The sequence below is a fragment of the Prionailurus viverrinus genome, chromosome A1, assembly GCF_022837055.1.
Source record: "Prionailurus viverrinus isolate Anna chromosome A1, UM_Priviv_1.0, whole genome shotgun sequence".
Taxonomy (NCBI): domain Eukaryota; kingdom Metazoa; phylum Chordata; class Mammalia; order Carnivora; family Felidae; genus Prionailurus; species Prionailurus viverrinus.
The window spans coordinates 358562-430650 of record NC_062561.1 but is presented as its reverse complement, the minus strand read 5'-3'; the positions used below and the strand labels follow the sequence as shown (position 1 = coordinate 430650).

The following is a 72089-nucleotide window of genomic DNA, read 5'->3' as shown; positions in this document are numbered from 1 at the left end:
TGTGAGTTCGAGCCCCGCGTTGTACTCTGTGCTGACAGCTCAGAGCCTGGAGCCTGCTTCGGATTCTGTGTCTCCCTCTCTCTCTGCCCCTCCCCCACTAATGCCCTGTCTCTCTCTGTCAAACATAAATATTAAAAATAAATTTTTTAAAATTTAAATTTGGGAGGAAGGAAAATGGTGGCGTGGGAGAACTCTGGGCTCACCACGTCCTGCTGATCACTTAGATTCCACCACATCTGCCTAAATAACCCAGAAAATGCCAGAAGACTAACAGAACAGACTCTCCGGAGCCAAACATAGACGAGAGGCCCAATGGAAGAGGGTACGAAGGGTGGAGAAGTGGTGCGTGCTACATGGACTGGTGGGAGGGAGCTGGTGCGGTGTAGGGGCAGCCCGCCAGGCAAGGCAGAGCCCCCGAAATCTGGCTTGCAAAAGCGGAGGGGCTGGACTCCATGAGTTCTGACAGCCAGCGGGACTTCACATCTGGAATGGTAAAAGTGAACAGCTCTGCTCTTGGAGAGTGGGGAGGGTGAGAGGACACCAGAAGAGAGAGTTGTTGAGCCCTGGAAGACAGAGCTCAGCTCGGGGTAGGGGGAACAAAGGTGCTGGCAATCGCCATCTCCCTCTCCAATCCCCCAACAGAAATTCCTAGGGAACCAGTTCCCATCACCGAACTTGCTTGCACCTTGGAAATGCCCAATGCTATGCTTCTATGGATCCATCCCTCCTACGGGTCTGCCTCCCTTCAGGTGCTGCAGGGCCCCTCCCTCAGGGGACCACTGTCAGCAAAGCGAGCTAAGCCTGCCCCTCCCGCCCCTGTGCACCTTGTGGTTCCACCCCCACTAATATGCCTGATCCCATCAAAGCAGGACCACAAGCCTGGCAGTGTGCAAGTAGCCCAGACAGGGGCCACACCATTCCACAGTGAGTCCTGCCCCTGGGACAGGGGAAGATAAGGTACACACCAGTCTGACTGTGGCCCCAGTGGTGGGCTGGGGGCAGACATCGGGTCTGACTGCGGCCCCACCCACCAACACAAGTTACTCTGGACAGCACAGGGGAAGTGCCCTGCAGTTTGGAGCTACCTCAGGGACCATGCAAAATGATGAAACGGAAGAATTCTCCTCAAAAGAAACTCCAGGAAGTAGCAACCGCTAACAAATTGATCAAAACCGACTCAAGCAGTATAACGGAACAAGAATTTAGAATAATAGTTGTAAAATTAATTGCTGGACTTGAAAAAAGCATAGAGGACAGCAGAGAATCTATTGCTACAGAGATCAAGGGACTGAAATAGTCGTGAGGAGCTAAAAAACGCTATAAATGAGGTGCAAAATAAAATGGAGGCAGCCATAGCACGGATTGAGGAGGCAGAGGAGGGAATAGGTGAATTAGAAGATAAAATTATGGGAAAGCAGAAAGCTGAGAAAGAGAAAAAAAATCCAGGAGTATGAGGGGATATTTAGAGAACTAAGTGATGCAATCAAACAGAACAATATCCACATCATAGGAATTCCAGAAGAGGAAGAAGAAGAGAGAGAAAGGGGCTAAAGGCTTACTTGAACAAATCATAGCTGAAAACTTCCCTGATCTGGGAAAGGAAAAAGGCATTGAAATCCAAGAGGCACAGAGAACCCCCTTCAGACGTACACTTGAATCGGTCTTCTCTACAAGACATCATAGTGAAACTGGTCAAATACAAGGATAAAGGGAAAATTCAGAAAGCAGCTAGGGATAAACAGGCTCTAAGTTACAAAGGTAGACTCGTAAGAATAGTAGCAGCCCTATCTACTGAAACTTGGCAGGCCAGAAAGGAATGGCAGGAAATCTTCAATGTGATGAACAGAGAAAATATGCAGCCGAGAATCCTTTCTCCAGCAAGTCTGTCATTCAGAATAGAAGGAGAGATAAAGGTCTTCCCAAACAAACAAAAGCTGAAGGAATTCATCACCACTAAACCAGTCCTACAAGAGATCCTAAGGGGGATTCTGTGAGTGAAATGTTGCAAGGACCACAAAGTGCCAGAGACATCACTACAAGCATAAAACCGACAGACATCACAACGACTCTGAACCCACATCTTTGACTAATAACACTGAATGTAAATGGACTAAATGCTCCAACCAAAAGACATAGGGTATCAGAATGGATTAAAAAACAAGACCCATCTATTTGCCGTCTACACGAGACTCATTTTAGACCTGAGGACACTTTCAGATTGAAAGTGAGGGGATGGAGAACCATCTGTCATCCTACTGGAGGTCAAAAGAGTAGTATGGCTGGAGTAGCCATACTTGTATCGGACAAACTAGACTTTAAATTAAAGGCTGTAACAAGAGATGAAATAGGGCACTATAAAATAATTACAGGGAGTATCCATCAGGAAGAGCTAACAATTATAAATGTCTATGTGCCAAATAGGGAAGCCCCCAAATATATAAAACAACTACTCACAAACATAAGCAACCTTATGGATAAGAATGTGGTAATTGCAGGGGACTTTAACACTCCACTTACAACAATGGATAGATCATCTAGACACAGGATCAATAAAGAAACAAGGGCCCTGAATGATACATTGGATCAGATGGACTTGACAGATAGATTTAGAACTCTGCATCCCAAAGCAACAGAATATACTTTCTTCTCGAGTGCACATGGAACAGTCTCCAAGATAGATCACATACTGGGTCACAAAACAGCCCTTCATAAGTATAAAAGAATTGAGATCACACCAGGAACACTTTCAGACCACAATGCTATGAAACTTGAAATCAATTACAGGAAAAAGTCTGGAAAACCTCCAAAAGCATGGAGGTTAAAGAACACCCTACTAAAGAATGAATGGGTCAACCAGGCAATCAGAGAAGAAATTTAAAAATATATGGAAATGAATGAAAATGAAAATACAACAATCCATACGCTTTGGGATGCAGCAAAGGCAGTCCTGAGAGGAAAATACATTGCAATCCAGGCCTATCTCAAGAAACAAGCAAAATCCCAAGTACAAAATCTAACAGCACACCTAAAGGAACTAGAAGCAGAACAGCAAAGACACCCCAAATCCAGCGGAATAAGAGCAATAATAAAGATCAGAGCAGAAATAAACAAAACTATAGAGCAGATCAATGAAACCAAGAGTTGGTTTTTTGAAACAATAAACAAAATTGATAGACCTCTAGCCAGGCTTCTCAAAAAGAAAAGGGAGATGACCCAAATAGATAAAATCATGAACGAAAAGGGAATTATTACAACCAATCCCTCAGAGATACAAGCAATTATCAGGGAACACTATGAAAAATTACATGCCAACAAACTGGACAACCTGGAAGAAGTGGACAAATTCCTAAGCACCCACCCACTTCCAAAACTCAAACAGGAAGAAACAGAAAACTTTAACAGACCCATAACCAGTGAAGAAATTGAATCAGTTATCAAAAACCTGCCAACAAATAAGAGTCCAGGACCAGATGGCTTCCCTGGGGAATTCTACCAGACATTTAAAGCAGAAATAATACCTATCCTTCTCAAACTGTTCCAAAAAATAGACAGGGAAGGAAAACTTCCAGACTCCTTCTATGAATCCAGCATTACTTTGATTCCTAAACCAGACAGAGAGAGACCCAGCAAAAAAAGAGAACTACAGGCCAATATCCCTGATGAATATGGATGCAAAAATTCTCAACAAGATACTAGCAACTCGAATTCAACGGCATATAAAAAGAATTATTCACCATGATCAAGTGGGACTCATTCGTGGGCTACAGGGCTGGTTCACCATTTGCAAATCAATCAATGTGATACATCACATTAATAAAAGAAAAGAAAAGAATGATATGATCCTGCCAATCGATGCAGAAAAAGCATCTGACAAAATTCAGATTCCTTTCTTAATAAAACCCCTTGAGAAAGTCGGGATAGAAGGAACATACGTCAACATCATAAAAGCCATTTATGAAAAGCCCACAGCTAATATCATCCTCAATGGGGAAAAACTGAGAGGTTTCCTCCTGAGATCAGGAACACGACAGGGATGTCCACTCTCACCACTGTTGTTTAACATAGTGTTGGAAGTCCTAGCATCAGCAATCAGAACACAAAAGGAAATGAAAGGCATCAAAATTGGCAAAGATGAAGTCGAACTTTCACTTTTTGCAGATGACATGATGTTAAACATGGAAAACCCGATAGACTCCACCCAAAGTCTGCTAGAACGGATACATGAATTCAGCAAAGTTGCAGGATACAAAATCAATGTACATAAATCAGTTGCATTCTTATACACTAGTAATGAAGCAACAGAAAGACAAATAAAGAAGCTGATCCCATTCACAACTGCACCAAGAAGCATAAACTACCTAGGAATAAACCTAACCAAAGATGTGAAAGATCTGTATGCTGAAAACTATAGAAAGTTTATGAAGGAAATTGAAGAAGGTATAAAGAAATGGAAAAACATTCCGTGCTCACAGATTGGAAGAATAAATATTGTTAAAATGTCAATACTACCCAAAGCTATCTACACAGTCAATGAAATCCCAGTCAAAATTGCAGCAGCATTCTTCTCGAAGCTAGAACAAGCAATCCTGACATTTGTATGGAACCACAAAAGACCCCGAATAGCCAAAGTAATTTTGAAGAAGACCAAAGCAGGAGGCATCACAATCCCAGACTGTAGTCTCTACTACAAAGTTGTAATCATCAAGACAGCATCATATTGGCACAAAAACAGACACATAGACCAATGGGATAGAATAGAGACTCCAGAATTGGCTCTACAAAAGTATGGCCAAGTTATCTTTGACAAAGCAGGAAAGAATATCCGATGGAAAAAAGAGTGTCTTTTTAACAAATGGTGCTGGGAGAACTGGACTGCAACATGCAGAAGAATGAAACTAGGCCACTTTCTTACACCATTCAGAAAAATAAACTCAAAGTGCATAAAGGGACCTGAATGTGAGACAGGAAACCATCAAAACCCTAGAGGAGAAAGCAGGAACAAACCTCTCTGACTGTAGCCACAGCAATTTCTTACTTGACACATGTCCAAAGGCAAGGGAATTAAAAGCAAAAATGAACTATTGGGACCTCACAAAGATAAAAAGCTTCTGCACTGCAAAGGAAACAATCAACAAAACTAAAAGGCAACCAACGGAATGGGAAAATACATTTTCAAATGACATATCGGACAAAGGGCTAGTATCCAAAATCTATGAAGAGCTCACCAAACTCCACACCCGAAAAACAAATAATCCAGTGAATAAATGGGCAGAAAACATGAATAGACACTTCTCTAAAGAAGACATCCAGATGGCCAACAGGCACATGAAAAGATGCTCAGCGTCACTCCTCATCAGGGAAATACAAATCAAAACCACACTGAGATACCACCTCACACCAGTCAGGGTGGCTAAAATGAACAAATCAGGAGACTACAGATGCTGGCGAGGATGTGGAGAAAAGGGAACCCTCTTGCACTGTGGGTGGGAATGCAAACTGGTGCAGCCGCTCTGGAAAACAGTGTGGAGGTTCCTCAAAAAATTAAAAATAGATTTACCATATGACCCAGCAATAGCACTGCTAGGAATTTTCCCTAGGGATACAGGAGTGCTGATGCATAGGGGCACTTGTACCCCAATGTTTATAGTAGCACTTTCAACAATAGCCAAATTCTTAAAAGAGCCTGAATGTCCATCAACTTTTGAATGGATAAAGAAATTGTGGTTTGTATATACAAAGGAATACTACTGGCAATGAGAAAGAATGAAATATGGCCTTTTGTAGCAACATGTATGGAACTGGAGAATGTTATGCTAAGTGAAAAAAGTCATACAGAGAAAGACAGATACCATATGTTTTCACTCTTACGTGGATCCTGAGAAACTTAACAGAAGACCATGGGGAAGGGGAAGGAAAAAAAAGTTAGAGATGGAGGGAGACAAACCATAAGAGACTCTTAAAAACTGAGAACAATCCGAGGGTTGATGGGGTGTAGGAGGGAGGGGAGGGTGGGAGATGGGTATTGAGGAGGGCACCTGTTGGGATGAGCACTGGGTGTTGTATGGAAACCAATTTGACAATAAATTTCATATTAAAAAAACAAAGATAAAAAAATAAAAAAATAAAATTTAAGTTAGTTCTAAATTTAAATTTAGTGAACTGAATTTAACATATAGTTCACTATATGTTAATATAGCATAGTATTGATTTCAGGAGTAGAAATTAGTGATTCATCACTTACATATAACACTCAGTGCTTATCCCAATAAGTGCCCTCCTTAATGCCCATCACCCATTTAGCCCATCCTCCCCACCCACCTCCCTTCCAGCAACCCTCAGTTAGTCTCTATATTTAAGAGTCTCCTATGGCTTGCCTCCCTCTCTGTTTTTGTTTTATTTTATTTTTCCTCCCCTTCTCCTATCTTCATCTGCTTTGTTTTTTAAATTCCACATAGGAGTGAAATCATATGATATTTGCCTTTCTCTGAATGACTTATTTTGCTTAGCACATATATTTGCTACTTTCTACATATTTGCAAAGTTAACTTTTACTCCATTCTTAGTGATTTGAAGTTAATGCTGTATTATTACTACCTTTTATTTCTTTATGGTTATATGAGCATGGAGAAAATGAGGAAGATTGCATACCAACTTGGTAACACAGATTCCCTGGAGTGGGTGGCAGGGAGAAGCAAGCAAAAAAGAAAAATCTTGCACACCATATATAAAAATAGACTCAAAATGGATTGAAGATCTAAATGTGAAACCTAAAGCCATAAAAGTCCTAAAAGAGAGCACAAGCAGTAATTTCTCTATGAGCTGTACCAACATTTTCCTAGACATGTCTCCTAAGGCAAGGGAAATAAAGCAAAAATAAACTTCAATGACATAAAAATAAAAGGCTCTTACACAATAAAGGATATGTTGTTTAGAGTTATCAACAAAACAAAAAGAAAATCTACTGAATGCAAGAATATATTTACAAATGATATATCTGATAAGGGGTTAATATCTAAAATATGTAAAGAACGGATACAACTCAACAAAAAAGCCAAACAAGCTGATTAAAAAATGGGCAGAGGACACAAGTAGATGTTTTTCCAAAGAAGACATACAGTTGGCCAATAGACACATGAAAGGGTGTTTAACATCATTAATTATCAGAGAAATGCAAATCAAAAATCACAATGAGATATCACCTCATGCTTGTTAGACTGGCTGAAATAAAAAACATGACACAAGTGTTGGCAAGGATGTAGAGAAAAACAAACCTTTATGCACTCTTGGTGGGACTAGGAATTGGCACAGACATTCTGGAAAACAGTGTGGAGGTACTGAAAACATTAAAATAATGATCCAATAATTCTACTACGGGGTATTCTACTACTGGGTAACAAGGGAAAATGAAAACACTAATTGAGAAAGATAAATGCACTCCTATGTTTATTGCAGCATTATTTACAATAGCCAAGACATAGAAGCAACATAAGTGCCTATCAATAGACAAATGGATAAGGAAAATGTAGTATATACAAAATGGAATATTATTACACAGGCTTAAAAAGTATGAGATCTTGCCATTTGCAACAACATGGATGGACCTAGAGGGTATTATGCTAAGTGAAATAAGTCAGACTGAGAAAGACAAATACCAAATGTATCCATTCATAAGTGGAATCTAAAAAAAAAATGAATAAACAAACCAAAAGCAGAATCAGGCCTATAAATACAGAGAACAGACTGATGATTGCTGGGATCAGGGGGGTGGTAGGGCAAAATGAGTGAAGGGAAGAGGAAGATACAGCCCTTCAGTTATGGATTAACTGGAATACTTATGGAATAAGTAAGTCACAGGAATAAAAAGCTGAGCATAAGGAATACAATCAATGATATTGTAATAATCATATAATGGGGCAGACGGTAGCTATACTTATGAACATAGCATAATGTGTGAACTTGTCAGATCACTAAGTCATATACCTGAAACTAATGCAACACCGTGTGACAGCTGTACTTAAAAAAAAAAAAAAAAAATGGTTAAGATAAAAAAAAGAAAAAAGATTGCATATAAAAAGTATAATATATGGGTGTATGGGTGGCTCAGTTGGTTGAGCATCTGACTCTTGATTTCAGCTCAGGTCACCATCTCATGGTTTGTGAGATTGAGCCCCAAGTCAGGCTTCGTGCTGACAGAGCAGAGTCTTCTTGGAATTCTCTCTCTCCCTCTCTCTCTGTCCCTCCCCCTGTGCATGCCCTCCCCTTCTCTCTGTCAAAATAAATGAACATTAAAAAAAAATTTTAAAGTAGGGGCGCCTGGGTGGCTCGGTCGGTTGAGCATCCAACTTTGACTCAGCTCATGATCTCTCTGTGAATTGAAAGCCCCGCGTCGGGCTCTGTGCTGACAGCTTGGAGCCTGGAGCCTGCTTCGGATTCTGTGTCTCCCTCTCTCTGCCCCTACCCTGCTCATGTCCTGTCTCTCTCTGACCCTCAAAGATGAATAAACGTTAGGGGCGCCTGGGTGGCACAGTCGGTTAAGCGTCCGACTTCAGCCAGGTCACGATCTCACGGTCCGTGAGTTCGAGCCCCGCGTCGGGCTCTGGGCTGATGGCTCGGAGCCTGGAGCCTCAGGCTCTCTGTGTCTCCCTCTCTCTCTGCCCCTCCCCCGTTCATGCTCTGTCTCTCTCTGTCCCAAAAATAAATAAAAACGTTGAAAAAAAATTTAAAAAAAAGATGAATAAACGTTAAAAAAAATTAAAGTATAATATGCATAGTATAATAGGACCCCATTAATTAAAATTACATATGTATGTCAGTGTTAATGAAAAAATAGATCTACGTCTGGTGACTATAAAGTGAAAAAAGAAGGAGCAGCAATTGAAAGACATGAGGGCCTCATAAGTTCATGCCCTCAGCTGCCCCGTGAGGCAGATATCATTATCCCTATTCTAGAGACGACAGATGAATACTGAGAGAATGCCATAGTAATGTAATAAATGGAAAGCAGTATTTAACCTAGCTCTATCTATCTGACTCCAAGGCCCAGATGCTTTTCCACTACGAATAATCCTTTTCTCCTTCACTTCTGAATCCCTCTCCTTTCCTTCTGTCTTCGGAATATAGGTCTTTTCATGCTTCTGTTTCTAGGTCTGTTTTCTTAACTCATTCCCTTGTTGACAGTCTGTTCCAAGCTCCTCCAATCATCCATTCATCATATAATTATTGAGCATGTACTATGTGCCAGGTACTTTTCTAGGCCTTATCAATGAACCAATGAGACCAAAGTTCTTGGCCTCTGGGAGCTTACATCTCAGGGCTTGTCCATGGGGAGACAGGCAACCAAACAGACCATCATGTAAAACACGGAGCATGTCAGGTACTGAGAATTGCTAAGGAGAAAAATGAAGCATGGAAAGGGGAAGGTAGTGTTGGGGTGTTGGTAGTCATCAGACAGATCTGGGAAGGGTGGGATGGAAAGAAGCCTGGGGGTATTTGGGAGAAAGCATTTCTAGTAGAGTGAGCAGCCAGCACAAAGGTCCCAAGCTGGGTGACCACTTGGTATCCTGAAGGAGCCAGGTCAAGGTCTGTGTGAACAGATCACAGAATAGAGGTCAAAGGCACATTGCACAGGGCCTTGCAGGCCAATAAGGACTTGTGAAGTTCTAATAAGGATAGCAAACACCTTTTGAGCTGCTACTAGGTGCTAGGAACTCTTCTAGGTGCTTTACACCTATGGGCTTGTTTGCCTGTTGAACAAAGTCCTGACTCCTGAGCCAGTCACTCAAGGGCTCCACTGTCTGCTATCCTGGCTTACCTCCCATTGTCCCCTAGGACCAGCCCATGGTTTCCCACCCTAGACATTAAAAGGAATGATCACAGACCTGTCAGGGGCAGTGGCCCTTTAGTCTTCTCCAGGGAATTTATGGCTTCAGAGGGTCAAATTATTCCACCATGACTGGTGTCATAGAGGCGCAAGTATGTCAACGAGATGCTGGTGTAATAAATTAACATTATGAAATAACTGCCATGGGCATGAGGTCTTTACGTTCCCCAGCCAGGCTTTCCTCCCCTGGTTGCATCAGAAGTCAGAAAGTCGATACATGAATTTGGAATTAGGGAAAGCAGATGTGGTTTGTGACCTGATGTGGGCCTGCCAATACCTGTCCTCACCTTAGGTCTAGACCTACCAGGGGAGCCATCACATGGGTCAGGGAGACCAGGCTCCTTCCTTTTGACAGGCATGAGTGGGTTTATCAACCAGGCCTCAGCGTTCCTTTTCTTTGTCTCTGTTGTGAACAGCTGCTTTCTGACTGACAGTCTTTAGCATGGGTCTTATTTAAGATAACTCTGCCATCTCTGCTTTGGCCCTGGATGAGTTCATTTGATTTGTACTCCCACAGGCAACTTTATTTCTGTCTCTTGGGGGTTTGGTCACGGATAGGGGCAACCAGGAAGAATACTGGACCCAGGCACACAGGGTTCAGAAGATGTGTCTGTCTGCCCTCCAGTTACTTCACCCGGGTATCTTGAAACCTACCTTGAAGGGGACTGGCCCTGGGACACACTGTGACCTACTGGAACACACCTCTGGCCCCTGCCTGCTCCTTTCCCTAGCTGTGATGCTCTGCCTCATCTCTGCCATTGAAATCCCACCTCCTAACGGCTGAGTAGACCTGCGGACGGTGGTCTGAATACCTACAACACTGCCTCTGCTGCCTGTGTCAAACCCTGACCTCGATCCACAGCCCATTTACAAACGTGCCTTTCCTGTTGTATCATTTGCTCCTACGAGGCTAGCACCACACTAATCAATCCTAGTTTCCTCACATCTTTTAGCCTGGTGCTGTATACCTAGCACGTGCTTGATTTTGTTGAAAAATGAAAGCAAGAGGGAGAAATTCCATGTTATGACTATAAAATGCAAAAAGAAAAAAAAAACTAATAAATTCTTGTACTTTCAGGCTTACAAAGTGCTTTTCTCCACAACATTTGTTTATCTTTACAATAACTCTGTAGAGGGGAGCTTCTGTCTCTTTAAAGTAAATCAGGTTTTTGTCTTAAATTTCCATTACATTTTATCTTAGAGCCTCTGGACCGAGAAGATAAAATCTGGTGAGTTGTGTTCTGGTATGTAAGAGGAGAGGGTCGAGAACAAAGAATGGGGTCTGGGGAGGAAGGAGCCTGGCCAGAGAGCTGGTCTGAGGTGGAAAAAACAGCATCAATGAAGCAAAAGTGGAAAATGGAAGGCAGGCCCTGGGGCTTGTTTGGGCAGCTGGCTGGGGAAGATTAGCCCCCCTGGAGTTGGTAGATATCCAACTGCACCAAAGCTAGGAGCCCCTGAAAGGAGTGAATGGCAGTTTTCTTCCTCTCTTTTCATTGTGAAAGGATATTTTTCAAAGAAAAGATAAAATCATGGCTCTAGAAGCAATGGAATGAACAAGTCTTAAAGATTTTATTGGCCTTTTATTTAGATGTAGGAACCAGTTGTTAGAACCGGTTGAAAGGACAGAAAGCATGTATTTCTTTGTAGTCAAGGAATGTCAGAAGATTGTGCAAATGGAATGAACCTGGCTTTTCCAGAGGAAGGAGGATTGTCCCTCAGGAGATGGGAGTCTTTTGCATATCTATAGACAAGGAATATTTTGAATTGCTGTCAGTTCTTGATAACTTTAAATAACACCTGAAGGGTGTGATCTAGACAAGCAGGTAGTTTTCCATGGAAGCACAAATTCTCCCTACATCATTTCACAGATTCTAAAATTGAGCCCTTAGTGGAGCAGAAGAAATCCACAGCACTGGGCAAGTTACTTCACCTGAGTCTCCGTTTCCTTATTTGTAATGCAAGGTTGACACTACTAACTGGTCCAGTTGTTGTAAGCATTAATGAGACAATGCTTTTAGGAAGGTGTCACAGTGCCCAGGATGTAATAGGGTATTTAATAAATATTAGCTATTTTTACTGTTGTTTGGGAGACATTAAACTCCACAGGTGGAATGATGATGGCAGAATGAATGAATGTGGAGACCTTATGCTCTTTATAAATGTAGAGTCAGGAGCAACTAGCATATGTACATTTAGATGTATATCTAGTTCTATCTATTTAAGAAGTCTCCTAGGAGGAAGATCCTTGCCTCAATATTTTTTCTTTCTCTCATCTTGATGATCATGGAGTCAGGGAAGTTGGTGACCTTTCTAGTGGCCTGATTTGGATCATCTACAGGTAACTTCCCTTACAAAATTCTTCCATGGAAGTGTTTATATAGTAAAGCTAAATCATAGCTTTACTTGCCTAACTCACCTCCTTACATCCATTCTTTCCTGGCCCCCCCCCCCCCCCGTCCTCTATGTAGAAGCCCATGTGATTGTAACATGTAAACTGGAGCAAATCACTGCCTTTATTAATAAACTTTAATAGTGTGACATTGCATTTGTAATGAAATCCAACCTCCTTCATAGGGACTATGAGACCCTATGTGAACAGATTCTTGCCTATTTCTCCAACTGCCTGATTAACCAGGCTGTTAATTCTGTTAATTCCTGTTGCTGTCCATATTCCTGCCACCTGCTGTTCATGTCCCTGCTGTCCACACCTCACTGTGTCCCCTCTTCTGGAATTCTCTTCTCTCTGTTCTTGACAGTGGCTGCTCCTTGTCACTTACCTCCTCAAAAAGGACTTTCCTGGGGCGCCTGGGTGGCTCAGTCGGTTGAGTGTCCGACTTCAGCTCAGGTCATAATCTCACGGTTTGTGGGTTTGAGCCCCGCGTCGGGCTCTGTGCTGACGGCTTGGAGCCTGGAGCCTGCTTCGGATTCTGTGTCCTCCTCTCTCTCTGCCCGTCCCCAGCTTGCACTCTGTCTCTCTCTCAAAAATAAATAAAACATTTAAAAAAATTAAAAGAAAAAGGACTTTCCTGACCACCCCATTTAAAGTAGGCTTACCACACCTCCCCATCCTATAGTTTACTCTCTAAGCCTCATTATGTCTTTTCTAACCCTTTTGCAATTATATTTTTTCTGCCACTCCATTGGAGTACCAGCTCCATGATTCTGTCTTGTTCCCTGCTGTATGCTCAGACTGCACAGTGGGCAATCTACATCTTTGGTGAATGAATAAAAATCTCTTAGAGTTGATAAATCTTTCATGTCTAATGACAGGCAAAATAAATATTCGCTTTATTATTGCTGACAGGAATGTAAATTGAGACAGCTTATCTGAAAAGAAACTTGGTAATGTGTATCAAGGGCCTTTAAAATGCTCCATTTTGTTTCCACTCCATTCCATAGAAATCAATTATAAAATAATCAGAGAGGGGTGGCTAGATGGCTCAGTCAGTTAAGTGTCTGACTTTGGTTCAGGTCATGATCTCATGGCTTGTGGGTTCAAGCCCTGCGTCGGGCTCTGTGCTGACAGCTCAGAGCCTGGAGCCTGCTTCAGATTCTGTGTCTCCCTCTCTCCTTGCCCCACCCCTGCTTGTGCTCTGTGTCTCTCTCTTTCAAAAATAAATAAGCATTAAAAAAAATTAAAAATATAATCAGAGATGTAGTACAAGATTTAATGACAAGATACAGCCTTTTTTTTGTTGTTGTTAAAGATGAATAGTTTGAAATAAATCAACCAACAATGGGGATGTGATTAAAGTACTCTCAGTATGGAATATTGCACATTATTAAAAAACATGTCTTCAGGGGCTCTTGGGTGACTCAGTTGGTTAAGTGTCCAACTTTAGCTCAGATCATGATCTTGTGGTTCATGAGTTCTTGCCCCACATCAGGCTGTCTGCTGTAAGTACAAAGCCCACTTCAGATCCTCTGTCCTCCCCCTCTCTCGGCCCCTCCTCTCTCTCTGTCTCTCTTTCCCTCAAAAGTAAACATAAAAAAAAAGACCAAAAAACCCCCACATCTTCAATGGTGAGTAAAAAGGCAGAATGGAAAACTTTTTATTTCAATTTTGCCTGAAAATATGTATGTATAGAAAAACCCCAAGGAAATAACTACTATGTTATATGTTACTAGGTAGTTAGATTCAGGATGATTTTAATTTTATTTTTACTCTTGGATATTAGAGTTTTCTAAAATGAGCTGCAATTTTATAATCTGAATAAAACATGGATTAAAAAAATAAAGACTCAATAAATCTGGCCTCATTTTTATCTGTCTGAGTTGCTGTGAATGTGCCACACCAATTAAAGTTAACTCTGCTATTATTTCTAAAATGTATCTAGGCCTACCTTAGTGGGTCAATGAAATAGTCCCTCCAACAAACAAACAAAAATAACCTCTGATATAGGATTTTATTGCCTTATTCTGTCTACCACTTAAGAAAGCTACTTGATCTATGACTCTCATTTCCGGAATTCCTTAGTTATGTGTTCATTTTACAAATATTTCAGTGTCAACTTTTTGCAAGAGTAGTGTATGTACAATATGAAAGTAATTCTAGATAGGACTCCTGCTGTGAAGAGACATCTACTTCATATGTTACTCCTTTCAAACTTATTTCAAAGTCAAGTGAAACCCCTTAGAGCGTTATGTTGTATTTATAGCTTCCCTGGCTGGCTCTGGCAGGACCAAGAGCTACCAACCTTCACATCCAGGAGCACTCAGACAGCCTGGCAGGAAACAGAGTGAGGACAAATTATTCTTAGTTGAAGTTTAGAAAGCATTAGCTGCCTTGTCAAGACTGGAATGAGAAGGTCATGATGTCGCTGCCTGGAAGGGTTTCCAGTTCACTGCTACTACTGATGTGAGATTAACCCAGTGATAATTGGGGCTAAAAATACAGATGAAAGACCTTGAGGACAGCAATACGATTTTCACTTACATATACACACATAATATACATTGTATATTATAAGCTATTTACATAAAGCTACAATGATGGCCCCTGACCTCTTTTATGCTTCTCAATGTGACCCCTGAGAAAATGACAGAGTACTATGGCTCTGTGTCCCCCTCTTCCTGTTCCAGAGACACCAGCCTAGAGCCATCAGCAGCAGAATATCCTTGTTTAAATGAGCAATGGAGGAGAGGTGATGGGGTAGGCTGGGAATGGGAAAGTTTAACCACATGCAATTTTCAGGTTCTGTCAAGTCAGTGCTACGAAAATTGCTTTCCCTAGGGCCAGTGATGAAAGGTGTATCCTCCCCCAGAAATCCTGACTTGGGATATAGAACGGGGATATTGGAGAGGGGAGTTCAGAAGGTAAACCCTATATTTTAGACCTGCCATAGAAAAGTAAAATGACTGAAAGAAGAAAAAAAAATTGAAATTACATCTCATTTTTTAAAATGTTTTTATTTATTTATGACAGAAAGAGAGAGACAGAGCATGAGCAGGGGAGGGGCAGAGAGAGAGGGAGACACAGAATCCGAAGCAGGCTCCAGGCTCCGAGCTGTCAGCACAGAGCCTGATGTGGGGCTCGAAGTCACAGACCACGAGATCATAACCTGAGCTGAAGTCGGACACTCAACCGACTGAGCCACCCAGATGCCCCTCACATCTCATTTTTTGGTGCCCTATGCTCTGCATTCTAGAAAAACCCAAATTAATTAAAATACCACAATGAGACCGGGTTTTATAAAACATCTTTTACTTAAAATGAAGCCTCTTAGGGGCTGTCAACGTGGATGTATGTGTTACACACGAATAAAGCGCAGTTAAATCATGACCTAAAATTAATGCCAGAGAGTGCTTTGCAACCATTTTATGAGAAATAAATATTACTGTTTTAAACCCCAGTTCTTCTCTACTGAGGTTGAATCCTGATAACTGAAAACTCCTTTGAGTCGAGAGAGCATTTGGACTGGGATATGCAAAACGGACACGGAGCTCAGTTTGGGAGGAGTTGGTGGGTCAGTCTCGGGAGTGGAAGGCAATGAGGGAGCGAGGGAGGAAGGGCACCGACAGGACTGGCCAGATGATGAGGGCTGCAGATGGGTGGTGGACTGTTAAGAAAGATGTCTCAGGGTCAAAACTGAGGTTGTCCATGTTACTGTGATGTAAACCTGCCATTACTTCCACCTTTTGCAACTCTTCAGCTGAATTAACTTTTGAGCAGGGTGACCATGAAATTACAAGCTCTCTGGGAATTCAGAGAAATCTAGGAAGGTCACTTGGCTTTTAATAGGGTATGGAATGGAGGTTTGACCAATCCTATCTAGCAGGGAAATATGAGCAGCTGGCTGCATCACCTAAGGCAATTTAACATGAGTGGACTTTATATACACTTACATGTCATTCTTCCCTACTCCATTCCCTTGAAATTCACATATTTCTAAACAAGGAGACGGAAATAGAGATGCAAATCACATATAAACAGTTGAATTTCTGCTTGAAAGTACAAAACCTCAGTGAGTATCTTTCATACTGCTTTCTGCCTTCTCTTCTGCATTTGGATAAGTCCTTATTGCAGTGGTCTCCCAGACAGCAGCCAGAAGATAAAGAACAGGCTCAATGTGCAACTGGGAATCTTGGGAAGTGAGGTGGTCTTAGTAATACATGTTCTTGTCCCACCAGCCTGTGGAGGTAGAAAAAGTTAATGAGAAATGGGGAGTCTGTTGAAGTGGATAAACAGAGTCTCAAAAATTATGTTACTACTTACTTCCAGGGTAGAGTCTGATGAAAAGTTTTCGGACCTCATCATACACCCAAATCAGAATGGCATATGGCACAGCCACAAACCAGTACTGAGGCCTGGAAGCAGGAGGGAGGAAAGTCAGTCTGAGTGCATACAAAGAAAAGGCCCAGCTTCCTGCCCATGGGCAGAGGGCTTCTTGTTCATTTTTTCTGCCTTACTGGGCAGAACAATATTGGGTCATATAGTGTAAAACTGGGAAGCTTCTTATTTTACCAGACTGTGACTGGTAGAAGCAACATCTGCCTATGAAGTGTCCTATTAGATGAGGGTAGAGCTGGGATGGTGAAACCCATTTCCTCTTCTGGGAAAACTAGCAGGTCTAAGTCTCTAATATAGCACAGATTCAGTCTTACCTCTTTTGAAAGCCTGGAGAGGAAAGAGTTCCCTGGAATCCTAATGTTCACTTAGGCTGTGACAGCTCAGAATACGGCTATCTCTGGAGCGCCTGGCTGGCTCAGTCAGTTAAGCGTTCGATTTTGGTTCAGGTCATGATCTCACGGTTCGTGAGTTCAAGCCCCACATTGGGCTTTCTGCCATCAGCAGGAGCCCGCTTCAGATCCCCTTCTCCCTCTTTCTCTGCCCCTCCACACTCACTCTTTCTCTCTTTCAAAAATACATAAACATTAAAAAAAATAATAACAGGGCTGGCTCTTTCCTGCCCACTGTTGAAGAGGAACTCACCGGAGCATCGTGAAATTCAGGGCTGTGACACTTCCAAGCCCATAGGAGAGGATTAAAGCAATGATAATCTGTGAGGCAATCCCCAGCCAGATGACTTTATTTCTACAAGAAACATAAAAGCAAACAGATTCTGAATTCACGTGGCCACAGGGCTACACACCGGTGGAGTCACAGGCATGACCCTCATCATTCCTGTGTCGAAGGCCCAGGGCTGAACTATGAGGCTGGATGTGGGCAGTACCTAAAGAGGCCCTGCTGGAAGATGGAGTTCCTTCTGGTTTTCCTGATGAGCACATCCGCTATCTGCTGGACCATGATGCCAACAAAGAAAGCTGTGTAGCCTGTCCATTCTAAGTATTTCCTCTGGTACCATGTCTGTCAATGGACAAAGAGGAGACCGTGAGACCCCAGATGGAAAACTTGAAGGAGATTTCCATGCAGTTCTATAAAGCTTTACTTTCTCCCCACCTCACCACGATTGACAAAGGATCATCTCCTTGTGCTTGGAAAGAAACTTTATTTTCTTTAACCAGTTGAGTAGGGAAAGATGCTAACTTAATTGATACGGCCCAACTGTGGGTGTTGTTGGACTGGTTACTCCTCCAAAACAATTGCAAAGCCAAAGTAAGAAAAGTGACCTCAAGGCATGTGATTCAAGAGAGAAGGCTGAGTCCTGGCAAAGGCCAAACCAATGTAACCAAGGGGCCCACAAGCCCTATTAACTGAGAAAACTTTTACTTTCTCTGTCTCATTAAGGCTGTCCAGGGAATTGAAAGTTCTGCATGAGTCTGGACAAGGCCGTGAGAGGAGGGGAGAAACAGGAGGACGTTGAAGGGACAGTCTCCTTCCCTTACCCATTGCTGTCCGTAGCTGTCTTCTAAGTCATTCACAATGCCGTTTTCCCATTCTACCCGGAGGTCAGCAAGAATGCTGGGTTTAAAGCCCTCCTGCGCATACACGGTGAAATACACAACAAAAGCTCCCACAGCTTGCATGAGGCCTAAAAGCACAAAAGGGGTAAGGGTAGAGGTTCTAGAATGACTTCAGAATTGAGTGTGCACTCATTCTCCTCTTGATTTCTCCTCTCATCCCAACCCCACCCCAGAAGGAAAAACAGTTTCTGCCTGTGACTGGAATGCATTCTCTGGGAGGTCCCTCGTATGACAGGTGAGAGGTGCTCTCATCGTACCAATGTGCAGGTAAGAGTATATGGCAAGTTGCTGGTTCACCAGTCTGTCCTTCTTCTTATGGCGAGGCTTCCTGTTCATAATGTCACTTTCAGCTTTCTCATAAGCCAAGGCAATAGAGGGAATCTAGATGGGGAGAGAGTCTGTGAGGCCTAGCCCTGAAACACTGTGCTGTACCAACAGAGTGATAGTGGCAGTGGCATAGCCAGGGGCCTCAGGGTAGGTGGTGGGGTGGTGGATGATAATGGTGGTGGGGTTACAGGGTTATGGAACTGGTCTATCCAGGGTGTAGACAATGGGGGTGGATTGTCTCTAGAGAATTTAAAAACAGTTGGCTTTAGGGGCACCTAAGTGGCTCAGTCGGTTAAGTGTCCAACTTTGGCTCAGGTCATGATCTCGTGGTTCATGAGTTCAAGCCCCGCGTCGGGCTCTGTGCTGACAGCTTGGAGCCTGGGGTCTGCTTTGGATTCTGTGTCTCCCTCTCTCTCTGCCCCTCCCCTGCTCGTGCTCTGTCCCTCTCTCTCAGAAATAAACATTAAAAAAAAAGAAGAAGAAATTGAAAAGAGTAAGGGGGGGGGGCGCCTGGGCGGCTCAGTCAGTTAAGCTTCTGACTTCAACTCAAGTCATGATCTCACTGTTTGTGGGTTTGAGCCCCATGTTGGGCTCTGTGCTGACAGCTCGGAGCCTGGAGCCTGCTTTGGATTCTGTGTCTCCCTCTTTCTCTGCCCCTCCTCAGCTCACACTTTGGCTCTCTCACTCTCTCTCAAAAATAAATAAACATTAAAAAAAATAGTTGGCTTTAAAAATCAATCTACTTTTTATTATCAACATGTGCTGGCAGTTCTTTTTTTTAAAAATTTTTTTTTTTTCAACGTTTATTTATTTTGGGGACAGAGAGAGACAGAGCATGAACGGGCGAGGGGCAGAGAGAGAGGGAGACACAGAATTGGAAACAGGCTCCAGGCTCTGAGCCATCAGCCCAGAGCCCGACGTGGGGCTCAAACTCACGGACTGCGAGATTGTGACCTGAGCTGAAGTCGGACGCTTAACCGACTGAGCCACCCAGGTGCCCCTCTAGTACTTTGCTTTAAGATGTGGCTGGTGGACCAGCAGAATCGGTATCACTTAAGAATTACTAGAAATGCAGAAATTCAGGCCCTGTTACATCGAAGTTCAAGGAGAACTGATTTCGTCCATCTCCTTGCCCTTGAAGGTAATGACCCTGAAGTTTACATTAGTTATCAGATCCTGTTCCCTTTGGTGCTACTTACTATGTCTGTGCCCAAGTCGATGAACAAGATCGTAATGGTGCCAATGGGCAGAGGGAGCCCAACAATGATGTAGATCAGAAAGGGGCACAGCTCAGCAATGTTCTTGGTCAGGGTATAGGCGATAGTCTTCTTTAGGTTGTCGAAGATCAGGCGACCTAGGCAAAGATGTTCTTCTAAAGGATTTGCTCTTGGACCCCCAGGTGACCCCTGTCTCAGTAAGATCACCTGAGACCTCACTCACCTTCCTCCACTCCTGTGACTATGGATGCAAAGTTGTCATCCAACAAGACCATGTCAGCTGCATTTTTGGCCGCATCGGAACCTGCTATCCCCATGGCAATCCCAATATCTGCCTTCTTTAGAGCCGGAGAGTCATTAACTCCATCCCCTGTCACAGCAACAACAGCATTCTGTGGGGACACATGAGAAAACAGGAGACAGCAGGCCTAAGGGGTCACGGGTAGGACAAGATCAACACAGTCTCCCCTTCCTCTGGAGGATGTAAGGATGACTGGAGCTGAAATGAAGGGCTTGTTTTTGGGAAAAGATAAAGCCGGGAAATCCTGGAGCAAGAACAACATGCTCGATAATTAAAACCATGTGTGTGGCAGGCTAAAGTGGATATTTCATATCTTGTGTCTTTACAGTTTTTGCTCTATATCTTACACTTTTATTTTTTTTATTTTAATTTTATTTTTTAAATTTACATCCAACTTAGTTAGCATATAGTGCAACAATGATTTCAGGAGTAGATTCCTTAATGCCCCTCACCCATTTAGCCCATCCCCCTCCCACAAACCCTCCAGTAACCTTCTGTTTGTTCTCCATATTTAAGAGTCTCTTATGTTTTGTCCCCCTCCCTGTTTTTATATTATTTTTGCTTCCCTTCCCTTGTGTTCATCTCTTCTGTGTCTTAAAGTGCTCACATGAGTGAAATCTGTGATATTTGTCTTTCTCTAATTTCACTTAGCATAATACCCTCTAGTTCCATCCACGTAGTTGCAAATGGCAAGATTCCATTCTTTTTGATTGCTGAGTAATACTCCATTGTATATAAATACCACATCTTCTTTATCCATTCATCCAGCGATGGACATTTGGGCTCTTCATACTTTGGCTGTTGTTGATAGTGCTGCTAGAAACATTGGGGTGCATGTGTATATCTTACACTTTAAAATCTCTCTATAATCACACCTACCACAGCACCAAATGCTTCACTGTCAGAAAGCTGTGCATGCAGGAGGGTCTCAAAGAAGGGTGGAGGGTCAGCCCCCTGAGAGGGTAGAAATGTAAGGTGATAAAAACGGGCAAAGAATTGTTTCTTGAGGGGTTTAAAAAGTGCCATAGCCCTGATCTGGGATCCAGATCTCAGCCCCAAATTTCCCCACAGGACAGTGACAGACCTGGAAGGTTCTTTGGGAACTGCTGTCCACCCACCTGCCTTTGACAGCCCTCTACAATGATCAGCTTCTGCTGGGGGGATGTTCGAGCAAAGACAATCTCTGAGTAGTTGGTTAAGAGCTCATCCAGCTGTTCTGGGCTCATGTCCTTCAGCTCTGTGCCAGTCACCACTGCAGCTTTAGCGTCCCTAGAAGGGCCAGAAGGAACTGAGTGAGGCCAAAGGTTGGATCTTATACTAAAATGCTGTTCTGGGCAGGAAATGGGCCGAAGGCTCTTTGAATTTTACCTGGAATCCAATGTCCTTGACCCTAATACTCTATCTAGTGGGATGATAGGGGTTATGAGTTCTGGGGACACGCTGGTCTCCATTTCAAGACAGTAAACTGAGGTTAAAAAAATAAGGCCTGGGGCACCTGGGTGGCGCAGTCGGTTAAGCGTCCGACTTCAGCCAGGTCACGGTCTCGCGGTCCGTGAGTTCGAGCCCCGCGTCAGGCTCTGGGCTGATGGCTTGGAGCCTGGAGCCTGTTTCTGATTCTGTGTCTCCCTCTCTCTCTGCCCCTCCCCCGTTCATGCTCTGTCTCTCTCTGTCCCAAAAATAAATAAACGTTGAAAAAAAAAAATTAAAAAAAAAAAAATAAGGCCATTTCCTGGTATCATACAACAATAGGAATAAATCTTTTGCTTTGTAGGAACGGGTGGGAACATTCCTGGGGCAATGTAACTTCCTGTTCATATGTTTTGGGTCCTAGAATTCAGTTTTTGCCAAAACACGCAGGTAACAATTCTTTGTTGTTTATTTCAGACTTATAGTGTCTACTGTGTAATGAGCTGTGTAGGGAGAACAATTTATTGAGGTCTTCTTTGAGGAAAACTATTATCTGCTGCCGATAAAAGTAAGGTTCTAGAAAGTGTAATTAATTACACAGATCTGATTGTATTGTTCCATGCTAAAACATTTCAGAGGCTTTCCACTGCACTTAGAGCAGACCCCTGAGTCCCTAACCTGGTCTGCAAGGCCGGGTGCAGCCTGTGCTGTTGAGCGTCACTTCCCCTTTGGCTGGCTCTCTCCTGCAGCCCACTGGACCTCCCAGCTCTGAGCCCTCCATACCTCCATACCCTCCACTGCCCTCAGGCCTTCACAGGTCTTTCTGCCTTTGCCAGGAATGGGCTTCTCTCACCTCCTCTTCCCTTGACTAACACTCCACATTTTAGCCTTCAAATCTCAGCTTCTACACTCTATGTACAAAACACTGCATGCCTTTTTCTTTACACTTGTTTGTTTTGAGCATTTTTAGGTCTGTGTTTTCCTGTTGGTGCTAAATTCTAGAATTCTAGCACTTGACTCAAAATACAAGTGTTTCTATGTTCTGGTAAAAAAAAAATATCCCCACAGCTGCAAAAGTACAAGTATTACATGTTCATGAAGCTACAGTTGACACAGTGAATAACTGAAAACATTCACCAAAGTATCCATCCCAACCCCTATTCAGTGTGGTGAGTTGCATGAAAATGCGTAATCCTATTATTTTTAAAAACAAAGCAAATAAACAAAAGCTCCAAAAAGCTTTTGTAGATGAATGTTGTTTATACAAAGGAGCATTGGAATACTTGGACTTCAGATATTGTTGCTGTGCCCAGAGGCTATAATTCTGTTGCGTTGTCTTAAGGGGTAATTTGTTGCTCAGGTAATAATTTATTACCTGACAGCTTGGTATTCTAAAAGGCATAAATGCTTGGGTTAACTAGAGGGGGTTCATTGATCTCTCCCTTTCCCCCCAACATGTGTGAAGTTATAATAAAGCCAATATTTATTTTTACACTAAGACTTTGGAGTCTTTGGTCATTTGAATTATCAACAGTCAAGGTGACTCTCCTCCCACTGCTAGAACCCTTGTCCCCTGTGTGTCTCCTTCACTGTACTTATGACATCACAAATAGTTTTTATTTTTCTGTCCCTCAACCTAGATGGAAAGCTTCCCAAGGGCAGGGATAGTGTCTGGTCTCTTTGCTGCTATAGTTCCAGTGTCTAGCACCGTGCCGGGTACCTTGTTGGCACTCAACAATTAACTGTTGAAAGTTAATACATGACTGAATGGATGGATGAGTGGACTAAAGGATAGACATGATTACAAGAATTAGGAGACACTATGGAAAACCGAATCTTTCCTCAGGAAGCAACTGAATAAATACTCAAAATGAGCCCTAGGGGAGTGCACCAAACACAGAGGGTTCTTAATATTCCTGATTATACAACTGGATCGACAGCAAGTAATTTCATATAAATTTTGTTTCAGTTTTTCTCACTCTAAATTTGGCACTGAAGTTTTCCGGTCTACTCCACTGGGTTTTTAAAGTTTCATACAAGAAGTACATAATGGGTAATGTTCATGGTACCAATACAGCCTAGCATTACCCTGAGATAATGTCTGGCAAAAAAAGGGATTTGCTCCAAATAGCACAGCTCTTTAGAGCCAACAAGGATACGAACTTGGATAAGAATGTTTCTGCTACATTGGTTCTGTGCTTACCGTTTGTTAACTTGCTCCACAGCAATGTGGAGGCGTTTTGCAATGTCTTCCACTGTCTCACTGTTGGCTGAAATAATACCCACACTTTTGGCAATAGCTTTGGCTGTGATTGGATGATCACCTGTAACCATAATAACCTAGAACACAATGAGAGAGGCATGTGAACAATGAGAATCTCAGATGGCCAGAGTAGGGATAGTTTAATATCAGCCCAGAATGTGATGAGTGATTATTGTGGTTTGTCCTTATGGCTAGGTTTTGATCTTTAGATCAAAGACAAAACTGTCTCTGAAGGACACACTGATCTCCTTGGATCTATCCTTGCTTCCAAGCTTCTTACATTTGCTCCTCTGACATTAGAGGAAGACCTTTCCCTTGCATGTTACTTTATTTGTGAAAGGGCTGGTGGATATCTACCTGAGAGAGCCTCATGTTGCTTCAACCATGTTATTAACATGGTAATGGAATTAATATTTTGGTTCTGATATCATGAAGGCAAATGGATTTTGAGGCTGAACCTCAAGATTAAGCAATAAAACCTTTTATTGTCTATCATAGTTTAGGGCAAGGAAGATAGAGTCAATTCATGGCATTCTCACTGCAGTTACTATTGTGGTTTGTTCCACACAGACACAATCATTTTGCCTTTATTGGACGGTTACTAGAATCTTAGTATAGTGAAAGTAGAGATAAAAAGGGGGTGGGGGATTATGATATTTGCCTGAGACTTGAACACTGACTACCTCCTATGACAACCATTCTTAGAGAAGTGTACAACATAAATGGAGGACTTCTTAAGTCAAGACAATAACTCCCACCTTGATCCCTGCACTCCGGCATTTGGTGACCGCATCAGGTACAGTGGACCGGGGGGGATCAATCATTGATAAGAGCCCCACAAAACACAGGTTAGACGTGGGAAAGTTCATGGTGTCTACATCAAACGAATAAGATTCTGGAAACTCGTCTGCTGGCAGGTAGAGATGACAGAAACCTGGATGTGCATGAATTTGGGAGTCAATGAAATTAGGATAAGAAATAACAAAAGAAAAGGAGGAACATTTTCATACACTTTTACTATTTTACTAATACTTGAGTGGATACCAGAATTGTTTCATTATTTCAATTCTATAATGCATGCTGTAATTAGGAAGGACGTATTTCATTCAAAAGTAATTTACTGGGTGCCCACTGGATTCTCTGTTATGTTCTAAGGATATAGAAACCAAGAGGGGTCAGCCTTTGCTTCTGGAGATATCTCAGTCTAGTGTGGAGACAGAGACATAAGAGATAAAGCATAAAAAAGTACAGTGAGTGTTACAGAGTAGAGTCACCCGGGGAATCAGGAAAGACTTCCCCAAGGAGGTCACAAGTGAGATGATTCTTGAAAGAGGAGTTAGACATTTTCCAGGGAGAGAAGGGAGATGTGGGATGAGAAGGCCATTTTAGGCAGAGAAAACGGAACGTGCCAGTGCACAAACTGGGGAAAGAATCTGAGGCGTCAGGAGAATGGTATGAAGCTCCATCTTTAATCAAGGTGAGTGTGAGAGAAAGGCCATTAGGAATGGAGAACCTTTCATTACTCAGAAGGCATCTGCCTCTCATGGGTTGAAGCAGAAAAGATTCCCGTGTCTGGTGGGACTTCCAAGGTCGTATGACTTTCTCATCAGCTTTCACATCAAATTTATTTTCAGCATGCCCCACTGCTTTACACGTTTTAGTAAAGCACAGAGTTTGAGAGGTCAAACACAAGGTTCCTAGAGTGATTCTGGTCAGATAGGTATCAAACCTGCACTGAAAACATAACCTGGTGCTGTGGGTTATTTAAGGCATGATTAAAGCATTATTATCTCATTTAATTATTTAATTTGCTTAACAAGCTCAAATATCTTTTAGAAACACACATTCCACAGATTCCATCTCGACTGGCAAGAACTTTTATGATGTTTAATGAGCCTTATCATCAACCGTGAACTTCTGTTACCTTAAATTCATATTCGGTAGTTTACAGGTTCCATTCTGTCAACCCAGGATTCTCATTAAGAACATACCCTTTGATATCACTTAAGTTACCACAGTTAGGCTTCTGCCACAGTGGCTGGATTTCCATGGTTCCTTCCACCTCTAATATCCCTGGTCTCTGCAACTGGCACTATTTTCTCCCTAATAAGCAAGTGAGCAACTTCAACATTATTTTAAACTTAATTTTCTCCTCTAACTAGTTGCTCAGACTTACCAGTTCTGCCTCCATGAAGTCTCTTGTGTCTGACCCCTCTTTCACATTCCTATTGCCTTGGATCAAATTCCCACCCTCTTTCACCTGAATGAGGGAGCAACCTCCTCCTGAGAGCCATGCCTCTCCTCTCTCTGCTGCTGCCAAGAACTATCCTTTAGAAAACACTGTCATTCTGATCAGTCCACTTGCTGCAAAGCGTTTAGTGGCTCTCCTGACTGTGGAATGAAAGCCCAGTTCCTCACCCACATAAGGCACTCCATATCATGCCCTGCAGTCTATCTTTCCAGCTCATTTCCTAGGACTATGTCGTCTCATTTGCCTGCAACGCTAAACATAGACTGGCTCACTCACAATGTGTGCACAGACCCCATCCATTTTTAACTCTGTGCTTTGGCTTATGTTGTTCCTTCTACTGTGAATACTTTTTTTCCATCTCCCTTCAAATATTGTCATGCAAGGCTGAGTTTAAAATGTAACTCCTTCCATAAAATCTTCCCAGATTTTCCTCATCTGGAAGCAACCCCACCCTCCTCAGTACTATCATACAGTATTCTCATACATGTTTGTTTTCCATGCTTTCAGTGATTCATGTGGGTGCCACAGCTACTCTGCTAGATAATAAGCCTGTCTCCTCTTGTGCCCTGACCTGGCATAGAGCCTCACACCCAACAGGTGATGGATAAGGGTACTGCTACAAAGAGCTCACCCAGTACACGCTCCCCCAGGCCTCCCAGCTCCATGTACGCGGTGTGGAAGGCCTCAGCTGTGCTCTTGTCCAGAGGCTGCTCCTGGCCATTGACCATGATGGTGCTGCACTTCTCTAAGATCCGCTCGGGGGCTCCTTTCATCACCAGGAGGAAGCGCTTGTCATTGGGGTCATCCGTCTTGTGTATGGAGAGCTGGGAGGGAAGGAACTCAGCACATTAGGTACAGCCTGCCATTGAATAATGACACTATCTTTACTAATAATGGCCTGAACTGGACAGATCTCTTAATTAGCAACATGACAAGAAGATTAAAGATATCCTCTCTCTCACTGGGCTACTCATCTTTTTTTTTTCAACGTTTTATTTTATTTTTGGGACAGAGAGAGACAGAGCATGAACGGGGGAGGGGCAGAGAGAGAGGGAGACACAGAATCGGAAACAGGCTCCAGGCTCTGAGCCATCAGCCCAGAGCCCGACGCGGGGCTCGAACTCCCGGACCGCGAGATCGTGACCTGGCTGAAGTCGGACGCCCAACCGACTGCGCCACCCAGGCGCCCCATGGGCTACTCATCTTTGACGTGAAAAAGGGTGTTCACTATAGGCATGTTCTATCCTTTTTTAATTTTGTGGTCAAATAATACACAGAGATCTAGACTTGGTCCCAACTCAGAGGGGTACCCTGAGTTTGAATCCACACTAAGTGGAGCTGGTCTTTCAAAAAGAAACTGGTTGCTTTAGGGACACCAGATGTGGCTGTTAGCCCATGAAGTCTCTGTCTTGAACCAGATCTCCTGGGAAGCCTGTGGGGGTCAGAGGACCTTGGCCACCTTATCTCACCTCCTGTTGCTACCTCCCTATTGTGAGCAGCAGCCTTTCAGACCAACGCTATTCTGAGCTCAGGCAGGGGTGAGAGCAGCAGGAATTCCTGTGCCTCTTCATCTCCAAATCAATCCAGTTTCACTGCCTGGACATGAAGGAAAATGGTAGGGGTGGAAGAAGTGGGCATTCTCACAGGCTTTCAGGAGAAGAGTTAAGTAGGTTCCACAATTTTAACATCAACATCCTCTCACCTACTAATTCTACTTCTAGATTCATCCTAATAAGATAATCAGAAAAAATCTGAAAAAACTTATAAATGATCATAAAATGGTGAAGTCTTATATAAGCTGTTATTGTAAAGCAGGTACTCTTCTAAGCCTCTGAAAGGAAATCCCGGAAGCTGGAGTGTTTACTAGAGAATGAGTAAGTTACTAAAAAAAAAAAAAAAAAAAAAAAAATCTGCCATTTTGGGTCTATCCATTAATTCTAAACCAGTAGTTCTTAGCCTTCTGCATATCAGAGAGGAGCACAATAAAAAAAAAAAAGTAGAGGGCAAATATGGTATTTTTTTAAATGGGCAAGTAAACATATTTAAAAAAGCAACTAACCAAAACCAAACACAAAGCCAAACTGAAACCTCACATCTATTACCACTATCATTTTCTCAAAGACATGGTATTTTAACACTTAAAAAGTAGGAATAATAGGGGTGCAAGAGTGGCTCATCCGGTTAAGCACTGACTCTTGATTTCAGCTCAGGTCATGATCTCATGGTTTATGAGATGAAGCCCTGAGTAGGCTCTGTGCTGACAGCGTGGAACCTGCTTGGGATTCTCATTCTCTCTCTCTCTCTCTCTCTCTCTCTCTCTCTCTCTCTCTCTCTCTCTTTCCCTCCCCCACCCCCACTCACACATGCTCTCTCTCTCAAAATCAATAAACTTTGAAAAAAAAAAGTAGGAATAATAAACAATTTTGTAGTGTGTACTGTTCTAAGTGCTTCACAGATTGACTCATTTAATTCTCAAAACCACCCTAAGGCTGTGGGTACTATAATTACCACCTTTTACAAGGGAGGAAACTGAGGTGCGGAGAGATTAACTGGCATGTGCAAGGTCATACCCTAATAGGTGGCTGAGCTGGGATTTGAATTCAGGCTACTAGAGTCCCTGCCTTGATCAGGCAGCATATAAAGGATAATCTTTTAAATTAAATACATTCATCTTTATATAAAACTTTACAAAATATTGTCCTCATTTTCACCAGTTTGCCACAAACCATTGGAAATATTTTTGTGGACCAGTCTCAGTTTGGGTAATTGCTTTTTTAAATCAATAAGACATAGACCTTCCACTTTATTTCCTTTGGTTGAATGATACCCCAGAGACCAAGGTCATGGCATCTAAGACTCTTTCATTAGGGTTGAGTGTTGCTCATGTGTAGATATAACATAGCACTAACAGCACCCAAAGAGGTTCTTTGATCTCTTCTGCAGGAGCCCACATAGGACCTCCTTTCTACTTCCAACTCTGGGTAGCCCACTTTCTCCCTCAACATTTAGTACATGAGGCCTCACAGAACCTACTTTTTCTCATTTCTCACATTATTAGGAAAGGCTTTACTGGAGTAGATGGAACCCCAGTCAGATTCTGAGTCTTGTTCCTGATTAGAAGGTATTCAATCTACTCCTTAAAAGCATGAACTCCCTGGGTCTGTTTGACTCCTGGCTCTGGCCCTTACTAGCTGTGTGATAATGCTCTGTACCTCAGTTTCCTCATTCCCTACCTTATAGAGTGTGTAATTCAATGTATGTAGAAATTAGCATATAATACCTATCATTACTATTGTTATTTTAGGATTGTTACTCATTCTATTTTCACTTATGTTTTGAATAAGAGATCTAACTTCCTGGCTTTAGTATTTTACTTCATACATTTTTTAGTTGTCTATTTGGCTAACTACAATTCTTCATTGGCTTGTTATTCACAAAGACATTTGCAACACAGTTATTTCCCAATCCTAAATGCCATCCAAACAAAATGTGTGGGTAAATACCAGAAACGTTTACACAGACATGGTTATCTTATTTATATACTTTCCTGTTATGCAAAGACCAAGTCATGACGCCCTGCTCTCAGCTTTGGATTCTATGGGAAGTCCCACTTGCAGCAGTAACTGGGTTACAAATTGCCATTTGTCCCCTCATGAGGATAGAGCTCATGGGTTCTTAGCCAGCCTGGAATGAGGGAAGACAGCTAGCAAAGGATGGCCATTTTCTTCCTGAGCAATGGGTAGAAAGGAGATCCCTGTCAACTGCATATGGGGCAAAACCAGAAAGCAACGTGGCTGGTAATAGTCATCTGAGAAGACTGTTCATTGGTTTTCACAAAAGGCAAGGCTTATTCGCGTGGCCTGAACTAAACTGTTTTGCCTTTGTGTTGTGGTAGAAAAAACATGGCCTTGGGAGTTGAAGAGATGTGTGAAAAGTGGTTGTGCCACTCAAATGCTTGGGTAACTCTGCTAGGATTGACATTTTTTTTTTCTTTTCTTTCCTTTTTCCATTTCTTCCTTCCTTCCTTCCTTCCTTCCTTCCTTCCTTCCTTCCTTTCTTTCATCAATATTTTCTAAGGGTCTGTTTCTTCACCTAGAAATTGAGATTAATTAGCCCTACCTCAGGTTTATTGTGAGGATTAACTGAGAGAATGTATGTAAAGTGTTGGACATAAATGAAGGGCACAGTAAATTTTACTTCTCCCCACTCCCTCACCTTTCATTTATCCTTTGGGATAAGGCTTTTGCCCCTCACTTGTGCAAATGTTACCCGGAGGGGGTGGGGGTAGGGGTGGGAGTGAAGTGGTTTTGTGTGTGTGTGTGTGTGTGTGTGTGTGTGTGTGTGTGTGTGTGTGTAACATAGATCATTCACAGGAACAGCCGGCACCTGACGAGATCTCTACTTTTCTTTCTTCTCTATCTACTTCCAGCAAAGGAAAGAGGCCAGCAAGGGAAACCTGTTCTGGGCTTATTAGATGCCCAGGCCCTGCATCCCTGAGGACTATTTCTGAAGTCAAATATCATTCAAAATGTACACTAACCAAAGGATACTTACAGCTAGAAATGCCGTCTAGTGATGGCAAAGATTCGGTTGTGAGGAAAAACTCACCTGAAATTTATTGGTTGAATTAAAAGGGATTTCAGCTACTTTGTGGTTTCTTTTTCTAATTTCCATCACATCACCCAAAATGACCTCTGAGAACTTCAAAAGAGCAGTTTCTGAGGCATCTCCAACGACAACTCTCTGAGAATCAAGAGATAACAAATATTTGCAGCACATAATCTGGTTCTTTTGTGATCATATTTAATGAGCCAGCATAGAGCCTAGTTAAGCTTACCATCTAACAAATGATTACACCACAATTAGCCACTGACTGAAGCATGGTAAAAGTGTTAAACTGAATGGTGCTGCCTACTGGCATTAGGCAAGTTCAAAACAGAGCTCTGAGAGAGCTGGAGGGTCTCATGAAAAAAGCAGATATGAACTAGTTTTGAAAGACAGATGGATTACCAAGAGATAAAGGTGCAAAAGAAAGCCTTCTGGAAACCAGAATGTCATGAAAGAAGGCATGAAATGGAAGAGTTCGGTATATATTCTGGACATACAGGTGGATATGGCAGTCAAGGTCTAAAACTTGAGAAGTCAAAAACAGAGATGCACAGAAAGTTTTTGAGCAAAGTTAGGTGAAGCAGTTCATCTAATGAAGTCTTTAAGGAAAATTAGTGGCACGGAAGAAAGACTTGGGCAAGGGACAAACTGGAATCATGGAAGGTAATTAAGAGGTTGGTATAATTAATTAGATATAAGGTACTAGTGATAATATAAATATAAAATTATAGATATTTTTGAAGCAAGAATAATAGGACTTGGTGATTCACTAGATATTAGGAATGAAGAAAATTAAAGACGACTTCCAAAAGGTTTGGCTTGAATGACAAGTAAAATGGTTATGTCATAGAAAAAGTAGGCAAATTTTGGACAAGAGAGTGATTTAGAGACAGGTTGGGCACATGTGGAAGGTGAGAAGTATAATTTGTTGAGAGTCTAACATGGCAAAACTTCTGAGTGGAAACACAAAACTAACTGAAGATCCATGGAGTTTGGGTGAGAAATCAGAATTGGAGATGAGGATTTGAAAGATATGGGCAGAGAAGTGATTGGCCCAGAAGAGAATTGATGAGCTAGCTGTCTGATAGAGAAAGAAAGTCAATCAAATAAAAAGTATAAGAAAGAGCAAGAGTCAATGAAGGAAACAGATGGCAAACAGAAAAGCCAGGAGAACTCACTGAGAGGGAGAAGCAGAAGGGGAGAAGAGAGAGGAGGAAGGGAAGGAAGGAGGGGGAGGGAGAAGTTTGTTTTTGTATATTCCAACATTCCAGGACCCCTTAGAACCCCATCTTCTGCCAAGAGGAATACGTTCTAAGGTCAATCCTTCTATTTTCATCCAATTATATTTTAAACTTCAGCGAATGGATTTAAGTAATAAAGTGAATGGCATTTATGTAATAAAGAAACTTTAATTATATCTACTTTAAGGAAAGTACCTTAAAGGCACATCCATTTTCAGGAATGAGACAGAATTTTCAAAAGACCAAATCAATGTTCTGAGGACTTTTAGACATCTCTGTGATTTCTGAAAGCTACTTAGAGTGAGGAAAATTTTCTGCGGGTCTTGTGAGTCAGACTTGTTCTTACTGGTACAAACTTTACATAGTTGGAGAGATTTAATTCAAGCACCAAATCAGAATGGAGAAAGTGACTTCAAACTGTCTGTGATTTAAGACTGAGTGATGCTGAAACTTTACCTTCATGATGGGGACACTTTCCTGTCCCGGTCTGAACTCAGCTCTGTTGCACAATGTTATTATCTTTGATAAGGAGGCCCAAGTTCCAGAGCTTTGATCAAAGACTTGGTCTGGAAAACAGAACAGTGGATCCTGGGGGTGGTAGGCCTAATACCCATACTATTCAAACAATTCTCTGAGACTGCAACCACATTCTGCTCAGCCTCCTCTACTCAAGTCCACAACTTCAGGCCCCACTGAATGTTCCAGAAGACTTACTTGAATGGTCTTCACTGGTGTCAGCTATGAAGATCTGATTGTCGAACCACAGATGGGCCACGGTCATCCTGTTCTGGGTCAGAGTCCCAGTCTTGTCTGAGCAAATGATGGAGGTGGAGCCAAGGGTCTCCACTGCCTCCAGGTTCTTCACCAGGCAGTTCTTCTTGGCCATCCGTTTAGCTGTCAGCGACAGAGTCACCTAGACCGGGGAGGGAGAGAGAGAGAGACAGAGGGAGAGAGACCAATAGAGAGAGACAGAGAGAAAGAGAGAGAGAAGCTTTGAGAAAAATTATCATTTTGAACTTGGGCTCCAGAACATAGAAGCAGCTGGAGCTGAACTGATTGCAGAACAGAGGTATAGTTACAGATGCAGCAAAGCTGACCCAGTGCCTCATAAACCACATAAAGACCTATATGCCACAATCCTTTTATTAAACTTAGGAGGTAAGTAATATGCCTAAGTTCCTCAGTTGTAGAAATTGCCAAGGATATTTTTTTTTCTTTTTAAGAAATATGAAAACGTAGAGAAGGCATCAGGCTTCCTGAAAATCTGTGGTGGTAGTTTGGGTTTGTCTTATCTAGATCTTAAGGAGGAAGATAATATGTGCAATTTGCAGATAGATCTCCTGAAAATGAAAACATAACGTTTTCTAGGACAGTGCGTTTGAATATTAACAATATCACAATTCCTTTTGTCTACGAAACAGTCTATTCAGAATGTCCCATGGTATCCCTGACAGGGAGGGAGTGTGGCTCTGAAGATGGAGGAGACTCACATCTTCACCCAGCACAGCAGAATGCTAAGGGTTACCAGGGTCAGGGTATAGGCCACCTAGCAGCATGGACTCACAGTGACAGTGGCCAGGAGACCCTCAGGCACATTGGCCACAATGATGCCAATGAGGAAGATGATGGAGTCCAGGACATGATACTTCAGGGACACTGCGATGATGAAGAAAAGGATGCCGATGGAGATGGCCACTCCTCCCACAATATGAACAAAGTGCTCAATCTCAATGGCAATGGGTGTCTTCTCATTTCCAACTCCTGAAGCCAGAGAGGCAATCTGACCAATGATGGTGCGGTCGCCTGTGTTGATGACCATGCCAGTCGCTGTGCCTACAGGTGAAGTAGACATTTTATTCCAGGAGTCCTCAGCTACAAGGGGACCGCAGCCCATTTACAGTCCTCTCTTTGCTGGCTTACACGATCAATTAGCACATGACATTACAAAGTTCTCTGGGCTTTTCAGTTCCATGTTTTCTCTTGGAAAGGCTTTATAGCAAGAGGTGGTAAAGAGATAAGAACATAAAACCTAAGGGGGAGAAGGGGGATGGGTGGGGCATGTGGTCCTGAGAGACAGCTGGACTTACCTTCCAGACAAGTTGTAGAATAGAAGCCGATGTTCTTTGTTTCCAGGGCATTGTCATGGGTAAACTCAGAGGAGCGGGCTTGGGGCTCTGATTCCCCAGTGAGAGATGAATTATCTACCTAGAAGAAATTTTGAAAAAAGTTGAAGACTAGGCATCTTGTTCCTGTCACAGTTACACTGAGACCTGGAAAGACAAAATAATGGCAACTAGTTACGAGCGTGATCTTTGGGGTTCCCTGTGATGCTTACCTTACAGCCCTGAACAGACAACAACCTGATGTCTGCAGGGATCCGGTCTCCTCCTTTAATCTCCACTATGTCTCCCACCACTAGTTGCTCTGCAGGGATGGTCTTCTTCTCGGAATCTCGAATGACAAGAGCTTGCTGCAAAGGAAAACAGTGGCAGACAACTCATCCTGGAATGATGCCAGTGCTCCTCCATCTGCACCTTCCCACATCTCGGGAATGCAGGCCATGGAAGCCACAGCTCTCGGAAGCCAAAGACTTGTACCTAGGAACTGAACATACTAAGATCTCTTGTTTCTTGAGAAGGAACTCTTAGAGAGTTCTTGGAACCAGAATATGCTGTTGTGGGCAGATATAACAAACTGACAGCCCTGGGCATGACAGTAAGAGGGACAATTAACGTTGAGTGATCTTGGATGGGATGTGCAGGGAGAGCCCTGAAGCCTGAGCCAAAGGGTTTAGTAATCTTGCTCAGATCAGGAAAACTTTAATGGAGTGGGAGGCAGATCTCCCACTTCTTAGCACAGATGATCCCATCCAGAACCCTCTCCAGCTGGCAGCTCCATGGGCCAGGGGCAGCATGGTTTTCCTACTGTGCTGACAGTGGTGTGTGGTCTCCCTAGAGGACACCTAACATGGGACCCTGTGGGAAGACAGCAGCAGCAGGCCTCCCTCACCAAGAGCAGTTTGGGACAATGTGCAGAGAGGCTCCAAAATGGGTGCAAAAATGGTCACAGATGAAGAATTGCAGGTTGACCTCCTTGGCTACCAGGGAGTACTCCTGAACTTCTACAGCTCACTCTTGGAAGCCCCTGAATTACTTTTGTTTGAACAGTCCACCAAAGCTCATGAGCAGTAATAGAAGATGTTGTGTGATGATTGATGCTTCTGTGCTTTGTTCTCGACTAAGCATTTTCCTGTGTCCTACTTCCCTGATCATCTCAAAACTCTGTGCAGAAGTGGGGCTTCAGAGGGACTGCCTAAGACTTAGACAGCAAATGGTGGAGCACAGACTCTCTGCCTCAGAGGCCCCACTCTCCTCCTCATCTGGTGCTTCCTCATCTGAAGTCATGTGGAGACCAGAGAGGGATGGCTGCTACCCACCTGTGGGATCATCTTATTGAAGGTGGCCATGATGTTGGTGCTTTTTGCTTCTTGGTAGTAAGCGAAGATCCCCGTTAAAATAACAACCAAGGCAAGCACGCAGCCCAAGTACGCCTGGGTAAGGAGGAGAAGCATCGATCAGAAGAACAGGCATCAGGAGTGAGTCAGGTCCTAGGGATAGAGTTCTCCATGGGAAGGCAAGAGACATGGCAGTGGTATTCTGGTGTCATTTATAGGCCACAAAATGTATCCATTTAATGTGCATAATTCAGCGATTGTTAATGAATTTACAGTTTTGCAACAATCACCACAATACAGTTTTAGAACATTTTCATCGCCCCAGTAAGATCCCTAGCACCCAGTTGCAGTCATTTCCCACTCCCACCCCCCAACCCTGGCAACCACTGATCTGCTTTCTGTCTCTAGGATGCACCCATTCTAGACATTTCATATCAACAGAATCATACAGTGTGTGGCCTTTTGCATCTGGCTTCTTTCTCTTAGCATCATGTTGGCCAATTCAGTTTTTTGGTTTTGGTACTCAGTTATCAGCAGGCATAGATGCTCCCCACGTTAAAGGGAGACAATTAGCTCTGAGGTGAGAGAACCCCAAAATATTTCATATGGATACAGATATTTTTTCCCTTAGGAACTTAGAGTGCCCCTCTTTCTCTCTTTAAAATTCACGCCTCATGCTGCCCCTGAGACATCAGAAAGTTAGCTACAATTTCTATTTTATAGCTGGTAAAATTCTTGATTTTCCCAAACCCGCACAGTGAGTGATCAGTGTAGACTCCTGATTCCAGCTCTGCCCACCAAAGGCCTTATTTTATGATTGTTTTCCCATTACTAGTTTAGCAAACCCTAGAAAGAGGCCCCCTTACGTTGTCTAGGGATGAGGACTTATTCATGGAGTACTGGATCCCATATGCAATCCAGCACAGGATGGCTCCTATCCACAGAAGGATGGAGAACCCTCCCACCATCTGCTTGAGAAACTTGATGATCTCCGGTGTTTCCTTGGGAGGAGTGAGGGCATTGGGACCATTCTGAGCCAGGAGCTCAGCAGCTTGGGTGCTAGAAAGACCCTGAGAAAGCCAAGCAAAAACAAATAGGAATTAGACATTTCTCTTCTCTGAGGTTGGACATCATTTTTTCTGCAGGTTGTGGGTAGCAGTTAACCATGCGCAAGGAGGACCCGGGAAAAGTAGATGATGCCTCCTCTCCCCCAACCCTCACCTTTTTAAAAAGAAGATTTAATATTAGTGCTATCAGCCAAGCGATGTACTCCATATATTTGCTCATATACTCTTCCAAATAACTCTCTGAAGAAGGTACCATTATTATCCTCATTTCACAGATGTAGAATTTGAGGCATATGGAGGTTAAATCATCCAGCTAGTACATGGTACTACCAGATTGAACCAGGCAACCTGGCTTCAGAGCCATTATACTACACTCTAGATAGGAGTAACTTGGCTAAGGAGGATTTGAAATATAAAAGCTAATCACCAGGGTTAAGGGCAATGTAGTAATTATCCAGAAAATATTCTCTATTGGGCTAATTTTTCATCCTTAAGTCTGGTGTCTTTCTGCTTTTCTATATATCCACCCCAAGTTCTAAGTTCTTGCTCATCTTAAGTGTTATAAATCCTACCAACCCCTGAGGCCCACATCAGCAGTCACTTCTTGCCAGAAGCCTTTCCTGGTAAGCGTGCCATCCACAGGTGCACACAGGCCCCTCCACCACCTTGAAATCGTGTATTGTGATTCATAAGGCTTTTTTTCCCCCCACAAACTATCCTTTGTGGAGAAAGTCTTGTCATTACTTTTTCTCCCTAATACGTTGTAAGCTACTTAAAGGATAGTTTAAAGACTACCCTTATTCATTTTTGTGTCTTTTATAGGGTGTACTGCTTCTTCTGTAATAGAGGCTCATGTATTTGCTGAATAACTAGATTTGGAGCCACCAACTTGTAGTATAGTTCAAATAAAATTTACCACCTTCTCCTTCTTATGGCCTTCTCTAATCTCTCGGCCCCCAGCTCCCTGCCATGGCCCTGTCCACCACTTGACCAAATCTCCTCCTCCTCCTGCTTCTCTACCTTGGTAACTGGGATCAGGGATCTGTTCAAAAACTCCAGCAAAGCAAAGTTCTACGAGTTATTTCTTTGAAATGTCTCTTGAATCTGCCCCCTTCCTTTCCCATCTTACTGCTACCGCCCTGTTTTGGTTCCTCATTTTGTATTCCTGAGTGATTGTCTCATTCTACTAGATCCTTCCATCTCCCACTTAAAAAAAAATATCTATCTACCTACCTACCGATACCTATATATATCTCCCACCAGAATTGCTTGTCTGTTTCTCTCTCTCTTCTACCAGAATCTACCTATCTATATCTATCTATATCTTCTACTATCTTCTACCAGAATTGCTTTTTGAAAACCAATCTTACTCAAATCACTTCCCTGTTTAGAAATTGTGTGTAAGTACAACTAATATAGTCCTTATTCCTTAGTTTAATATGGAAGTGTTTGATAGTTTCACCCAAATTACCACTCCCCAGCCTTATTTTTTATCCCTCTTCTCCCCTTTCCACACACATTAGCTCCCAGAAACCCCAGACTGATTTCCAAACATACCCTGTCCTCTCCAGCCTCCTGGGTACTCTGCTAACTTAAACCTGAATCCTCCTATATCCTGATTTACGCACTGCTCCATCCAGGGAGCCTGGTTCCTCTGGTCAGAATGGGTCACTCAGCACACTGTTTAAACCTATCTTTGCCATCTAAGTGGAACAGACTGGATGTTATGATACTCCCCTATATATCTGCATCCCTTGCTGGACTGCTAACTCCTTGAGACCAGGGATCACCTGTCCCTTTGCCCCTCTCACTGCTCGTCCTGTGCGGTGCACATAGCTCTTTTTGTTGCCTTCAACAGATGTTTCCAAATCTCCTGATGTCAAGACACCAAAATTTTTGAAATTTAATTTGAATTTGAAGCAGTCCTTCTGTGATGGGGGAATTTGCTAGATGCCTTGGAGCACACCAGTGTGTGCTCTTCTCAGAGGAAGAGGCAGACAAGCAGGGCTCTAAGACTGTCACTCTGGATGCTTGCTTTTTACCACTGGTTTTCCCCACTCTTTGATAAGACCATTATACTTCCTGGACATGGAGGTTAAAAGTAATCTCTGCCTCTGACCACGACCATAAAGACGTGTCTGAGTCTTCCTGGGGATACCACAGCTTTCCTGAAGTTATAATCAAAAGATTGTTTACAGCCAGGCATCCAGCTCAGCTGAGGGGCTTGACTTGGGGCGTGGTTCAGCCCCGCCAGCTCTTCAGGTTAACCAACCCCCTCTCACATGCTGGGTATGTAGGTGAATGGCATTCTCAAAGTTGCTGCTTCATCCTAAAGATGCCATCCACTTTTCCACACACCCTGAGCACACAGCTTTGTACAGTCCTTTGTATAGTTCCGTCCCAGTCTTCCTGATCCCCAGTCCCCTGATGACTTACTGTAATGATGTTTGTACCGTATTTCTTTTCCAACTCCTTAATGCTGAGTTTGTGGTCATCCTGAAGTCCGTGAAAAGAAGAAGAGAGTGCATTAGATAATTCCAAAAGACACAAATGCTAAACTAAGTTTAGACCAGCCCCTGAAAACTGAGGGTAGCACTGAGGATAGAAGGGGGGGGGGCAGGAGTGAGGGAGAAAAGGAAAAAACCCTCTGTGCCAGGTGGTTATTGCAGTGAGGGAAGAGAGAGTCTCGCTGCAAGAAAGGCTTGCTCTTCTGATTCACTGGCCAGGGGATTTTCTGGCCATCCCTTGAGTTCAGGCTTAATTTGTCATTTACCACATAATAACTGTCTTTAGTTTTTATGAACAAAGCAATGCATTTCACCTCAATCTGTTCTCCAGCACATGCAAATTCTAGCATACCTCTCTGTTGTCCAGATACTAGTGATCTGGATACTTAGTTCAGACCTGAGTCCTGGGATTAGTTGAGGGTGATGAGCTATACCTAACCAGACCCATCTGATATATTCTCACAGCTTATTACCCGTGCAGCCCTCTTTGGGCAGGTAGTCTCTGGTAGGAAGAGGCAAGACTTTCCTTAATCAAATACTTGAGACTCAGGGAGTTCACTTGTTAGAGAAGTCCTGAGACTTACAATCTGCTAAATAAATACCAGTATGGTCCACACTTGCTAATTTTGTTATAGAATCATCAGACTAAAGCAGAGTTTCTCAACTTTGGCGTTACGGACATTTGAGCCAATAACTCTTTGTTGCGGGGGGGGGTGGGGGGGTTTCCACCTGCTATATGCCACCTATTAGCAACCTCCGTGGAGTTGTGATTACCAAAAATGTCTCCAGACCTTACTAAATGTCCCCTGGGGAGCAAATTCCTCCTCTCCCTTCCCTTGAGACCCACTGGGCTACAGGATTAGAAACCTCCTCCTGTCTTGGAAAACCCAGGGTTAAGTAACTCTCCTGCACCCTACCTAGAAAATCTAGCACTCAGGATTCTTTTTTTTTAATATGAAATTTATTGTCAAATTGGTTTCCATACAACACCCAGTGCTCATCCCAACAGGTGCCCTCGTCAATGCCCATTATCCACTTCATTCTCAGTATTTAAGAGTCTCTTATAGTTTGCCTCCTTCCCTCTCTGTAACTTTTCTTTCCCCCTTCTCCCCCCACCTGGTCTTCTGTTAAGTTTCTCAGGATCCGCATATGAGTGAAAACATATGGTATCTTTCTTTCTCTGACTGACTTATTTCACTTAGCATAACAGTGTCCAGTTCCATCTACGTTGCTACAAAAGGCCAGATTTCATTCTTTCTCATTGCCAAGTAATATACCATTGTATGTATATGCCACAACTTCTTTATCCATTCGTCAGTTGATGGACATTTAGGCTCTTTCCATAATTTGGCTATTGATGAAAGTGCTGCTATAAACATTGGGGTACAAGTGCCCCTATGCATCAGCACTCCTGTATCCCTTGGGTAAATTCCTAGCAGCAGCACTCAGGATTCTTTAAGCTCTGATCATCTGAAACAAAGATTTATACTGTGATGGGTAAAAGAACCATCTCTTTTTTTTTTTTTTTTTTTTTTTATTTATTTTGGGGACAGAGAGAGACAGAGCATGAACGGGGGAGGGGCAGAGAGAGAGGGAGACACAGAATTGGAAACAGGCTCCAGGCTCCGAGCCATCAGCCCAGAGCCTGACGCGGGGCTCGAACTCACGGACCGCGAGATCGTGACCTGGCTGAAGTCGGACGCTTAACCGACTGCGCCACCCAGGCGCCCCAGAACCATCTCTTTTCTTAAGTACATGCGAAAAAGTGACATGTTGTGTAAGAGATTAGATTTTCCAATTACAACATTTTTTTGCCCTTTCCTCAGCCAGATTCTGCTTTACTCATTCAGTCGTTGTACTAATATTAATAATTGAAAGATATTGCTGGGGATTCAAAGGATTAAGACACAGTTCTGTGCACAGTGTGCTAAGTTCTGGGCAGACAGAGGTAACAGGTGATTACAGCCATTGTTCACATGGATGGAACTCAGACTTTAAGGAGCCTATATATAGTGTGAGGCAGAATACCTTTCCTCTTCCTTTATCCCTGACTTTGTGGATGAGAGCATGGGGGAGGGGGAGGAGGAGGGGTGGGTGCCTCTGGCGCACCCTGCTGGCCAGCACTAGAATAGCTCAGGGCATCATCCTGTGGCTCAGGCTTGGGTCCTAAATCAGCCTGTTTATTCAGAAGCCAGGGATACTTTAGTTCTTGTCAAAGTTCCAATGTGCCAGAGGGCATCCAAGTATGCTGTCACAAATGAAATTATAGGATTCTTGTGAGAATGTTGGGAAAGAAAGATGTTCCTCTCTCAGCAGGGAAGCAGGGGAACACCGGCTAACACCATAAAAATTATTTTCCTATATTATACATCTTCACAAAATGCTCAAAAAAGGGAGATTATCTTCATAGTAAACAGGCATAATGGATATACGTTCATGTTGTAAGTAGCAATTTCAAGGAAGACTAGATTTGCCTTCAATCCTAAATGCTAGAGATACATAGGAAATAAGAATGGCTATGTATCGTCTGGTGCTGTGCTAAGCCTTTCTCCTCCTTTACTTCATTTAACCCTCTAATGACTTCAACAGGTAGGCACCATTTTTAATTCCTGTTTTTCAAAATAGGAAATGAATGTCAATCAAACTGGGATCTGAATTTGGGTCAGTCCAGTTTCAGGGCTGTGTTCTTAACTGTCAGAACATACATGGACAAATACCTAGTGGTGTGCTGCTGAATGTTTAACGAGCCTGCTGCCAGGAAAAATAAACTAAAAGCTCTGATTTATAGCATTCACTGATTTCTCACCATAGCCAAATTTCAAGCTGCTAACCCAATGTCAACCAACTTGCCAAATTCCTGAATATTTAACAATTGGCTCGATAGCCCACATGAACTTGCACCACTACTATCTGCTCCAACAATAACAGAATTTTAAAGTCTGCAGTGAACTGCAGGGGCAATCTAGCAAATTTCGGGCTTGGTGTGGAAGTTTCCGCCTTGACGTTCCTAAGATGTAACCTGTCACATTTCAGTTCTGAGGCAGGTCTTTCCCATGGTGGCCAGCTTTAATAATTCCAAAGTTCCTCCTTAACAGGAATACCAGGCTTCCATAAATCACAAAATGACTAATTATAAATTACACTTTAAACTACAAATTGCATCAGTTACACAATATTCTTACTTTTTTCTCACTTTTCCCCCTCACCCCTGCAAATTGCTTATTTCCCACTTTCCACAAAGAAAATGCAGCTTCACTGAAGCTAGGTGGTTTGCTCCCAGTTATCAATCAGTGAAGTGGAACTTAATTGAGCCTAAGGTTCTCTGAATCCAAGCCCAATATTCTTACCAGTGAAATTATTCTTTCTCATGGGGCATACATAGCCAGAAACCTAGCAAGGTTTCCTGGTTTTGGTTTTTCTCCTGCATGGTTCCAGCTCCAACAGTTTTACCTTACCAGCTGAAAACTGGCAATTGGTCACCTATGTCTCAATGAAACAGCCAGGAAGGAAAGAGGTCTGGGCTGTGCCTGTGGGGACTGGAATCAGAGGCTCTTCCCTCAGAGTGCCTACAACCAGTACAGGAATCCTGCACAGGACCTACCCCTGGGTAGATATTATCACGCCATTTATTTTAAACAAGGAAACAAATCTCATGGCGGAGCGGGGAGGGAGATTTTCAAATCGTCGAGACTGATCTTTCTTTTGTAAGAGGCAGGTTATAGGGGCAAGTTCTCAGGGGGAAGGGCAGTGCTCGGTGGACCCATTTGGCTTAAGGACCAAATCAACTGACCAGATCCAGTTCTTTCTTAAGCTCCTCTTTCTGGTGATTCTTTTTGGGTTCAAAGCAGTTCTTCAGGCCTCTGTACTTCTCCTTGCCATCCCCCTTGTCTGTTTGGTCAATGTCTTTCGTTCCACTGAGCTCCACAGAGTAAATTTCCAGTGTTTTCTGAAAGGAAAGCAGAGGTGCAGTATTGGTCCAAGATGGGTTTTCTGAAGAGGCGTCAAGCTCTTCTCCCTGTGGGTCAGGGACCGGCAGGGAAGGGAGCCTCCCTCGCACCTTTCATTCTCTCCTCTGGCGAGGCTGTGGAGAGGTTCTCTCTCCCCCACCTTCAAATAGCAACTCCTGGACCCCTTTCTTTTCCTCTCCTCCAGTGTAGAGGGAAGGCTAGGCCACACAGCCCTGCCAGCATCTCCTCAGGGTACCCCTCTTGGGGGTGGGGAAGGTGGGAAGTTACTTCCCCCAGCTGGAGACATGACCCTTCCAAGAAGCCCCAGGGGCGCCCTAGTATCTTGCTCCCCACAGGACACACCGGCCGTCAGTCCCGCTTCTCGGGTGCGGCGTGCCCACTGAGCTCATGAACCTCAGTCGCGGGCAGGGCGGTCTTAACCCCCCGCCCCGCTCCACCTTCCGAATCGGAGCCGGCCTGGGACCCCTGGGGCCCCTTCCCCCGAGGTTTGCATTTGGGTCTTCACCCCAGCTAGCCGCAGGAGGGGAGAGGGGCCGTGCAGAGGCCAGAAGGAAGGCAGAATAAAGACGACCCGCCCTCCCTCTTTCTCCTCGCCTTCCACCCGTCCGCACTGCTCTCGGGCGGACGCCGGGGGCCGCACGCACCTTGACCATGGCGCTGCTAGTGGCGCCGCCTGCGGGCGGGCGCGGGGTCTGGGCTCTGGCAGCGGCGGCGGCGCGCGCAGCGCGGGGGTCCCGTCGGGCTCTGGCGGCAGCGGCGCGGTCCCGAGGCGCACCTCCCGCGGCCGAGCGCCAGCCGCTGCCGCCGGGAGGCGGTGCCCGCCTTAAATGCCGCCCGCCCCGCCCACGCGCCAGCCTCGGGACGCCCCGGGAGGCGGGAAAGCCGCAGGCGCGGGCCCCGGCGCGGAAAACCACGACGGGACCTCTATCTCGGGAGCCGGGCGCGGTGCGGGCCCTGGCCCGGTGCGCGGGGTCCTGAAGGGCAGCGCCGTCGGCCCAACGCGGCCCGCCGCCGAGCGAGCTCCGGACGCCCACGAGGCCTCGTCCAAGCTGGGGTGGAAACCCTCACCCGCTTTGCTTTTAAAAATTTGCTTACCAACGAAGGAATTGGCAAAAGTTTGTAAGCAGACGGGGGAATTGCAGTTCCTGGCGGCAACTGCTCTCGAAGGTCTGGCCAGACGAGGCGACTTATTACCGGAGAGTGGATTTCCACAGGCGAATGTGGCTGTCAGGGTGAATTTGGGAATAACCGAGAGGGCTGTGAGGCGTAGCTGAATGACTTCGGGGATCCGGGTAAGAAGTTGGGAGTTCTGAAACAATGTGGAGGCAGGAAGTGGAGAGGAGAGATGGGAGGAAGCCGCGCAGCCGGGAGACTCCGGGACTTGGCCGTGCCCCGTGGGCAGAACTGAAGCTGCGGGCTGAGGCCGGACGAACACCCCCACCCCCTAACTGGCACAGACGTCTCCCCCTTCCGCCAATGCTACACATGCAAGTCCCTTCCTTGCCGCCTGCCTTCCTCCCCACCCCCCTTCCTTTCTTATTTTCTTTTCAAAATGGCAGACTTTGAAGTCCGACGCCCTCCCCCAACACACCCCTGTGGAGCTGGGCAACACCAATGACTCACTCCTTAACTAAATGGTAAGGGACAGGAAAATCCCGGGTGACACCTGGTTCGCACATACACATTTCGGGTTCTTTCAAGTTGGAGGGGATATTAAATTCTAGTCCAAACTCAAGCAACAGTGGTGCCCTGGAGTAAGTCTGTATGGTGTCCCTCTTTCCTTCTCTCATGGAGAATGTTCTTCAAAGGAAAAATTTGAAGACAGGGCTAAGGAGAAGCAAAATTTTCGTGCAGCTGACATTACCACTGTTTGCTGGGAATGCAAGAAAAGGGCCTTTGCGGGCCCAAGTGGCTGCTGGCTCACCGTCACCTCTTCCAGCCCCTGCTCTACCTTCTTGGACAGATACAGAATAGAGAAGCAGGATGCCTGGAGAAATGCCCCTGAACTCAAGTGTGATCCAAGCTTCCAAAGCAAATGCAGATTCACTCTGACTTGATTAGGGGGATAGAGAGAGGGGCGTAGGGAGAGGAATAGGCTAAGAGAGAGGTGATGGCATCGATTTAGAAATCAGCAAATTGTGACAATTCCTCCTAGAGAAGGTTGCTGTTTACTCTTGTTGGTGTCAATTTTGGGAAAGTGTTAGTTACTACTAAACTGGACAAAAAAGAACGTTGTCAGATTCTCTGGCACCTCTCTGGTCCTGCGGAGTTCCTGGCTTTTGCCAGTCTCAGCCACTGCTGCTGTGACCCATGTGACACTCTGATGCCATCAGGTATCCTAGAGTGTGACTTCTACCAAAAAGGACAAATAGGGCTACTCCACACACACACACACACACACACACACACACACACACACACCCTGGCTTGTTGCTGCTCTGCCGTTGCTGGCCATCTTGCCCCAGAGTCCACACATCCCATTATTTCTTGAGGAGAATGTCCATCTGGGAGGCAGGCACCTGGAGTAGTCCTCACCTGATAGAACTGTAGTCTGGATTTCCCCTCAGAAACACAGACTCCCCTCTTTCTGGCCCCAGGGACTATCACGCATCCTATTCTGGGCAATGTACCCTGAACTCCACCCAATTCTAATGACCTCTCTTGAGTTGGCCCTAAAGGCCAGGGTTCAACTTAGGACACCTTCTCAGCCTAAATACTATGGTCGCAACTTCTGCTTGAGGCTGGGTTTTCCTGTCTGTCAAAGGAAGCCTATCCATGCCAAGAAGCTCTTTTAGGACTGTCCTCATTGGTAAATATTACATATTTGGGATAGGCTGTCATAATATATGCAGTTACTCCTAGCTCATTTTAACCAATTAATGCACTTAATTTATGTGAAACTATAACAGACATGCGGGGGGGGGGGGGTGTGTGGTGAGAAATGGTACTAAAATGTGTCATTCTCTGCCCTCAAGAAAGTTACACTTGAATTGGAGAGGCAAAATTAACGAACAGACAATAGTAAAAGACCCAAGCAGAAAATAATTTAGCAGTAAATTGCATTGATTCTAAGCACTTTAAGAGCTTAAAGGTAAGATGAAGGAGATGGCAAGATTTTTAAATTTTTTTAATTAAAAATTTTCAATGTTTATTTATTTTGAGAGAGAGAGAGAGAGAGAGAACGTGAATGGGAGAGGGACAGAGAGAGAGAGAGTGAGGGAGACAGAGAATCCCAAGCAGGCTTCAGGCTCTGAGCTGTCAGCACAGAGCCCGATGCGGGGCTCGAATCCACAAACTGTAAGATCATGACTTGAGCTGGAGTCGGACACTTAACCAACTGAGCCACCCAGGTACCCCAAGATTTTTATTTCTTAGAATTAATTATTCAGTTTTTTTTTTCTGTCCCTTTTCACTCTCTGTGAAAGGTAGGAGGGAGGCAGAAAGAGTGGCAGAGTTTGGACCTTGTGTTACTGGATCACGTTTGTTACCCTGAAGGCCCCCCCCCCCCCCGCTCCTGCTGCAGAATCCTGGGTAAAGGGACATCTGCCAGCTGGCTCCAGGCAGTGTGAGTGTGAAGATTCAACAGAAGAAAAGGGGATCCAGGTGCTAATGGGAAGAGGAAGGTTCACTTCCTGCCTCACATCAGGATCAGCCAGTGCCACTGCTGCCCACTGTTTTCTTCCTCTCCCTGGATTCCTGTCCCACGCACACAGGCAGTCCCCACACACCTGTGTCCACTCATCGTGCCAGGCTATGACTAGGCTGCATTTCTGCACGGATGAGGGTGTCTGGATTAGAGTCAAAATGAAAAACCAAAACCAAAACAAAACTGGAGGCAAGCACACCGCTACACTGCTTCCTCATTTCTTCATGTATAAGAAACTCTGAGGTTGGCATCTGAACAACCTGCAGAAAGGAAACCTGCTTTCGGAAATAAGCACCAATACCATGATAATGGCCCTGCCTGAGGCTGTTAAAGACCATGACTGGAGTGGATGGGGGTGATTTTAGAAGTAGGTAAAAGGCTTGCAGGGGCCTTAGGTGGGGCCATGGGGGCATGCCACAGGGCATGTTTTTTCCCCCTTGTGAATATAGCTCCCTAAAATATTAGGTTACTAGGGTTTATTGTCTGTAACTTATTTTGGGTACTAAGATCCTTTTTCAAAAAAATCACCATTTTCCTTTTAATAGGTGATTGAAAAAAATTGACTGCCTTCTGAAGTTCTTAAATTTGTTTTTGAATCTTAGGGTGAAACATTTTTCCCATTTGAATCATCTTCACCTTTCTCATGGAATTTAACCATGTATATGTGTGTAACATAGAAGACACATAGCACATATGACGTGAAGGATATTATTCATAGAAAGGTACTTGGTTAATTTTGCAGGAATTTGCCTCTTCTGTGACTGGGGTGATACTCTCTTTGTTACCAGCTTCCATATTCAGAGTTAAGGAGCCAAAAGCAGATACTCCAATAATTGTTTATTCCTGAAATATTTACTGGAGGCCAGTGATGTGTGTGTAGTGCCATGACAGGTCCTTCTTTTGAAAGAGATTTTGACCTGGTTGAGGAGGTAAGATACATCACTCCAGGTTAGAATATCAATATAAAGACATATCAAAGGCAGCAGTGGTCCAGTACTGAGTCAGTGGGCAGACAGTAGAATTCCAGAGGGGAACCAAGGAAGCAGTGAGCTCTAGGCAGTGGAATGATGGGTGCTCTTGAAGGGCGGGGGGGGGGGGGCAAGTGCAAGTGGATTTTGAAGGCTGTATAATCTGAGACAACTAGGGAGGAGGGTGATGAGTGCTGTGGGAGAGGAAGAAAGAGGAAGGTAATCACTCCTGCAATGACCGAAGGAGTGGGAATGAAAATGGTAGCATTCCAGTGAGAGAATGGTAGCCAGAGCAGACAGGTTCTCTCAGGGAGTAGCAGGAGGTCTGGCTGTTAAGATGGGACTGTGCAGGGGCTGGGCTTTATCATTATGCCTTAGGGAACGCTTGAGGATGAGAGTAGCCTAATGGAAACCACATTTTGAGAAAGATGAGTGGTTCTAGAAGAGACACGGAGAGCCCTCCTAACTCTGAAGTTACTGGGCTTGCAACTGTCCCAACATGAGTCTTGAACCCAGTTCTCTTTATTCGAGTTTCCTATCAGTGAACAGGTTCTAAACAAGGTGTCTTGCGGCTTTTGTCAAATGTGCCTTAGCACTCAGATGCCCTGAGCATGTCAAGTCTCCAAGCAACTGTTATTTTAGGCAAAATTTATTTGTTCTGTCAAGAGTCTTTGGAATGAAACCAGGGAGAGAGCAAATGGTAGTTACACAATCCAAGTTAGGGAAGCTTATGGGACTCTCCCCTTTCCATGCCTCAACAAATTTATATTTATCCTGTGCTTCCATGGTTAACTGAGCTGTTCTAAGGGCTGGAAAAGGGGATCTATGGGATTAAGGGGCATCATAGGAGACACAGTCTGTCTCATCCATAAAGATCAGTTTCAATTTACTAATAGTGAAGAGGTGCTTCATTATTTATGAAGATCTACATTCATAAAAAAAAGTAAAATGTAGAGTTTGACCTTTTTTTCCATAAAGTTAATACGACTGTGTTGATCTCCCCCAACTTCCATGTCTGATCTGTCCCTTGTCAGATGCCAGTTTTGGTGTTTGGGTGCATGAGATGACCTTGTCCTTATGGGGTCAGTGTTTGATGTAAACCAGGCACAGATTACAAACACTTCCTTACTTGGTTGTCTCTCTCTTTCTCTCTCATACACTTTACATAAATTGTCTATGATAAGCCAGCATCTTAAGTCAGCATGTCTAACTCTCAGAACAAATCTGTTCTGGGATTCAGCACTTCAAAATAACAAAAATTCACTGAAGAAGAAAATGGAGAAAAAAAGAAAAGGAACACGGCCTGAATTCCTGGTCTCATTCACAGCAGGACCAACTTAGCTCTTGCTGATCCAGAAAGGTGCACAAGAGTGGCCAATGCCACAACCCAGTGAAGAGTTCAAAGCATGCCTAGATACTTTAGGCATTCTGCGTAGACATCCAAGGAAATAAAAAAACGAGTAGAGGAAACGAGAAACTGCTTTCAAGGGACAATCAGGAGAAAACTGGCAGATGCTTGCCTGCAAATTCTGCCAGGAAGTCCCCTTAAGAGGTAAGTTGGCAGTGGAGATTCTGAAATTTTATCTGCCATCACACAGGGGAGACAGCAAAGGGTCAGACCTGCTCTGTAAAGTGCATCTGGATGCTGGGGGAGGCCAGAGGTAGGAAAGGCAAAAGAAAACACTTAGTACATTTATAGGCAATCTTATTGTGGCTGTCAAAGTGTCCCCTTAGGAAATAAAGCCACTGGCTGCCGAAATGCAATATGTGTTAATTAACATGAGACCAACATGATTACACTCTAGGAAACAGGCAGAGTCAGAAAAACAGGACAAACTGCATTTAGTTAATTGACAGTTACAATAGTGCAGGGTCTAACTGTCTCCAGCTATAGGGAGAGAAAATTAAGTTAGATGGGTCTTGGTGGGGCTGGTTATCATGTCCTGTCTAATGGCTCAATAGTCCCCAGCTTCCAGTCACTACTACATCTGGGCAGTATTTATCTAACAGACTGATGTTTCTCCTCTTACTTTTTCTTCCTGCTTAGAGTTGCCAGATAAAGCACAAGGCTGCCATTAGTGTTGCATTTCAGATAAACAATGAATAATGTTTTCGTATGTCTTAAATGTTGCATAGGACATACCCACTAAATATTACACACACACACACACACACACACACACACACGTTATTTAGCTGAAATGAAAATTTAACTAGATATTGTTATTTGTTATTTTCTGGCAACCCTATTCCTGGATATCGTTATTTGTTTTTTGCTGGCAACCTATTCCTGGATATCGTTATTTGCTATTTGCTGGCAACACTATACCCTCTAGATGCATTGGGGGTCAATCCTTTATTGCTTGTCATCGGGCACATTTGGGGACATTGGCCTAAATTATACTTGTCTTATTGCTAGGGCAAACGTGAAAATAAAAACAGATTCAGATTTTCTCTTTTTGCCAGTCCCTCCCAAGTGCCTAGATGAACCAGATTCGCTTTAAGACAGTCAACCTGCATGAGTGTGGATGTAAGATGTTTTTTTTCTTTAATCAGATATCTTTTCAGCCAGAAAATTCTTGCCACTCTGCAGAGGTCCCATTCTTGGGTCTGAAAGGACCCTGTAGGAATTCAGCGCCTTCTCAAAACCAATTTTCACTTTTGGTGGTGACCAGCAGGGGGAGCACATTCCAAAAAGACACACTGGGCTCCTGATCCCTGTGTGAGACCATCTCTATCAAGGCCACCTGGCATCACTCAGGCACCAAGAATTTATAGAACACCCGCAGGCTTTGCAGTTGTGTGCCAAATAGTTCATTTCTGACTGAGCAAAGGATGACTTTAGTAAAAGACAAAAGACAAATCCCAAACAAACCAGAAAACAAAACAAAACAAAACAAAACAAAACAAAACAAAAGCTGCCAGTGAAAGAAAAGAAGCAACAACAAAAAAACTCCAATGGTAATTAGCACAAAGAAACAACAAACCACGAGATTATGAGAAAAAACAAATGGTGAATGTTTCCTGACTCCTAGGGCTGGATTGGATTTGGAAACATCATGTTTTACTTCTCAAGACTTGCTTCTTCCATGAGTCATTCTCTGAGTAACAGCTCACCTCACACTCTACCTGCTCCAGAGGACTAATGCATTCATAGTCCCTGATTGCTTCTTTTCATTTGCTTGTCTCCCCATCAAAGGACTATGCTCTTTGCTGCTTAAGTCTCTCAGGGACACAGCCATGGTGATTGGCATGTAGTAGTTGCCTCCACATCTAAATTCTCTTGGAGAAATGAAAGAATATTTTTAAAATATCATTTTAAAAGGAGATTTCACAATCTCCCTTCATAACCTTTGATTTTAATGATTGACTTTTGCAATTAGGAAAGTATCTTATAAACTACTGAAAAAACTCATTTTGCAGTTGGGTTTTCTAGATGTGAGGAGCTTTTGATGAAATAGAAAAAGACAAAACATTGTTCAAATTTTTTTGTGAAACCTAAAATGTAAAAGTAGATATTTCTTTCCAGCTTGAGAGACAGAAAGACTTAATAATTACTTCATAAATGATGCTGAATTGAGAACCTGTACAACGGTATTCTAGTCCTGTCTTTCTTATCTGCTGACCATATTTGCTACGACAAGACACTTAACATATCTGTGGCCTCAGGACAGTGTTAGAACTGGGTAGATGAATGGTTCCCAAACCTGACTGATCACAGAATCTCTTGGAAGCTTTAAAAACCCCACACCGAAATAAGTATGGGATAGGTCCCAGAAGTTTATTTTTATAAGGTTCCCCAGGTAATTCTTATGAGTGAGTGGGCTTGAGAACCATTGGACCAGGTCATTGGCCCTCAGCCTGTGCATACCTGTGCCTGGACCTGCAGAGAGTGACTCTACTTGCCTGGTGTGAGCTGCATCCCCAGGTGGTTCTAATGTGTAGCCAAGGTCAAGGGCCCTGGACTAGATGCTCTTTAAAATCCCTTCTGACTCTAACACTTTATGGTCTAAGAACCTTTATCTTGCCTTTGTACATACTTATGTGGTAGTTTTATTGCATGTAATTAAATGGGTGCTTTGCTCTTGTGGCTCAGATCTGTAGACTAAAGGGCAAATGTCTCATAGCAATTCTCTGGAAAAAGGCCGCTCTTGTTCCCAGGAAGAAGGGGATGTGGGAGTGTGTGTGAGTAAGCACAGGCCAGTTATACTCCAAAGCAGACAGCCTGAAGTACACATTCACCAACAGCAAGTTGAGTGTCTTAGCCATGTGCTGGCTTCAAGTAACCTGTAAATATTGACATCCAAATACAACTTTTCATGAAAAGGTTTTAGATTCATTCTACAAACAACTTATTGAATTGTCATGACCTCAAAGCAACATTTCTAATTATTTCTATATTTTTATAGGTAACTGATAGGTGCATGTGTTTACACAAGGGGAGGAGAACACATTGCAATCCAGCTTGAGCCTAAATTGTGTCCAACAGTAGGACCTGCCTGGGCATGTCTGGTTAACTTGTGGGGCAGACCAAAAGTAAGGAGGTTGGGTGGAGACATCTCCTTGCAGGGAAGAAAGAATGAGGTATGCATAGGTTGGTCCAGTACAAAAACGCTAGTCATTGGAAGAGCCGTGCAATGTGTTGTCATTCCAGTTTGTCTTTGGCCCAGCTCATGGATGCACCTCTGGCTCAAGGAAGAGAGAGGACTGAGAGTAAAAGCTCAGAAGTCTGTCCCCCACACCTCCAAAGCTTGGGTTTGGCACCTATAAGTTCTGTGCATTGACAGTGGCCATGCCTCATGAAAACTGAGGTTCAGCAGGAATTTGCAGGAAGTGGTGATGATCCTTGGTGTCTGGTGGACAGGGAGTTAGCAGTGGAGTGTGACAGGGCTGGAGCAGAGGGAGGAAGGAATGGAGACCTCTCCTGGCATGCCAGGGTTGCTGGAGAACCTCTGTAGATGCTGGGGTTCTGAATCAGCAGAGAGGATTGAAGGCTGAAGGAACACGGTCTACAGCATAAGGCCAATTTCTTTTTTTTATTTTAAATTTTTTAATGTTTGTTTTTGATAGAGTGAGAAAGAGAGAGAGAGAGAGACAGAGACAGAGACAGGCAGAGAGAGAGGGATATACAGAATCTGAAATAGGCTCCAGGCTGTCAGCACAGAGCCCAACGCGGGGCTCAAACCCATGAACTGTGAGATCATGACCTGAGCCAAAGTTGAATGCTCAACCAACTGAGCCACCTGGGTGCCCCTCATAATGCCAATTTCTAATTCCCAGAGACACAGTCTAGGACACGAACAACTGTGATCTCCTTGGGAGATTTTCCAGTTCAGTTCAGCAAATGCTAGTCTTTGTCGGTTGTTCTCCACTTCTGTGTGATGGGTTATTTGGTTTTGATGCCATCACGAGTGTGTGAGAGATGGTTCATCTGCAGTAAGAATCATATTGTTCCCATGGTGAGCAAGTGAATGGAAATCCTACTAGTCTAGGTGATTACAGGCTGTTTGAATCTCATATACTAACCACCTCTTCTCAGAATGCCTATGGAAGCTTATCAGCACCTGTGTGGCAACTTAACGACACCTTTCTTCTTTCCCTCCCTACATGGCCAGGAAATATGAGCTGAGTTGGCTTTAGACTGGAGAAGCCAGGCCTTGGGCTGTCCTGGACCCTCCACCTTCCCAAGGGGCTGGGCTGAGACTGGTTGTGAACCCGATCTTTTGCCAGGGCACTCCTCAGCTCCACTTCAGCAATCAATAAAAGACATGCCACACAGAAGCAAAAAAAAGCTGGTCTCAGTTCAATAATTTCATCTTACTTCTGATGCAACCTTTCAGCTCTTAGAGTATTCTGAGTAGGGCTGGTGGGTGGCTCAGTCAGTTAAGCATCTGGCTCTTGACTTCAACTTAGGTCATGATCTCACAGTTTGTGAGTTCAAGCCCCATGTCGGGCTCTGCACTGGCAGTGTGGATCCTGCTTGGGATTCTCTCTCTCCCTCTCTCTCTGACCCTCCTCTGCTCATGCACACTCTTCTCTCTCTCAAAATAAATAAGTAAACTTTAAAAAAGAAAATTCTGACTAAAGGTCTATGATGGTTAACTTTCTGTGTCAACTTGGCTAGGCCGTACCATCCAGTTTTTGGTCAAATGCTAGTCTAGATATTGCTGTGAAAGCATTGTTTTTCAACATGATTCACAGTTAAATCAGTAGACTTTGAATAAAGTAGATTACCTTCAATAATGTGGGTGAGCCTCATCCAATCAGTTGAAGGACTTACGAGAAAACAGACTGAGGTCCCCCAAGGAAGAGGGAATTCTGTCTCTAGACCCCTTTCAACTCAAGCTGCAGTATCAAGTCTTCCCTGGGACTCCAGCCTGCTGGCCTGCTTTGTAGATCTTGGCCTTGCCAGCCCCAACAACTTTGTGAGCTAATTCTTGAAAATAAATGTCTCTATATTTAAATATCCTATGGGTTCTGTGTCTCTGGAGAATCCCGAGCTAATAGAAACTAATGCAAGCTCTCTAAGCTCATCAGCCCAGCAAACCATACAGAGAGCTTCTAACATCTAAAAAGGAAATCAGATGCCAAAGGCAGTTTTCTGCCATTCGTCGGCAACCTAAAGGAGACCTATATGATTGACCACCTTTTAGGATGTGGTTTATATTTAAAAAAACCTATTGATATTCTCATAACTGGATATTACCATTAAATGCTCCATTTTCATAAGCACTATTTTAGAACCATATTTCCTTGTGATTAGTTCTGAAGACATTTTATTAACCTTGGGGTGTCTGGGTAGCAGTGGGGAGGCAGACAATGAACAATATGAGAGAAGCATGGAGCAGAGGCTCTGGCTGTGAAATATTTGAGAGGCTGCAATGAAGTGATCTGAATTCTTAGTTTTCTTAAGAACTCAGAGAAGTCAAGCTATTTCTGCTAAATCTCATATTGGTTATAAGTTCTGTTTTCAAATGCAGCATATAAACTGTTTCTACAAAATAAAAGGAAATGGAGCATCCAAGCAACTTATTGGTGGGTTTGAACAGCATTAGACATCAAGTGTGCAGTTCACAGGATAACCTAGATTTGGAACTGAAAAGATCCAAATAGCTTCCTAAATACCCTTGTTTTCTTGGCTTCTTTGGTCTTAGCCACATAGAATTAGATTATTCAGCTATGATTAGTAATGCATGAAAAGGGGAAACACAGAAAGGTGATTTCTTGAGGATTCTATTTATCTTATTAGTTGTTCCCGAATGTGTGCCATGGAGACTTAGCTCTGCAACATGGTCATAAGGACAGATACATTCAAAAAAATTTTATACTATGATCTTTTCATTGTTGGAGAGTTGCCACGCAATTAGCATCTGGAAGGTGCTAGGACCCCATTAACCTCTCTCAGAGGGTGGTGGGGTAGGTCATCCAAAAGACATGACTGCTGGTTCACCTGTGAGCTGAATCTGGACACTCAGAGGCTCCTAACCCACCCCACCCCTGTCCTTGGAATGTGGGTTCCACTTGCCTTTCCTGATCCCAGAGGCTGTTCCAAGGACATAGCATTGAGATGTGATGTATTGCCAAGAAGACCTAAACTGTAATACGTGACTGAACCCAGTTAGGCCTCTTTATAAACTTTTAAGATTTGGCAGTGGGGGTGGGGATCCACTCATCTTGCTGCCACCCAAGATAAACCTCACATACAAGTTCCCTTTACTTATTAAAACTGCCACTTATCAACCTGGAGTGGCCTCCTCTTTCTTTGGTCTCTCCTTGTCCTCTGCATATAGGGACCAGTTTCAGATTATACTCAGGAAACTCTGAAATGGTTGCAACCCAACAATTGGTCAACCAGCCAGAGCCTGAAGAAATGAGCCTTAGGAATGAGGCATCTGTGGGGAAATCCCAAGTTGAACATGGGTCTCTGTGCAGGGAGGGGTGGCCGGATGTCAGATGCTTGTGGACCGCTGTGTGAGTATGGGGACACCTGGAAAATGCAGAAGAGAAAGGCAGCTCATAGTTGCTGCTGTGGGCTGGTCTCTACTATGGACAGTTTGGTGGCCATTGATGCCCAACTAGAGGCTGGAGCTCAAAATAGAAAATTAGAACAGCTGAGATTAGAGAAGGATGCGTGAGTGTCCAATACTCTTAGAACTTCAGGGCTACAGACAGGTGGGAGAGCAGGATAAGAAGTTAGAGGCATGGACATGTGTTCTACAAAGCTAGGAGAGCCTAGGATTCCTCAGATGAAGATCTGGGTACATGTGACAAAGCCTGGTTAGGACGCTAAGAGATGGAATCTCTGAGAAAGTGATAAAAATGAGGAGGAGGATGTTATGGCAATTGATGAGAAAACAGATAAAATACCCCAGGTCTTTTGGCCCCTATTAAGAAGAAAAATTTAAATGGCAATTACCCCAAAACTCCTAGGAGAAAACTTGCATTCCTTCTCTGTTTCTTGATGTTGTAAATCTTATCGTGTCTTTGAAATGTAAATGCTCCAGGAGATAACCAAAACATTGCCCAGGGACACTGAAGAAAACTGCAAGGAGGAAGGCTTTTTAAATATAGACTGCTGATGTAGTTCCTTTGTCAACTGTCATAATAACTTCTCATCAGATTTTTTAAAAGTTTATTTGAGAGAGGAGAGCAAGAGCAAGGGAGGGGCAGAGAAGAGAGAGAATCCTAAGCAAGCTACACACTGTCAGTGCAGAGCCCTATGTGGAGCTCCAACTCATGAATCATGAGAACGACCTGAGCCGAAATCAAGAGTTGGACACTTAACTGACTGAGCCACTCAGATGCCCCACTTCTCATCAGATTTTTAACCATGGGAATTTTTTTTTTGGGGGGGGAGGACGTTTATTTAAAAAATTTTTTTAAGAATATAATCTATTGTCAGATTGGCTTGCAAATAACACCCAGTGCTCATCCCAACAAGTGCCCTCCTCAATGCCCATCACCCATTTTTCCCTTCTCCCCCACTCCCCCCATCCACCCTCAGTTCTCTGTATTTAAGAATCTCTTACGGTTTGCATCCCTCCCTCTCTGTTTGTAACTATTTTTTCCCCCTATCCTTCCCCCATGGTCTTCTGTTAAGTTTCTCAAGATCCACATATGAGTGAAAACATATATTTGTCTTTCTCTGACTGGCTTATTTCACTCAGCATAATACCTTCTGGTTCCATCCACATTGCTGCAAATGGCATGATTTCATTCTTTCTCATTGCCAAGTAGTATTCCATTGTATACACAAACCACATCTTCTGTAGCCATTCATCAGTTGATGGACATTTAGGTTCTTTCCATAACTTGGCTATTGTTGATAGCGCTGCTATAAACATTGGGGTACATATGCCCCTATGCATCAGCACTCCTGTATCCCTTGGGTAGATTCCTACCAGTCCTATTGCTGGGCCATAGGGTAGTTCTATTTTTAATTTTTTGAGGAACCTCCACACTGTTTTCCAGAGTGGCTGCACCAGTTTGCATTCCCACCAACAGTGCAAGAGGGTTCCTGTTTCTCCATATCCTCGCCAGCATCTGTTGTTTACTGATTTGTTAATTTTAGCCACTCTGACTGGTGTGAGGTGGTATCTCAGTGTGGCTTTGATTTGTATTTCCCTGATGAGGAGTGACAATGAGCACCTTTTAATGTTTCTGTTGGCCATCTGGATGTCTTCTTTGGAAAAGTGTCTATTCATGTCTTTTTCCCATTGCCTTACTAGATTATTTGTTTTTCGGGTGTTGAGTTGGGTAAGTTCTTTATAGATTTTCGATACTAGCCCTTTATCCAATATGTCATTTGCAAATATCTTTTCCCACTCCATCAGTTGCCTTGTAGTTTTGTTGATTGTTTCATTTGTAGTGCAGAAGCTTTTTATCTTGATGAGGTCCCAATAGTTCATGTTTTGCTTTTAATTCCCTTGCCTTTGGAGATATGTTGAGTAAGAAATTGCTGTGGCTGAGGTCAAAGAGGTTGTTGCCTGCTTTCTCCTCTAGGGTTTTGATGGTTTCCTCTCTCACATTTAGGTCTTCATCCATTTTGAATTTATTTTTGTGTATGGTGTAAGAAAGTGGTCTAGTTTCATTCTTATGCATGTTGCTGTCCAGTTCTCCCAGCATCATTTGCTAAAGAGACTGTCTTTTTTCTATTGGATGCTCTTTCCTACTTTGTCAAAGATTAGTTGGTCATGCATTTGTGGGTCCAGCTCTGGGTTCTTTTTTCTATTCCATCGGTCTGTGTGTCTGTTTTTTGTGCTAACACCATACTGTCTTGATGACTACAGCTTTGTAGTAGAGACTAAAGTCTGGGACTGTGGTGCCTCCTGCTTTGGTTTTCAATATTACTTTGGCTATATGGGGTCTTTTGTGGTTTCATACAAATTTTAGGATTGTTTGTTCTAGCTTTGAGAAGAATGGTGGTGCAATTTTGATTGGGATCGCATTGCATGTGTAGATTGCTTTGGATAGTATTGATTTTGACAATATTTATCCTTCCAACCATGAGCATGGAATATTTTTCCATTTCTTTGTGCCTTCTTCAATTTCTTTCATAAGCTTTCTATGGTTTTCAGCATACAGGTCTTTTGCATCTTTGGTTAGGTTTACTCCCAGGTATTTTATGATTCTTAGTGCAACTGTAAATGGGATCAGTTTCTTTATTTCTCTTTCTCTTGCTTCATTATTGGTGTATAAAATTCCAACCTATTTCTGTACATTGATTTTGTACCCTGTGACATCATTGAATTCATGTGTCAGTTCTAGGAGTCTTTTGGTGGAGCCTTTCAGGTTTTCCATGTAGAGTATCATATTGTCTGTGAAAAGTTAGACTTTTTTGCCAATTTTTGATGGTTTTATTTCATTTTGTTGTCTGATTGCTGATGCTAGGACTTCCAACACTATGTTAAACAACAGCGGTGAGGGTGGACATCCCTGTCGTGTTCCTGTCTCAGGGGAAAGCTCTCAGTTTTTCCCCATTGAGGATGATAATTAGCTGTGGGCTTTTCATATATGGCTTTTAGGATGTTTTAGTATGTTCCTTCCATCCCGACTTTCTTGAGATTTTTTATTAAGAAAGGATGTTGTATTTTGTCAAATGCTTTTTCTGCATCGATTGATAGGATCATATGGTTCTTATCCTTTCTTTTATTAATGTGATGTATCACATCGATTAATTTGCAAATATTGCACCGGCCCTGCAGCCCAGGAATGAATCCCACTTGATCATGATGAATAATTCTTTTTATATGCTGTTGAATTTGATTTGCTTGTTGAGAATTTTTGCATCCATGTTCATCAGGGATATTGGCCTGTAGTTCTCTTTTTCTGTAGGGTCTCTGTCTGGCTTAGGAATCAAGGTTATGCTGGCTTTGTAAGATGAGTCTGGAAGTGTTCCTTCCATTTCTACTTTTTGGAACAGCTTGAGAAGGATAGGTATTAACTCTGCTTTAAATGTCTGGTAGAATTCCCCAGGGAAGCCATCTGGTCCAGGACTCTTATTTGTTGGGAGATTTTTGATAACTGACTTAATTTCTTCACTAGTTATGGGTCTGTTAAAATTTTCTATTTCTTCCTGTTTGAGTTTTGGTAGTATGTGGGTGTCTAGGAATTTGTCCATTCCTTCCAGGCTGTCAAATTTGTTGGCATATAATTTTTCATAGTATTCTCTGATAGTTGCTTGTATTTCTGAGGGATTGGTTGTGATAAATCCTTTTTCACTCATGATGTTATTTATTTGGGTTCCCTCTCTTTTCTTTTTGAGAAGTGTGGCTAGGGGTTTAACAATTTTGTTTATTTTTTCACAAAACCAACTCTTAGTTTCATTGATCTGTTCTACTTTTTTTTTTTTATTTTATATTGTTTATTTCTGCTCTGTTCTTTATTATTTCTCTTCTTCTGCTGGGCTTGGGATTGCTTTGTTTTTCTGCTTCTAGTTCCTTTAGGTGCACTGTTAGATTTTGTATTTGGGATTATTCTTGTTTATTGAGATGGGCCTGGATTGCAGTGTATTTTACTTTTAGAACTACCTTTGCTGCATCTCAAAGGGTTTGGGTTGTTGTGTTTTCCTTTTCATTTGTTTCCATATATTTTTTAAATTTCTTCTTAAATCGCCTGGTTGACCCATTTGTTCTTTAGTAGGGTGTTCTTTAACGTCCATTTATTTCCTATAGTTGATTTCAAGTTTCATAGCATTGTGATCTTAAAGTGTGCATGGTATGATCTCAGTTCTTTTGTACTTATTGAGGGCTGTTTTGTGACCCAGTATGATCTATCTTGGAGAATGTTCCATATGCACTCGAGAAGAATGTATATTCTGCTGCTTTAGGGTGAAAAGTTTTAAATATATCTGTCAAGTCCATCTGGTCCAGTATATCATTCAGGGCCATTATTTCTTTATTGATTTTCTGTCTTGATGATCTGTCCATTGTTGTAAGTGGAGTATTAAAGTCCCCTGCAATTACTACATTCTTACCAGTAGATTGCTTATGTTTGTGATTAGTTGTTTTATATATTTGGGTGCTCCTGAATTCGGTGCATAAACGTTTATAATTGTTAGCTCTTCTTGATGTATAGACCCTGTAATTATTATATAATGCCCTTCTTCATCTCTTGTTATGGCCTTTAGTTTAAAATCTAGTTTGTCTGATATAAGTATGGCTACTCTAGCTTTCTTCTGACTTCTAGTAGCATGATAGATGGTTCTCCATCCCCTCACTTTCAATCTGAAGGTGTCCTCAGGTCTAAAATGGGTCCTTTGTCGACAGCAAATAGACGGGTCTTGTTTTTTAATCCATTCTGACACCCTATGTCTTTTGGTTGGAGTATTTAGTCCATTTTACATTCAGTGTTATTATGGAAAGATATGGGTTTAGAGTCATTGTGTTATCTATAGGTTTCATGCTTGTAGTGATGTCTCTGGTACTTTGTGGTCTTTGCAACACTCAGAGTCCTCCTTAGGATCTCCTGTAGGGCTGATTTAGTGGTGATGAATTCCTTCAGTTTTTGTTTGGGAAAACCTTTATCTCTCCTTCTATTCTGAATGACAGACTTGCTGGATGAAGGCTTCTTGGCTGCATATTTTTCCTATTCATCACATTGAAAATTTCCCGTCACTCCTTTCTGGCCTGCCAAATTTCAGTAGATAGGTCTGCTACTACCCTTATGTGTCTACCCTTGTAGGTTAAGGCACGTGTATCCCTGGTTGCTTTCAGAATTCTCTCTTTTTTTTTTTTTTTTAATTTTTTTTTCAACGTTTATTTATTTTTTTTTTGGGACAGAGAGAGACAGAGCATGAACGGGGGAGAGGCAGAGAGAGGGGGAGACACAGAATCGGAAACAGGCTCCAGGCTCCGAGCCATCAGCCCAGAGCCTGACGCGGGGCTCGAACTCACGGACCGCGAGATCGTGACCTGGCTGAAGTCGGACGCTTAACCGACTGCGCCACCCAGGCGCCCCCAGAATTCTCTCTTTATCTTTGTATTTTGCCAGTTTCACTATGACATGTTGTATAGAAGATCGATTCAAGGTAGATCTGAAGGGAGTTCTCTGTGCCTCCTGGATTTCAATGTCTGTTTCCTTCCCCAGATTGGCGAAGCTATGATTTGTTCAAGCACACCTTCAGCCCTTTTCTCTCTCTCTCTCTGCTTCTTCTGGAACTCCTATGATATAGATATTTTTCTGTTTCATTGAATCACTTAGTTCTCTAATTCTCTGCTTATGGTCCAGAATTGTTTTTATCTCTCTTTTTCTCAGCTTCCTTTTTCTCCATAATTTTATCTTCTATTTCACCTATTCTCCCCTCTGTCTCTTCAATTCTCACTGTCACTGACTCTAGTTTATTTTGCACCTCATTTACAGCATTTTAAAATTCATTTTGACTATTTTTTAGTTCCTTGATCTCTGCAGCAATAGATTCTCTGCTGTCTTCTATGCTTTGTTCAAGCCCAGCAATTAATCTTATGACTATTATTCTGAATCTTGTTCAGTTATATTGTTTATATCTATTTTGAGCATTTCTTTAGCTGTCATCCTGGAATTTCTTTGGAGGAGAATTCTCCCATTTTATCATTTTAGCTAGTTTTCTGTCCCGTGGTGTTTTAGAAGCTTGTTATGTGCTCTGCACCGGCATGCACTATACTATATTAAAGAGGGGTCATACACTGTCCAGGGCCTGGCCCGTCAAGAGGGGTTTTTTGGAATGCTACTTTCTCTCTGTTGTTGTGACTTTGGTTACTTTATCTCCCTACTCATAGTGATGTTTTGAACCCTCCACCAGGTGTGCTTTGATTTGTTCATTGAAGTAGCTCTGGAAAGGAAAACAAACAGACAAACAAACAAACAAACAAAAAACAAACGGAAAACAAAAACCTGCCACCCTTTTAAGCAGTTTCCCAGGTAAAATCTGAAACTGGCCCCTTGTATGCGGAGAGCAGGGAGAGACCAGATAAAGAGGAGACTACTCCAGGTTGGTAGGTGGCGGTTTTAACAAACAAAGGGAACTTACATATGAGGCTTGTCTTGGATGGCAGCCAGATGAGTGGGTCCTCACTTCTGCCTGTCAAATCTTAAAAGGTTATAAAGTGGACCTAATTAAGTTTAGCCAATGTATATACCACGCAGATGTTCTCAATATCACATCATGATCTCAAGGGAGGTCCTTGGGGCGGCCTCTGGGAGTAGGAAAGGAAATGCAACCCACATTCCAAGGAGAACAGTGGTGAAGAACCTCTGAGTGCCCAGGTTCAGCTCATAGGTCAACCGGTAGTTATGTCTTTTCACTGATCTCCCCCAACATTCCATTTCTTGTGACTGGCTCTTTACAATCTCACACACACCCCTCTTCCACAGTGGACCTGAGAAATCAGCAAGGGGTTTCACTAACATGGAGGTGGCTCCTTTGGTGGCTATCTGGCTACACTGGAGGCAGATGCCACAGCAACATGGGCACATGTACGAGAAAATACAGATTAAGACAAGAATTCCAAAACCAGTGATAACTTTTTCCCATAAAAGCCTATGATCCAAACCATCGATTTATCGAGTCCCCTAGGCTGGGGGTCAGATCACTCAGGGAGTTCACTGTGTCTTCATATGATTTAACAAACATGATACATTAGTAGATTCATTAAACTATGAACACACAACATTCTGTTTGGATAATGGAACAGGTGTATCCTTGTAAGGCAGTAATAATGTGTAAGGCCATCCTATTTTGGAGGACAGTTTTTCTTATCAAAGACATTTCTGTGTTCGGTAAAGATAGACTTTGTTGGCTATCATTTAAGTCTTGCTGGGTGAATTTAGTAATGACTTCTATGTGTTCTATAACATCCTCAAGGCCAATGGAGGGAACAAAGATAGCGACCAAATGATCAAACCAGTGGGGAAAAATGTGTCCACCTGGTCTTGAGGAGAGAGAGGTTGGCAACTTTGGAAACTTGACCTGATTGTATATACCATGTGTGTTGGCAAGGAGAGGCAATACTTTTAGGCATGAAGAGATGGACTAGGGGTGGGACATTCCAGAGCAGGACCCCTATCCTCTCCCGTTTTGATGGTGCATGTTTAATTCCAGGTATAGTACCTTTTAGCAGGTCCAGCTTGGAGCAGGATAGTGGGATACCCCTCACCAAGGGATACAAAGTAACTCATCTATCCCAGCAGGAGGTCCCACTGCAAATTCCTGAAGATAATTTCTTTTTCAGGTGTGATGGGGTTTGGTGTTCTGAGCTGGATATCATGTTGATCTACAGTGAGAGTCAGGGAAATGGCTGGTTCCCACAACTTCTGTACCTTTATGGTATTGGGTGCTTCAGCAGGGGTCCTCAATCTAGCACATGGGGCAATAGACCCTACTGGATGATCATCCGAATGTATTAAAGCCTCGGACAATACTTCAGTCCAGCAGCCAAGGTGGTTTTATTTGTTAACAATTTAATTTGCTGCTTTCATATTCCATTTTTTCTTTCTACTAACCCTGGTGCTGGGGGTTGGCAAGGACAAACGTTCATGTGAAGGTCAGTTTGATGTGTCCACTTGGTGAGGCTACAGTCCCCAGTTAGTCGATCAAACACTCACCTAGATACTGTGCAGTATTTTGAAAATGCGACTTGAGTCTATAATTGGATGACTTTAGGCAAGGGAGATTGTACTGGAATCTGGATGGGCACAATCCAAAAAGGTGAAGACCTGAAGAGCAGAGCTGAAGCTTCCCTGAAGATGAAATTCCAGAAGCCTCAGCTCATGTTCAGAGGTCCAGCCCCACTTCCTGAGGGCTTCAGACCTACCTCACCAGTCCCCAGAATTCTGTAAGCCAATTCTCTGTAATCAGTCTCTCACTATCTATCTCCTACTGGTTTTGTTTCTCTGGTTGAACTCAGACTGATAGAGTTGCTACAAGGTGGGAAGGTGGAAACTCAGTGGGGATAAGTGGCTTTCACAATACTGCAGAGGACCAGATGTAGGCCTGAAACCTGGAGTTATTTCTGCTATGTAGCCTCTTCATTTTTCTGACTCTGGGCAAAAGGGAAGGGGGAATTTATTGAACATTCTCTGTAAAGTGCCAGGGAAAATTTTATGAGAACTGATGGGAGCAGGTAGCCTGGGGTGCCTGGATAGCTCAGTCAGTTGGGCATCTAACTCTCGATTTCGGCTTGGGTATTTTTCATGGTTCATAAGATCAAGCTCCTCATCAGGTTCTGTGCTGATAGCATGGAGCCTGCTTGGGATTCTCTCTTTCTCTCTCTCTCTGCCCACCCCCCCCACCCCTGCTTGCACTCTTTCTCTCTCTCTCAAAATAAATAAATAAACTTTCTTTTTTCTTTTCTTTTTTTTTTTTAAACAGGAAGTCTTCCTTTGAAATTTGAGAAACTATTTGCTCAACCCTTCCCCTTCTTCACAGCCCAAGAATGGCACAGGCTTCTCCAGAACTTCTTGGGAGATGGATCCATTTTCCTGCTGCTCACCTTCAGAATGGTGGTACCTGTGAGCTGGAGGCAGGCAGGTAGCCTCACTGAGGCTCACTGAGGGGTCATGGGGATTTGACAGGCAGTGTTCCAAGAAGACGTGGCAAAAAGGGATTCCAAGGTGACCTGAGAATTGCACTTCCCGTCTCATGGGCACACAAGAATTTCGGTGCCCACAGTCTAAATACTTGATGGATTGAGGACAGCAGCCAGCAGATGCAAGGACAAGGGGAAGGAGGAGTGTAAGAACACTGCCTCTTGGGAAATATGTAGCATTTTTTTTCTTGGAAACCTGGAACATTCATTTATTTGGGAGACAGGGAGATACAAGGGGAAGTCTAAAAATTCCTTCCAGGAGAAGTGAATTTGTATGGAATGAGGTACAAAATTCATCCTCAGGTCAGAGGAGAATAGCTCCTCCCAAACTAGTAAGTCTCCTGTGCTTAAGCATAGCCTGAACACTCCCCAAATATATTTACTTGGAATAAACTTTGTACTTTCCTTATGAGATCATTGCATCTCAAAATAGAATTCTCATCCCTGTTCTCATAAGGTCTGTGCAAATATAGATCATAATGTAGGTTGGAAATTCCATCTTCAAAGCCAGATGTGTGATTGGGCAAAGGATTCCTCAAGAATCCTCTCATTTGGGGAGCAAGGAACCAGGAAGGATGGAAGGGCAGACATTCTTTTCTTTATTTTTGAAGTGCCAGTTACAGCAGCAGCAGCAGAAGATTCTGTGTTATTGAGAATAGAAAGGAACCTTGTGCAAGCCAATATATATGGAGCCTGTGGCATAACTTTTAAAGTGAAACACAACTAAGCCACAGTTTAAGTAGTGTTCCTTTTCCAAATGGTCTTGGAGGACTTATTTAGAATTTCAAAATTCTTTAGTTCCCTTTATAACTTGGTGATTAACATTATCATTCTCCCTTAAAAAAAAAAAGAATTTAGTTTTATGATGAATTTAGTTTTCCGTATTTTGCCAAATATATGAAAGTGATTGAATCTGCACTATTTTTTTTTTTACAACTTTTGGGGACTCAGGTAATTAGTGGGATAACCTTTTAAGTTATCTGATGCATTTGCTAAAATGTAAAAGCTGAAAAAAAAATCCCTGGCTCTTACCTAGTCATTTTGGTAGTGCTGAACAAATAACTATTTGCTAATGAGGAATATTGATTCGTGTGTGTATGTGTGTGTGTTTAATGCAGTTTTTTTTAAAGCCTGGCAGAGATTGAGAACAGCACTGACTAGATATAAGAAATGTTCTCCCATCCACACTTCACAAATACATCTTATGATGAGACTGACTGTATAAGGAAAGCTTTGAAATCCAAGAAAGGTCTTTATACAACATCTTCGGATGTTATATATAGTATGAGTAATCCTTTTTATAGTAAACATAATATACAAAATGCTAGGCCTACTAAAATAGGGAAATAATTAATTTATATATCCTCCATCCTTAAAACTAAAGTGCCATGTGTCAGACTGTGAGAAGTGGAAGTATTGTTCAGCCTTACAAGGCAACAAAGGAAGGCAGAGCCATGACAATAGAAGCAGTGGGTATAAAGCTGGGGATTACGGGAAATTCTGTGGTTCAGAAGGAAGCAGGAAACCAATAGAAGACAAAGAGGCTCAGTTGCTGTTGCACAGGAAATGTGAACTAAAAGGTGACTAGCATCATCAGGTAGTGTTCAATTGTTTGATTTCAATGACTATCAGCATTCTAATAGCCTTAGACAAAAAATTTCAGACAAAAAATTAAAAAAAATTTTTTTTAAATGTTTATTTATTTTTGAGACAGAGAGAGACAGAGAATAAGCAGGGAAGGGGCAGAGAGAGAGGGAGACACAGAATGTGAAGCAGGCTCCAGGCTCTGAGCTGTCAGCACAGAGCCCGACGTGGGGCTCGAACTCACGAACTGTGAGATCATGACCTGAGCGGAAGTCGGACGCTTAACCGACTGAGCCACCCAGGCGCCCCCAGACAAAAATTTTCAGGGCATATTATTTCACGTACCCTCTCCATTTATAATAGAAAACAGTTGGAAATTAGTAAGGGAGTAATTTTAGAAATCACAGTATGAAAAATTAATTTTTCACAAAATAAGACATACATGTGTAATCTTTGGAAACACCCATTTAAGAATCAAATTTTATTTGAATTTGTGTACTATGTTCTGTTGTTTAGAATTTTTAAAATATTTACAGTAATTTATTTGGTTAAATGCTTGATCTGTGAGTCAAAATATTCTATTTAAAGATTGGGCAGAATAAGCAACAGTAATAAGGATAAATCCTCATGGGGAAGGACATCATTTCATGGCTTATGAGCAGTTGTTTTCCAAGAATCGTTTTACATTGATCTTCTCATTGGTAGCTTCATTTATTGAGAACTTACTATGTGCTAGGTGTACTATAAACATTATTTTATTTTTTCTTTTCTCAAAGTTGAGATATAATTGATAAGAAGTTCTTTTTTTAATTACAAAATGATGTAGCATTGTATAAAGTAAACATAAAGGCCTCTGTGCTTCCTTTCTTCCATTCTCGTTCTCAGAAATCATTACCTTAACAGCTTGCTGGGGAAGATATTTTCTGTCATTTATGGAGATCACCCAAGCTGTGGTGTATGTGACTTAGGTTAAGAGTCATGACCCCTAAAATTTTTTGAGCATCAATGATGTACATGTAGTGGGACTGAGACTCAGATCACAAACTTGGGAGTGTGAAAAATAGAACTTTATTTTTCTATAACTAAGATTAATTTCTACTTCAAAATCCACTTGCTGGGTGGGAGAAAGTCAGTATTGTTATAAAAGGGTCACTTCAACTGTCCTTAGTGTTGGGTCTGTGTGGTACAGAAGGGCTTGTGTAATTCAAGGTGTTTGGGGAGAGACCCTTCTGTTACTGGAGTTTTCTGTCGTCCTAGAGAGACAAAACTGCTGTTGGTTTGATACGGAAGACAGGCAACCCTAACTCTGAAGTGGTAAGTGTTAGGGGCTTGGTGAGGAGGTGTCTCAGAAGTACAAGGTTGAACTACTTGCTTACCTAGTGCTGTGCACCGTGACATTTGACTTGCCTCCAACTTGCCCACGCCAGCTTCAGGGGAGCTGTGGAACGGATCTGTTAAATTCTCTTCTCATCTCACAGTGGACAAATGCACAGAGGATCCTGTTGAGGAGAACAGTAGAAGGAGACGGTTTGAGAAATGCATAAAGTGGACAGAAGAACCTGAACAACAGCTTCCATTTCCTTTGAGGTCCTTTGTCAGAGAGGCACCTCTCAGAGGCAGGTGATGGTGTGAGGCTCTAAGAGCTGCTCTGTAGATTCACTTCCATTTATTTGATAAAATTTATTATTTACAAATAATTATTTTTCCCCACTCACTTCCAATCCTAACATCTTTTCCTTCTTTTCTTACTATATTGAGTTAGCCTCCAGTATAATGTTGAATTGGTTGGTGAGATTATTGCCTCTGGCTTTAAATGGACTACTTTTATGTTTCACAATGAAGTTTGATGTTTTTAGTAGATGCCCTTTATCAAATTAAGGTAATTCTTATTTATTCCACATTTACCACAAGTTGTTAAAATTGTTTATTTATTTTATTCATTCATTCATTCATTCATTCATTCACAAATTCAATGAACAGAAAGTAACAAATAATGAACAATTACTGAATTTTAACTATTTTTCTGCATCTATATGATGCAATCATGTGGCTTTGTTAGTAGACAATTTTTTTTAGATACTTTAGATTTACAGGAAAATTTAGCATATAATGTAGTACAGAGAGTTCCCATATAACCCACCACCCCACACATACGCTTTGCATTATTATTAATGTCTTATATTAGTATGGTAAGTTTGTTAGATTTAATGAACCAATATTAATACATTATTATTTACTAAAGTCCATACTTTATTTGAATTTCCTTAGTTTTCCCCTAATGTTCTTTTACTGTTCCAGGGTCCCTTCCCAGGAATCCACATTACATTGAATTATCAGGTCTCTTTTGTCTCCTTTTGGCTGTGACAGTTGCTCAGACTTTTCTTGTTTTTAATGACCTTGGCAGTTTCAAGGCGTACTGGTTAGGTATTTTGTAAAATGTCCTTCAGTTGGGATTTATCTGGTATTTTTCTTTAAAAAAAATCTACTTATTTATTTACTTATTTATTTTAAAAATTGAGATATAATTGACATATAGCCTTATATTAATTTTAGGTGTACAACAGTGGTTTTTATATGTATATATTGTGAAATGATCATCACAATATGTAGTTAGCTTTCATCACCACACAGAGTTACAAAAAATATTTTTCTTGTGACAAGCAATTTAAGATCTACTCTCACAGAGAGAGACTTTCAAACATATAATACCATATTAATTATTATACTCACCATTCTGTACACGTGTATTTACCGTGTAAAATAAGGACTTACTTATTTTTTAACTGAAAGTTTGTACCTTTTGACCTTTTTCACTCAGTTTATGATTCTACGTATAAGTGTCTTTCTCTCACTTATTTCACTTAGCATAGTGACCCCAAGGTCCATCCAATGTTGTCATAAATGGGATTTTATTCTTTTTTGTGGTTAAACAATTTTCCATTATATATGTGTGTATGCGTATATATACACACATGCATATTACATTTTCTTTATTCATTCATCCATTGATGGACACTTAGGTTGTTTCCAGATCATGGCTATTATAAATAATGCTGCTATGAATAAGGGTGCAGGTACCTTTTCAAGTTAGTGTTTTCATCTATTTTGAATAAATATCCATAAATGGAATTTCTGGATCATATGGTAGTTCTATTTTTAATTTTTTGAGGTACCTCCATACTGTTTTCCACAGTGGCTGCACCAGTCTACATTACCACCAACAGTGCCTGAAGGTTCCCTTTGATGTTTTTCTTATTATATTTGGGTTCTGGGGAAGAAGACCATAAAGGTGAATTGCCCTTCTCATCATATCAAATCAAAGATACATACTCTAAGTATGACTTATCACTAATGATATTGACCTTTGTCACCTGGCTGCAGTAGTGCTTGTTAGATTTCTCCACTCTCCCCACTCCCACTCTTGCAAGCCATTCTGTATTCTTTGAAAGAAAATCACTATATTCAGACCCCTCTTAAGGAGTGAGGAGTTATGCTTAATTTTCCTGAGGGTGAAGTAGCTACATAAATTGTTTGGAAGTCTTCTGTATGGAAGATTTATCTATTTTCCCCATTTATTCATTTATTCCCTGATACCATTTTTAAGTGTGATATTTTTAAGTACCGAATCAATTTTTTTTTCCATTTTTCTTCTATTCTTTCTATTTATTCTTTGGCTAATTTTGGTAAGTTATACTTGACTAGAAATTATTCTATTTCACTGAAGTTTCCAGATTTATTGATATAACAATTATAGTGTTCTCTTATGATTTTTAAAACTCTACTGAATATGTAGGTACCTCACACTTTTCATTCTAAATTTGCTTATTTGTAACTTCTTTTTTCTTTTTCTTTGATCAATCATGCAAGGAGTTTGTCTATTTTAATAGGTCCTTGTGAAGAACCAACTTCTCTTGGATTGATTGTATATCAATTTTACATCCTTTATTTCATTAATTTTTAATTCTTATCTATAATACTTTTTTCCTACTACTGTCTTTGCATTTGATCTCTTGTCCTTTTCCTAGTTTATTGTGTTTATTTTGAATCATTTATGTTTTTACATAAATGCATATAATGTATAAATTTCCTTTACATCCTGTGTTGAGGGTTTTCCACAAGTTTTTAAAATGCAGTTCTTTCTGTCAAGTTAGAAATATTTCAAAGCTTTCATTATGTCTTTCTGTTGGGCCAATGACATTTAGAAGTGTGCTTTTAAATTTATATATATATGTGTTTTTAAAAACCATATTTATTATTGATTTCTAATTTTAAGATATTATAATTAGACATCATGGTTTATGGAGTGTCAGGGTTTTTGCCTTTTAAAAAAATTGAAGTATAATTAACATACAGTGTATATTAGTTTCAGGTATACAACATATTGATTCAGTAATACATTACTATATATTACTCACTGCTCACCATGATAAGTGTAGTCACTATCTGTCACCATACAGTGTTACTACAATATTATTAGTATATTCCCTATACTACACTTTTTATTTCCGTGACTTATTTTATTTTATTTTATTTTATTTTATTTTTATTAAAAAATTTTTTATTTATTCTGAGAGACAGAGCATGAGCAGGGGAGGGGCAGAGAAAGAGGGAGAGAGAGAATCCCAAGCAGGCTCCGTGCCCAGTGCAAAGCCTGATGCAGGGCTTGATTTCACAACTGTGAGATCGTGACTTGAGCCGAAATCAAGAGTTGGTCATGAAATGAGCCACCCAGACACCCTGTGACTTTTTTATTTTATAACTGAAAATTTGAATCTCTCAATATTACCCTTTATCTATTTCACCCATCCCACCATCCACCTTCCCTCTGGCAACCGCCGGTCTGTTCTCTGTATTTAAGAGTCTGTTTTTTGTTTTCTCATTTGATTTTTAGATTCCACATATAAGTGAAATCATATGGTATTTGTCTTTCTCTGACTGACTTATTTCACTTAGAATAATACCTTCTAGGTTCATCTATATTGTTGCAAATGGCAAGATATCATTCTTTTTTAGGCTGAGTAATATTCCATTATATATAGACTACATCTTCCTTATCCATTTATTATGTATGGGCACTTTGGGTTACTTCCATATCTTTACTATTGTAAATTATGCTATAATAAACAGAGTGGTGAATATATCTTTTTGGAAAAAATTTTTAACCTTTGCTTATTTTTGAGAGACAGAGACAGACAGAGCACAAGTGGGGGAGGGCCAGAGAGAGAATGAGACGCAGGATCCGAAGCGGGCTCCAGGCTCTGAGCTGTCAGCACAGACCCTGATGCGGGGCTCAAACCCACACACCGTGAGATCATGACCTGAGCTGAAGTCAGACACTTAACTGACTGAGCCACTCAGGCGCCCCTGAGACTCTTTTGTAATATATATCTAGTGTTTTTGTTTTCTTTGGGTAAATACCCAGTAGTGGAGTTATTGAATCATATCTAGTAGTAGAATTACTCGGTCATATTTTTACTTTTGAGGAATCTCCATACTGTTTTCCATAGTGGTTATACTAATTTAGATTCTCATCAACAGGGTATAAGGGTTTGCTTCTCTCTACATCCTCCCCAACCCTTGTTATCTTGTCTTATCTTTTGATAGTAGCCATTCTGACTGGTGTGAGGTGTTATCTCATTGTGGTTTTGATTTGCATTTTCCTGATGGTGAGAGATGTTTAGCATTTTTTCATATGTCTGTTGATTATCTGTAAGTCTTCTTTGGAAAAATGTCTATTCATATTGTCTGCCAATTTTTAAATTGGATTGCTTGTTTTCTTGGTGTTGAGCTGTATATGTTCTTTATATATTTTGGAGATTAACCCCTTATTGGATATGTCATTTGCAAATATCTTCTCCCATTCACTATGTTGCCTTTATGTTTTAGTGATGGTTTTCTTTGCTGTGCAAAAACTTTTAATTTTGATGTAGTCCTAATAGTTTATTTTTGCTTTGTTTCCCTTGTGTGAGAGGA

At 42.4% G+C, this 72089-nt stretch overlaps 1 protein-coding gene across 1 annotated transcript; it reads right to left on the bottom strand.

Annotated features, from left to right (window-relative positions):
• Nucleotides 1-16135: 16135 nt before the first annotated feature.
• Nucleotides 16136-43565, bottom strand: ATP12A (ATPase H+/K+ transporting non-gastric alpha2 subunit). Its single transcript, XM_047877711.1, has 23 exons — nt 43500-43565; nt 42678-42833; nt 38817-38876; nt 36180-36383; nt 35296-35409; nt 34195-34329; nt 33947-34064; nt 33424-33692; nt 32574-32772; nt 32316-32425; nt 30619-30753; nt 26642-26834; nt 24518-24693; nt 23700-23836; nt 21208-21358; nt 20012-20180; nt 19771-19925; nt 18502-18625; nt 18167-18312; nt 17554-17687; nt 17313-17414; nt 16596-16687; nt 16136-16511 (listed from the first exon to the last, which is right to left on the bottom strand). Exons 1-23 carry the CDS (start codon nt 43506-43508, stop codon nt 16483-16485), a joined length of 3117 nt encoding a protein of 1038 aa, XP_047733667.1. The 5' UTR covers nt 43509-43565; the 3' UTR covers nt 16136-16482.
• Nucleotides 43566-72089: the final 28524 nt, after the last annotated feature.

What these genes read in the sequence shown, in the direction of transcription:
- ATP12A (XM_047877711.1), bottom strand. An exon ending in AGTCACAGGAGTGGAGGAAG is followed by an intron (nt 19,926 to 20,011) that starts GTGAGTGAGGTC and finishes ATCTTTGCCTAG; the next exon opens with GTCGCCTGATCTTCGACAAC. An exon ending in ATACTCTTACCTGCACATTG is followed by an intron (nt 18,313 to 18,501) that starts GTACGATGAGAG and finishes TTGTGCTTTTAG; the next exon opens with GCCTCATGCAAGCTGTGGGA.